The sequence below is a fragment of the Gopherus flavomarginatus genome, chromosome 2, assembly GCF_025201925.1.
Source record: "Gopherus flavomarginatus isolate rGopFla2 chromosome 2, rGopFla2.mat.asm, whole genome shotgun sequence".
Taxonomy (NCBI): domain Eukaryota; kingdom Metazoa; phylum Chordata; order Testudines; family Testudinidae; genus Gopherus; species Gopherus flavomarginatus.
Window position 1 is genome coordinate 126,244,554 of NC_066618.1, and position 72,089 is coordinate 126,316,642.

At 42.9% G+C, this 72,089-nt stretch overlaps 2 protein-coding genes across 3 annotated transcripts; both read right to left on the reverse strand.

Moving 5' to 3' along the window:
* Positions 1 to 24,424: 24,424 nt before the first annotated feature.
* NDUFS6 (NADH:ubiquinone oxidoreductase subunit S6) lies at positions 24,425 to 55,372 on the reverse strand. Its single transcript, XM_050938283.1, has 4 exons — positions 55,187 to 55,372; positions 41,573 to 41,626; positions 27,111 to 27,233; positions 24,425 to 24,575 (listed from the first exon to the last, which is right to left on the reverse strand). The coding sequence occupies exons 1-4, from the start codon at positions 55,325 to 55,327 to the stop codon at positions 24,507 to 24,509; spliced, it is 387 nt and encodes a 128-aa protein (XP_050794240.1). The 5' UTR covers positions 55,328 to 55,372; the 3' UTR covers positions 24,425 to 24,506.
* Positions 33,954 to 41,564, reverse strand: LOC127043961 (zinc finger and SCAN domain-containing protein 20-like). 2 transcript variants are annotated; one of them, XR_007772356.1, is made up of 2 exons: positions 34,953 to 41,564; positions 33,954 to 34,628 (listed from the first exon to the last, which is right to left on the reverse strand). XR_007772356.1 is itself a non-coding variant. In XM_050938268.1 (2 exons), exons 1-2 carry the CDS (start codon positions 35,964 to 35,966, stop codon positions 34,489 to 34,491), a joined length of 663 nt encoding a protein of 220 aa, XP_050794225.1. In that variant the 5' UTR covers positions 35,967 to 41,564; the 3' UTR covers positions 33,955 to 34,488. The 2 variants fall into 2 exon arrangements, 1 of the variants encoding a protein (XP_050794225.1); XM_050938268.1 differs by having other exon boundaries at positions 33,955 to 34,628; positions 35,444 to 41,564.
* Positions 55,373 to 72,089: the final 16,717 nt, after the last annotated feature.

Below are 72,089 nucleotides of genomic sequence, written 5' to 3' on the forward strand. Positions count from 1 at the left end.
ACTTCTGCCATATGACATATTATATATTTTCTGAAATCTGAGTAAAAGAAATTAAAATAACCTAGTGTGAATATCATTAACACCTCAATACATTTGATTTGGTCATATATGTAATTTTTTATTTGGCATACCATCCATGGTTCTTGGCAGTCAAGAACTGCTAAAAATTGACCCCTTGCTGCCAATTTGTAGAGTTTAATAGCTGTTGAACAGAAAGTAATTCAGGAATTTTAGTGAGAATTTAGTACATACTTTTCTCTGTGGAATTTGTATGGACGGAAGAAGTGAGAAATTGATTTTTGCCTGGAAGTGTATATTTATATAAAACCAACATATATACTATGACTTGTAAACAGAATGTATTAGGGTTTTTTTCCACATTTTATATTAAAAAATAATAAACTTTGGGCAGAAAATATTTCATAAGTGATCTGCTGCCAAGCAAGAAGGATTTGAATTATTTGTGGGCATTTTGAGTTATGAGGTCTCAGAATAAAAGAACAGAACATTAAGAATAAACTATTAAGTCAGTTAACCTAATAGTCCTGGAGGAAAACACTGCAAAAGTGAACCACATTTTCATGTTGCCCTACGTGCTGTAGTGAATGATACATGAAACACTTTAGATGGTACCATGGGGTTCATAGTGATGAGCTGACAATGTGAGTTTCCTTGGCTTCACTGGCAAACCATCCAAATATTTTATTAAACAAATTTTAATCTAACTTTGTTTACATTCACAGATAAAGTCCATAACTGTTTTTAAATTATATATTTTTAAAAGACAGAAGATCTACTTCTCCACTCCACATGATGAACAAATATAACATATATAAAAATAATAACTGATGTTTTGTATGTAAGACAAAATTTACCAACATGGAAAAGTGTACATATAACTTGCACATTACCACCTACTGTAGTGCTCCTTTCATAAATATGATTAAGAGAAGATCACATGAAAGTAAGAAGAAATGAAGATGAATAGCCCCAAATATCTCTGAGAATACAATTATCTTAAATTCACATAGTATCTACTAGCTAATTAATTTGTAGTTTCATCCACTCTGGTTCCACACTTTCACCGACATGAAATAACCAGAAAGGAAAAGTAAAAGGAAAGAATGGTATATATTCACCTTGGCACAAGACTTTACTTAGGAAGTTAATGTCAAGCACCATCACTGAATTGGCCTATGCTGGAATCCATCTTTCCACTACTTGTTATAAAATACCATTTTATTGCTATTAACCAGTAAGGAAAGCAAAAAATGGATGTCACATCGCCCACCGCCAAACATAACTTGTCAAACAGTGCACTTTTCTCTAAATACTGTATGATCTGTGACTGTATGTTACAGCTTCCAACAGGAGGTCCTGCAGTCCTACTACACCCCATCCAAGGAAAGAAGTAGCAAATGTGAGCCTTCCAGGACCAAGGAGAGAGGTCGCACAGAAGCAGCCAATCACAACTGAGCAGACCCATATAAAAGCAGCTACAGGAACCTTAGCAATGCAGTTCCTGTCTGGTAACAGAGGGGTATGGATGGATGTTCCTCCTGCCTCTCTGGCCAAACACACTTGAGGAATAACTAGAGTTTGGTTCTGGCTGCATTTGCTGAAGCTAGAAGAGAGAAGACCTAAGAAGTTAAATCCTGAGGTAAAGGGAGAAGATAAAGAGGCCTGGTGAGAAGAGGTCCAGGGAAGTAGCAGCAATGAACTGAAGTCTGCAGTATGTGGCTGCTGTTTATAGGGTCCTTGGGTTAGAACCTGGAACAATGGGCATTCCTGGGTTCCACCACTGGCAAAGTGGTGTAAATTGTGAGAAGTGAGAGGGGAAACAAGTCTTATTTGGAAGCCTGAGCAAAGGGCTTAATTTAAAGGGCCCAGAGCCAGGGTAGAAGATGCTGGTGAGGGCAGATAGGAAAAGTCTAACAAAACTGCTTCTTCCAGAAGGGATTCATTTTGGTTGTATGACCCAGCTGGAAGGCTGAGCCACTGAAGACCTGCCAAGTGAGGCTAATAACCTAAAAGGGATATAGGGGGTATGTCAGTAGGGGGTGCATTAATAGGAGCATTGCCAGAAGATTGAGGGAAGTAATTATTCTCCTCTATTTGGCACTGGTGAGGCCACATCTGGAGTATTACATCCAGTTTTGGGCCCCCCACTACAGAAAGAATGTGGACAAATTGGAGAGTCCAGCAGAGGCCAACAAATATGATTGGGGGCTGGGGCACATGACTTACAAGGAGAGGCTGAGGGAATTTGGATTGTTTAGTCTGCAGAAGAGAAGAGTGAGGGTGGATTTGATAGCAGCCTTCAACTATCTGAAAGGGTGTTCCAAAGCGGATGGAGCTCAGCTGTTCTCAGTGACGGCAGATGACAGAACAAGGAGAAATGGTCTCAAGTTGCAGTGGGCGAGGTCTAGGTTGGATATTAGGAAACACTATTTCACTGAGCGGGTGGTGAAGCACTGGAATAGGTTACCTAGGGAGGTGGTGGAATTGCCATCCTTAGAGGTTTTTAAGGCCCGGCTTGACAAGGCCCTGGCTGGGATGATTTAGTTGGTGTTGTCCTGCTTTGAGCAGGGGGTTGGACTAAATGACCTCCTGAGGTCTCTTCCAACCTTAATTTTCTATGATTCTATACATGAAGTGGGAAAGGGCCTGCAATACTACATGCAGCAGCAGGAGGTGCTCAAGATGTGTGTGTCTGCTGTTATAAGATCAAAAGAATGAGTGCCTTTAAGTGTATTCATTGTCCCAAACTACTTCCCTTTCCTAAAAAAAAAAAAATCAAACATTAATAATAATTTTTTTAAGATGCTCGCTAGAACCTTAGCTTATGTAAAACTGACTTCAGTGAAACTATGCTGATTTTCACCAGCTAACTACCTGGCCCTTTCTGCCCATCCTGTCTCCTGAGAGGGTCAGAAATCTCCCTCTAAACTCCTGTAATTTTGCTGTGGACTATATCCCTGAAACTTCTGTCTCTTGAATTCACTCAGATGGAGAATTCAGAATGGTTTCCAGCTCTTGTATCAAGTGTCAATTTTATGCCATTTTTCCTATTTTTTTCCTCCATGGAGATGATTTGCAGAAATGGTGATTTCCAGGGAGATAAAGTAGATTGGGTTACATTCTGTACTCCAAAAGTGACCTATCTGAGAAGCTTCTGACAAAAACATTCCCACACCCTTCTAACCTGAAGTCTAACAAAAGTTTCTGTTCTAATTATTAATTTGTTTCTGGGAGATATCTGATCTTTACAGGAATCTGAGTATCCAGAATGGATTCCAGGAGTGAAAGACATAGACCAATGCCTACTTTACATATATGGGATTCTATGAAGCATCTCAACTGAAATTAAGCAAGAAAATGGGATCTGGGTAGCACTTCTATTTTCTGTAATTCTGTAAAAGAGTACAGCCCTTTGAGACCATATGTATCAGCCAGATATATAATACCAGCTTTTCTCTAAGCCCTGAAGGTTGACTTCATCAAGCTAGATGGGAAAAGAAACTGGATTTAATGGAGATAGAAATGGAAATGTACCAGTCCTGAACCAGACTATGTACATGCTGCCTACCAAGTAACTATAAGAGAACAGAATTTTCTGATTTGGGGATCTGAAAGTCCAATAAGAAGATTAGTTGCCATATTGAAAGAAGCAAGCACAAAATTTCTTTGATCTTGACTGGATAAATTCTTCGGCAATCAGCAAATTCAAATGCTGCACTCCTAATGAGGTGAATTCAGCTTCAGGACAGGAAAGCTTGATACACCCCTCCTTTTCATTGACAAATGTGCAGGCCCATCGTGGTGGGGTTTTGGTTCACAAGTTTTTTTTAAAATAACAACTTGTGCTGTTCCAAAATGACAGGACTGAAAATCAGCAATAGTTGTTAGTTATATAATATACAAGGCATAATTTTCACTGTAAAGACTAATTCTCAAATAATTAAATGGAAAGTGGAAGCCACTTTGACAAGTCAACCCTAATTCTGTTCATTCAGGCAGGGTTGGTAAAAACATTTTTCTTTTAAAAAAAAAACTTTCAACAAAATGATTTTTTGACTAAATATTTTTTTGCAAAAATGTATTTTTTCATCTACATTTCTCAAGCTTCATCAAAACCATTCTCGGTTATATACATCACTTTTTCTTGCTGCTTTCACATCTGTTTTTAACCAGGATTATTTCTTATTTAAACTGACAAAGCCACCTTTTGTGATCCCAGAAGTGTGGGGTTTGGCGTACCTAGTAAAGGTGGTAGGCAGCAATAAAACAACCCTGAGCAAAACTGATTGAGATGAAACTTGCATATGTACACACATACCTCCCAATTATTTATATTGTATTTAATTTTTTTCATCCCAACCAGTTTTGCTCATAATTAAGTTCAGCTTCAGGAATGTGGCCACTTTAAAGCACTGAAAAAATATATTGCTGTTTGGGACAATATTCTGTTTGCACATAAATATAATTATATCATGATCACTTTCACCTAGGCAACACTAATTTCAGTGAAGTAATCAATTTGTCTTTATTTGAAAACAAAGATTACCTTTGGGAATTAGACCAACCTCAAAGTGGGAATTCAGGATCTCAAGATCTAAGTACGGGTATGGAGCTTTCCCTTGTTCAATTCCTATCCTCAGTGCAGTGCTATACAGATATTTGCCCTGTACCTGGAAGAGGAGGTTAGAGACAAGTTACACAATCTGTAACATATAGACATGCTGCTGTACTAGTTAGTGATACAAAGTAACCAGCATGACATACCCTCTCACCATCCAAAAAAAGATGACCACTTCTGAATAATATTGGCCCAGCGAATAAAAATCAGTTTTGTTCCCAAAATTTGAGAACTCCAGAAAATCAGGTGGAATTGCTCAATGATAAGGTGGTGAATTGGCTATTGCTGTGAACCTTTGGTCTGCCATCCAGAAAGCTAATCAATCTAGTGGCAACTGACTTTAAGTAAAGGCTGGCATGCTTCGTTTTTTGCAAATTACATACATCAGGTATTACATGTGCAGATTTAAGAAAGGCACTTGTGAAAGTGGCTTTTATTGTTACAAAGGACATATTCAGAATTTACCAGTACGCTCTAGCTGCTTTGCACTTCTTCAGCAACATAAAGCAGCCATAAATGTGGCATACCTGGCCAGCCTACCTGCTATTCTAAACTGCTGGTGGTAAGAATATTCTAGCCACAGTCTCTCCTGCCCCAGTCTCCTCCAACATATCCATTAAACAGAAAGGAACAAGGTAGAGCTGAAGATGCTGGCTTTATGCTATATAGAGTTATCACCTTGCTAGGAAAATCCCCAGCTACTTCGTTAGAGTAGATTTCCAAATACTTTGCACTCCTTGAATTGCACAAAGCAGTTGGAATGGGGCCATGGAACTAAGCTAACTACAAGACTTTGGAATTTATTTATTTGCTCAATATAGACTTCTGAACTTCTAACTTCAGGAAGTTAGAGTTACAGTTTTAAAGATCAATTATTTCACTGAGGACTAGATACTCGGCAAATTTTGGCCTCAAACCTTATTCTGCTCATCAAATGTAAAAAATCATTAGTCATCATCTTGGCTTTATTCATTATTAGAATCCCCTCAATAACTTTTGAGTTTTTTTGGTTTTGGTTATTTTAACTATCCAAAGTGACTGAACAGTTTGCTGTGGTAAGTCAGCACTTGATTTTAAATTTGAGTTTTGTTCATTGATTGTGATTGGTCAGATAGGGTTCTGTTCCCTGAGGGGGTGAGCATGACTTATTCACCTGCAACAATTTCCTTAATTCTATATTAGTTGCAATCCTACAAAAATGCCCTCTGACGCTTGTGCTCTTGATGAACTTAAGTTTCAATCTCTAAACCTCAAGAGTTGGAAATGTGGAATTAAAGTTCCCCTGCATATATCTTCCAAGAGTTAGAGTTACAGTAAAAACAAGAGCATTAAAAAGCTGGGAAAAGAGTTAATACACAGCCACATGCCCTTAACTCCACCCCATTTGAGCTGCCAACAACTGGTTTCATCTTTCTTTTGGAAGTGGAAATATTTGCCTTTAGTGATCTGACCTTCAGGAAAGACTCAGCAAAATCCTCTAATGCAGTGTTTCCCAAACTTGGGACGCTGCTTGTTTAGGGAAATTCCCTGGCAGACTGGGCCAGTTTGTTTACCTGCCGCATTTGCAAGTCCAGCCGATCGCAGCTCCCACTGGCCATGGTTAGCCACTCCAGGCCAATGGGAGCTGCTGGAAGCTGTGCAGGCTGAGGGACGTGCTGGCTGCTGATTCCAGCAGCTCCCATTGGCCTGGAGCTGCGAACCATGGCCAGTAGGAGCCATGATCGGCCGGACCTGCGGACGCGGCAAGTAAACAAACCGGCCTAGCCCACCAGGGAATTTCCCTACACAAGTGGCGTCCCAAGTTTGGGAAACATTGCCCTAATGTATTGTCAGCCTCTTTCATTGGATTCATACAGCTGGAAGCAAGGAAGAGGCAGCTCAGTGTCTCAAGTGAGATCTCTGACCAGCAGCACTTACTTTCCTGATCAATGCTGCTAGAAGGATCACACTGAAGGCCCTACTGTACTGCATGACTTGGATTTGAAGTTCTAGTGGGCACAGGAAAAATGGCTGGTTTTGTTAGAGAGGAGTAAGGCATTTTGATCTTAGTTTCCCTATGAGACTAGAATTAAAGTTGTATGGTTGTATTTTATGGGAAAAGTAAACTTAATTCTGCATTTCCCAGGTTTCTCATGTTTTTAAGCTTACTTTGGGGAGCGATCCTCTGATGTTCAGGAAGGGCAAAAGCAGCATAAGGAGCACTGTTGTATAGCTACAATCATGAAGTCCATGTAAATTCTTTTGTTTGAATTTTTTTCATACTTACAATATAATTTTTCTCAGAACAATGAGAGAAATTAATTATGTGGCCTCTGCAACCTTAATTCTATGTATCTGCATTGCAATATCAGAAAGTTCTTTCAAAAGTGCTTGACTTAGGAGCCTAAATACCATTTTCCTTAGACTTGGACTCTCAGAATTGTAGAGTCTCCGAGAAAGTCAATGAGATTTAGGCTCTTGTGTCACACAGGCACTTTTGAAAATGGGTCTTGAGCATCTAAGTCACTTAAATTTTTTAAAGGCATTTAGGCACCTAAAGGTGCAGATAGGTGCTGAGAAGCAGCTTTCAAAAGCATCTAGACATCTTGTTACTCTGAGATACTATGGTGAACTTCTGATTTCAGTATCTGGTGTGCACTCACCTTAAGACATCAAAGGCCTAATATTTCAAGTGTTGAGCACCCACAGATGCCATTGACTTCATTGGGCTTGGTGAGTGTTCACCACTTCTAAAAGTCAGGTTCTAGGTGTCACAAGACAGGCATCCATAAAATAAAGTTAGTGACCGCCTCTGAGTTCAATGCATTCCCAGCAGCACAAAAGAAGCCTATTCCTGAGCTTGGCACAAAACCCAGTTCTCCTGAATTTTAGGAGAGTGCCTTAAACACAGGACCATCCTTTCTCTTCCTGTAGACTTCTGCCTCATTTAATCCACAGAAATTGCATAATATGTAATTATTCATTAGCCAGCAATAGAATATTGCACATAGATTTCTGGGTTCTCTTCTTGACTCTGGGAATAGCATGTGGTTTAGCAGAGGACTGACTGCTAGGATGCTTGAGTGCTAATTTTTATTATGTTTACATAATCATTTATCTGTAAGTCTCAAATGTTTTGTAAATGTGAGTATATAGGAGTAGCCTCAGTCTGCAAACAACATAGACTGCCTCTCAAAAAGGATATATTACATCTAGGTGCTTGGCTAAGTGGATGAAACTTGGGTCTGCTATGTTAGAATTTGAAATAGAAATCAAGTCTCTATCAGAAATGTTCTTATGCAAACTTTTGGGGACTCAGTTACTGAATCTGTGAGATAGGAATCTCATAGCTGCCTCCATCTAGGGTAGGAATACGAAGTTTCATTCATTAATGGTTGTGAAATACAAAATTATTAATGCTATTCAGCAGGGCCGGTGCAAGGAAGTTTCGTGCCCTAGGCAAAACTTCCACTTTTCGGCCCCCACTCTAGCCCTGCGGCAGCTCCCCGCCTCCCCCTCTGCCCTGAGATGCCCCCCCCCCAGCAGTTACCCCCCCCGGGAGCTGTGCAGCACCTTCCCACCCCAGCTTACCTCTGCTCCGCGTCCTCCCCAAGCACGCTGCCCCCGCTTTAATTCTCCTCTCAGACTTGCAGAGCCAAACAGCTGATTGGCGCTGCAAGCCTGGGAGGCGGGAGAAGTGGAGCAGCAACCGCGCTCAGTGAGGAACTGCTGTTTAAAAAAACAAACAAACAAAAAACGGGGGCACTGCTTTTTGGCACCCCCAAATCTTGACCCCCTAAGCAACCACCTAGTTTGCCTTAATGGTAGAACTGGCCCTGCCATTCATTGAGAGGATGCATTGTTTCCTCATTCCCAGCCCAGTGTTTCTTAGCCTAGGCCAAATGGTGTATTGATGAAGAAAAGCAGCAGCAGCTAGCCATTCATCTTACCTATGCCCTGAATGGCTGAAAGCCTGACACCTCCATCAGAACAAAGAGCATGGGCTCATCTATGAAATGACTTAGGAATTAAGCTTCCCCAATAATGAACCTGCTATGAATGACAAGTAGGAAGTGCTGGGCTCTCAAGCCAGAGAAAATTAGTATGCAGGCAATCTGAAAGTGGCTTGCCAGAACTACCATTCCAGAGCAGAAACCCACAGCTATCCTAGCCTTGGGGTGGTGGTAAATCTAATGGAATACTACTATGTGCCCAATGATTTGCATATCTGTATCTGTGAAACTTTTGAATAATGAGACAGGAAAAAAAGTCATTTGAATATGTGAACTAGAAGCATCCAACCAATTCTTAGAGATAAGTAGTACCAGAATTCTATAAGAGAAATTCAGTCTTGGGCCCAGCTCTACCATAGTATTTTTCAGACCTATCATTTTTATTTGCACATGTCAGAGGAAGGTGAAAATTAGAGCTTATAATAGGAAGATGGTTGCATCTTAGAAGTTGAGTGCTACCTCCTCCATAATAATCAAGAGCAGAAAACGAAGATGCCTGTGGAAACTTAAAGTTGAATGAGGTAGATGTAGCAGTTAAACAGGGATTAGAAATTGCAAACCTTTTACTTGCTGCAGCTAAGGTATTACTCCAAGAAAAAATAGGCTAATGTAAGGTTTATTATCTGGGTCTAGAGTTTAAATTGTCTCTAATTACATTCACACACAATTCTCTGTAGATGTAGCTCAATTGTGAAAGGTGATGTCAGATTTCAGGCACTCTAACTGATTCTGTGCCAGGGTTGTAGTGGGAGAGGGGTTGGTGTAATATCCTTTGTCAAACTATATTCTACCCCAAATAAAATCACTGCAGGTGCATGCAAGTTTAAAATGCATTATCCACAAGTACGCTAAATATGCAAGTTTGAAATTTGCTGTCAGCACTCATTTATGCCCCTCAAGCAGAGTCACTTAAATATTTGAGGAAAGTTAAAACAGGGGACATACATGATTACAGCTGAACAAGTTCATTTTTAAATTAGTGAATACTCAAATACTGCAAAATCTCTGCCCAGCTCACTTCATCATGACTTCATTTTAGATTTCTATTTCCTAACATCTTTCCTCCACATTTGTAATTTCTCTACTGATAAAAGGCCTTTCCCCACCTCAATTATATGAGAAAATACAGGTTTGACTTATTGCACGCAAGGCTTTAACAGTTCTAGCCACATACCTGGCTGCTTCAAAATCACTTTAAGTAGCCCATAAGAGATCACTTTAATTGACGATAATAAAGTGAACTTTTAAAAGATGTAACTTCAATAAAACTAGAGAACCAAAAAAAAAAAATTTCATTTTAAAATAAGACATATTGAGATGTCAGAAGCCCTAGACTTAAATTGGAGGTGTACTAGAAACAAATAATAAACTAGCCATCTAGAATACATCAGTTTGAATACTCAGCAATATTTACTCAGGGTGATAAACTATACCCACTATATCACCATAACTACAAAGTGTTTGAAGGGGGAGGAGAAAAGACATTCCAGCCATAGATTCATAGACTCAAGGTCAGAAAGGACCATTATGGTCATTTAGTCTGACCTCCTGCACAATGCAGGCCACAGAATCTCATTCAGCCACTCCTGTAACAAACCCCTAACCTACGTCTGAGTTACTGAAGTCCTCAAGTTGTGGTTTGAAGACCTCAACCTGCAGAGAATCCTCCAGCAAGTGAGTCTTGCCCACATACTCAGGGTTTAACTGATATCCTCTGCTGCAGAGGAAGGCGAAAAACTTCCAGGGCCTCTACCAATCTTCCCTGGAGGAAAATTCCTTCCCGACCCCAAATATGGCAATCAGTTAAACCCTGAGCATGTGGGCAAGACTCACCAGCCAGCACCCAGGAAAGAATTCTCTGTAGTAACTCAGATCCCACCTCATCTAACATCCCATCACAGACCATTGGACATATTTACCTGCTAATAATCAAAGATCAATTAATTGCCAAAATTAAGCTATCCCATCATACCATTCCCTCCATAAAGTTTTCAAGCTTAGTCTTGAAGCCAGATATGTCTTTTGCTCCCACTACTCCCCTTGGAAGACTGTTCCAGAACTTTACTCCTCTAATGGTTAGAAACCTTCGTCTAATTTCAAGTCTAAACTTCCTAGTGTCCAGTTTATATCCATTTGTTTCCTTGCTAATCCCTCCCATCTTCCACTCCTTGTAGGCTTTCTGCTTTTTCTTAATCACCTCTCTGAGATGTTTGCTCATCCAGCTTGGTCTACAACTCCTGCCTCTGAATTTTTTCCCCTTTCTTGGGATGCAGGCTTCTGATAGTTTCTGCAACTTTGACCTGAAGTAATTCCAGGCCTCCTCTGCCTTTAGATCCACAAGTTCTTCAGTCCAATCCACTTCCCTAACTAATTTCCTTAATTCTTAAAGTTTAGCCCTTTTGAAATCAAAAACCTTAGTCCCAGATCTATTTTTGTTTATCCTTCAATCTAGTTTGAACTGAATTAGCTCATGATCACTCGAACCAAGGTTGTCCCCTACAACCATTTTTTCTATGGGGTCCTCACTACTTATCAAAACCAAATCTAAAATGGCATCCCCTCTTGTTGGTTCTTCAACCTACTTGGTGAAGGAATCCATCAGCTATCACATCCAGAAAAATCTGAGCCCTATTATTATTACTAGCACTTCTTCTCCAGTTTGTATCTGGGAAGTTAAAGTCTCCCTTGATCACACAATTCCCATTAGTGTTTATTTCATTAAAAACATTAAAGAGGTCTCTATCCATATCCAAATCGGATCCCGGCAGTCTGTAGCACACCCCAAGCACTATCTCAGGGGAGGCTCTAGTAACTTGCTTTCCCAATGTGATTTTTGCCCAGACAGACTCTGTCTTATCCATTCCATCACTTCTTATTTCTTTACAGTTTATCTCAACATTGATATACAATGCTACTCCACCACTTTTGCCTTTATTTCTGTCTTTCCTAAACAGCACATACTCTTCAATACCTGTACTCAAGTCATGACTACTATTTCACCATGTTTCCATTATCTCTATAATATCCAGTTTCACTTCCTGCACCAGTAACTCTAGTTCCTCCATTTTGTTCCCTAGGCTCCTCGCATTAGTGTACAAACATCTTAATTTTTGCCATTTGGCTTCACTGACATTCTTTACCCGATTAGGCACAGACATTCTACCACCAGTATCACCTATTAGACTGGTATCTACACTACCATTTCTCCTTATGTCCATTCTCCTACCCATAGCTGTATCCTTTCTTACTTTATTTTCTTCCCTCTCAATGTTAAATTCCAGCATGGAGATTACCTGGACATTTCCCAACCATCTCCCCACAATTCCTAGTTTAAAGCTCTCTTAATCAATTGTGCCAGCCTCCATCGTAGAAGTCTATTTCCCTCCCTACTCAGGTGAAGTCCATCCCAAGAGAACAGTCCTCTTTCCATGAATGTTTCCCAGTGGCTGTACATCCCAAAGCCCTTCTTATAGCACCACTGTCGGAGCCATCTGTTGATCACCATAATCTTGTCACACCTTTGTTGCCCTACTCTAGGAACAGGCAGAATCCCACTGAAGATCACCTGGGCCTCGATTTCCTTAAGCATCTTCCCCAGTCTGGCATAGTCTCTCTTGATACATTCCAGCGAGAATCTAGCTGTATCATTCATTCCCACATGAAGGACAATCAGCGTATTCTTTCCCACTCCCATTAGGATCTTTTCAGCCTCAGGTCCACATCCCATATATTAGCAACCAGCAGACAGCACACCCTTCTGTTCTGCAGATCATCTCTAGTTACAGGCCTGTCTATTCTTCTCAGTAAGGAGTTCCCAATCACGTAGACCTACCTTATCCTGGTGACAGTGCAATTCTCTGGTCTATCCGCTGTTCCTTCTGGCTGCAAGTCCTCTCAATTTCTATTGTCCCTTGCAATCCTCCACAACCCATCCTGTATCCTCCTGGGGCTCATATTTGGTGTTATCTCCATTGACTCTTCACCTCTTCCTATAGGACTAGCTGCTCTTCTCTTCTTCCTTGCCCTCTCACATTCAGTGACCACCTCCTGTGCCCTTTCTTCATTTTCCAACTCTGCAAACCTGTTCCTGAACTCTATTTCTCCTTCACCAGCCTGTCTTTTCTTCTGCCTGGTTCTCTTAGTCACATGCTTCCACTGTTCACTTTCCTCACCCAGCAGTCTCTCTTCAGAGTTCTGTGGTCCTGCTTCCATCTGCAAGTCTGAGCTTTTCCCTTCAGCCTCCTCAAGTCTTTGCTCCATCATCTGCTCAAACCCCCTTCTAAACTCTACCAGAGTTTCCACCTTCATCTCCAGTTCTCGGATTTTTTTTCTTCCATCAGTTCTATCAGGCGGCACTTCATGCAGATGAAACTCTTTTCAGGTACCCCTTCCAGGATCATATTGTAACATGTTGCAACTTCCACATCCAGTCATCCTCATTGTGTCTGTTGCCTCTGTATCGGTCATAGCCTTCCCACCTAAAACCTTAGTCCAGGAAACACAAACCAAAACAAACCCCCAGCAGGCACCAGAACACCGGCAGAACACTACTCTCTCCCTTCACTAACTTGTCAATTCCTCTGCCTAGGTCTCTTAGTCTCCCCCGCAAACTCCTCCTGTCAACTCGCACTGAAATTCCAGTTTACAGCTCTGTTTGCTGGTTCCTGTGCCGCTGCAGCTGTCTATGCTGCTGCCTGACTGGCTGGCTACCTTTATAAGACCCCTAAGCAGAGAAGCCCCATCCCCAATCAGGGCTCAGCTACTCTCCCAGCACACTGCCCCTACCAGCCTCCACACATAACTACAAAATACAAGAAGCCCTTATTTGCTTTGTCACTCTGCATAGGCACCCAACAATGACCCCCTGAATCTGGGCCCTAACAGTGTACAGGGAATAGATTTTGCTAGTGCAGAGTCACTAGTGTTACATCAGAGGTGATCTTCAACAAAGGCTGCTGCTGAAGCTTGTGATCTTAGTGAAACTGTTCAGCCTGAACTAGCAGAGTTTCAGAAAGAACGGCATCCCTTGCTTTGTTAAAGAGTCTGTTCTTCACAAAACTGTGCACATAATTCAAACACAACTTTTGAGCCAGCTGAACACTTTCATGAAGATCCTCTGTAAAAATAGCTTACTTTGTCAAACATCCTGTTCTTATCATCAACAATACGATGAGACACAATATGGAAATCAGATACATTTGAAAATTACTCAACTTGTAAGAGTAGCTGCAATTGTTCTAGTTTTGTACAAAACGTTTTGATTTTCAAATATTCCATTTTCGATTAAGCTTATTTTCCCTTTAACTTTGTATTGCTTTTCATTTTTGTTCTTACATCTTTTTTTGTAAGTATATAATGTTTACTTCCATTGTACATCAGGATCAAATCACTGTTTAGGTCTGGAATTTTTCAGTTGTAGAGAGCAGTTAGCTGTCCTGTCCCCTCAGAGGAAGCAGCCAGTATCAAGATACACCATGCCCAGGAAGGATATTTTCAAAGGTGTTAAGCAGATTGAGCTCTCACTTGCTTCCAAAGAGTACTGCTCATCACCTCTTGGTCATATGTCTTACTTGACACCCAAGCTTGAAAAATGTAACTTTATCAATACTAAATGCGATAGAGTTCTCTATCTGCTAACTGTGAATAAAAATACTTTTGTAAAGAGTTTGAGAGGCTCAGACAAAAGAAGCTGTAAGTGCAGAGTAATAGTATTCTGACCTTTTTATGAGAGTATCAGATTCCATAAGATGATATATAAGCTTTTCAGAATATGCTGGGAGGAACTTGTGTGGCCTGGGGTATGACTGACAAAGAAATGCAGGACTCCTGGTAGCTAGATTTAGTATCCTAAGTCAAAGGTTAAAGTGTGAGGTATCTGGGTTAGTTTTCTCATACCTAGTACCCATTATCCCTTCCTCAATGGTTTGTGTGAGAAGGTGGGGGAGAGGGCTCATTAGGCATGTGGGGGAGGGAAGTTTCCTAATATTTCCTTTAGGAAAAGCACACAGAGGAAAGCACCACTACAGCCACAGGAAATATTCAAGAAATAAGGTACTAATCAACATGAGGAAAGGTGGCAGAAACAGGCATATCATTAGAGTACAGCATTCAAACATAATTCTCTCTTGCCACATTCTCTGCATGGGTGTGTAGCACCCTAATTGTGAAGGGTGAGGTTAGAACCTTGCCCAGCTTACTTGCTTCTTTGTCAGGGCTCTAGAGTGGGGTTTTGTCCCAAGCAGTATCCAAAACCATGAGAATATATCACTTTTGTGAATATAGACATGCAAAATTAAAATTAGCAATCTGAGTAGCTCAGGATCAGTATTTGACATTTGCTTTCTGTTAACCAAATCTGATCACTTTCAGTGACTATTTAGTGAACATAAAGGGGTACAATCATTATTGAAGAAAATTGATCGAGTGTTCATGAAAGTTGTGATCTACACCCAATTTTAGATCTACCCTCATAAGCATTTGGACAAATTATTTAGGGTAAAAATTTCAAATGGGAGTGGTGTTTAAAGCTAGATATCTTAATCCTTATTTAGCTGTGTAAATATGCATATGGACCTAGGTTATTAAGTTGGGAACAAATGTTTGAAAATTGATATCTTAACCTCATTGTTGCCTTCTGTAAAATGGGGATAAAACTGTCACACTGAAGATTGGGAATGATTGTAGTCCTATGAAAATATAACTTTGTACAGAAGTATTAAGTGAACCTATAGCTGAAAAGAAGAGAGAACAGCAGTGCATATGAGAGAATACTACAGGACACTTTCCACAGTGAAAACTGCTTCATAGGAGATTATCCTGGCCCACATCCCCTTCCATTCTGGTTTATGCTGATCGCTCATTCATTCATTAATGAGATGAAATACCCCATGGCAGCTGCTCAATTGCTTACACAGAGAAGTGATATTAGGAAAGTACTTGATTTATTTTGAGCCGCCTTTGAATGCATTTTAGCAGTGCAGAATGAGCACTACTCACCTAGTAATCTACAGGCCACTGTCAAGTGCTGCATAAACCCACAGTTTTAACATTGTGAGACAGGAAGTCCATCAATACCAACTGGCAGAGAACATACCACAACACAACTCACTTCGCGCATGATATGCTCACTGTCATAATCTGTATCTAAAAGGTGTCTTCTGCAAACTACTAACAGGTTTGCCTTTATTATTGCATGGTATATGTAGGGATGATGAATAAAGAATTACATGTGTGCTGGAAATGTTCCTAAAATGTTTGGCAGGCCCTCCCTAAGTCTAGCCTGTTCTAGACAATAGAATGTCATTTTCCAGGGTTGACTGTGTCTCCAAAGTAAATTAAGCAAGGTGTGACCAAAGAGAATGAAAAGTACACTTACAGGTAAAGTAAACCAAAGCCAACAGGAGAGTAAGTAGGGGAAGATGACCGCTTAATCTTGACAAGGGTTGGAGACTGCACCCTTGAGGAAGCCTTCCTACTGCTTGAAACTGAGTGAACTTTGAGAAGATATATTCAGAGGCAAAAAGCCATTTTGCCATCCATCTCTGGATGGACACAAGGGGCCAGAGCTCTCATAAGCTGAGGTCACTGTATTCTTCAAGCAAAGGGAGCTGAAGTCTCTGGGAGCTAATTATAGGGAAGCAATATGCCTAGACAAAGTAGATTGCTGAAGTTAGGTTTTAGTCAATAGAAATCATGTTATGTCTTGTTTTACTTAAAACCGTACATTTTCTATTCTCTCATCTGTTCTTTGTTAAACTTATTTTTGTTTTATTATGACACCATCTCAGTGCTGTGTATTGAAATGCTCACCCAGTCCAACAGGCTGGTGTGTCCTCTGTCTCTTTGGAGGAAGCAAACTTGATAATTTCTGTGAGGGTGCAATGAGGACTGGACACAGGACAATTGTTTTGGGGAGACTCAGGGATGGAAAGGCTACTGGTGTCCTGCTGCAAGGAGTAACCAAGCTGGTGGAGGCCATTGTGCTGTGAGCAGGTGGCTAGTATCAGGGCTCTGAGCCAAAGCAGCACAGTCCAGAAATCCCAGGATTATAGGGCGGGTGCTGAAAACCCCTTACTGATCTGGGTGAACCACTCCCCCACCCCAAATGTTAAATATTCACTGCTCCAAGCTCTTCCATGACCAGAGCATAGTGAGAGATGTCCTGGTACAGAAGTAAGAATGGATATGAGGTGATTAAGTACTTCTGAAAACTCAAGTCTTATTTTCAGGACCTCTTCTAATGTCCCTGAGTGACTGACATAAAACAGTGCTTTATTCTAGGTTGTTGGGGGGGGGGGGGGGGGGGTGTTTTTTTTAAACCTGCAGATTCTGGTCACCTGAAGAAATAAGACAATGAAGTGACAGGTTAGCTGACTGCACATGCCTGAAGGAACACTGCCAGCAGGCCTGTCCCCTACTGATACTTCCCTCTCTTCCATCACAAGGCATCTAAATGAGCCATGCAGGCTCTGCCAGAATCCACAAATAAAAGCACAGACAAATGCATGTGATGTCATTCATCCTCCTGCTGAAAAGTGTCCCATGGGTCAAGCTCTCAGGAAGCTGAACCACAATTGATCCAGTTTCAACAACTGGCCATGTTTCTCCTCACATTCCCTCTGTATTTAAGTAAGTCAGTACAAACTGCTGCAGGGAGGCATTTATAGTCACTTAAAACTTGGTTATAGTGGTTTAGCTTCCTCCATAACACTGGACTTTTTTCCTAAAGAATATGCTCTAGAAATTATTTCATGGAAGTTCTGTGACCTGTTATTCAGGTCGTCAGACTAGATGACCACAATGGTCAGGGCTGGATTCAGGGTTTTTGCCGCCCCAAGCGGCGGGGGAAAAAGCTGCGATCCTGATCGGCAGCAGTTCCACCACGCCGCTCCCTTCTTTGGTGGCAATTTGGCGGCAAGTCCTTCCGTCCGAGAGGGACCGAGGGAGGAACCCACTGCTGAAGAGCCTGATGTGCCGCCCCTTCCCCTTGGCCGCCCCAAGCACTTGCTTGCTGAGCTGGTGCCTGGAGACGGCCCTGACAATGGTCCCTTCTCGCCTGTGAATCTATGAATCAAGCCAAAGGGCTACAGACCAGGTTTAAATTAATTTAGAAGTATCTAAACACAGTTGCACCAATTTAACTAAACCAGTATAAAGCTGTGTTTTGTTTTTTTTATAGACTCACCCTCACTAAATTTCAGCTAATTACTAGTTACTGTCAGTGCCAGACCAATCCAGAGCTATGTCAATTAAATCAAAAATGTGAATAACTTTAAATTATTTAAGAACACTTTACTATATGACCAAAAAGCCAAAATAGGAGGAAAAAGGCTGTATTATTTTTTTAAAAAGTGACCTGGTTTAGAAGGGAAGTGAAGAAAGCTATAAAGAGTTACTAGGGCTGTCAATTAATTGCAGTTAACTCACACGGTTAACTCAAAAAAAATTAATCTGGATTAAAAAAATTAATCCCAATTAATCAGTTTTAATTGCACTGTTAAACAATAGAATACCAATTGAAATTATTAAATATTTGGGATGTTTTTTCTACAGTTTCATATACATTGTATTCTGTGTTGTATTGAAATCAAAGTGTATATTTTTATAACAAATATTTGCCCTGTAAAATAATAGTATTTTTCAATTCACCTCATAGAAGTACTGTAGTACAATCTCTTTGTTGTGAAAGTGCAATTTACAAATGTAGATTTTTTTTTTTTTGGTTACATAACTGCATTCAAAACAAAGTAAAACTTCAGATCCTACAGGTCCACTCAGTCCTACCTACTTCTTGTTCAGACAATCACTAAGACAAACAAATTTGTTAACGTTTACAGGAAATAATGCTGCCCTCTTCTTATTTAAAACATCACCAAAAAGTGAGAACAGGCATTTGCATGGCACTTTTGTAGCTGATGCTGCAAGGTATTGACGTGCCAGATATGCTAAATAATCATATAGCGCTTCATGCTTCAGCCACCTGTTATTGAGCAGAACCCATAATCGGCATGGACGCATGTCCACTGGAATGGTGGTTGATGCATGAAGGGACCTATAAATCTTTAGCGTATCTAGCATGTAAATACCTAGCGACACCAGCTACAACAGTGCCATGCAAACACTTGTTCTCACTTTCAGGTGACATTGTAAACAAGAAGTGGGCAGCATTATCTCCTGCAAATGTAAACAAACTTGTTTGTCTTGGCGACTGGCTGAATAAGAAGTAGGACTGAGTGGACTTGCACGCTCTAAAATTTTATTGTTTTATTTTTGAATGCAGTTTTTTGTACATAATTCTACATTTGTAAGTTCAACTTTCATGATAAAGAGTGTACTTCAGTACTTGTATTAAGTTAATTGAAAAATACTATTTTTTTTAAAGTGCAAATACTTGTAATCAAAATTATAAAGTGATTACTGTACACTTTATTCTGTGGTGTAATTGACATTAATAGATTAGAAAATGAAGAAAACAATCAAATATTTAAATAAATGGTATTCTACTATTGTGTAACAGTGTGATTAATTGCAATTAAATTTTAATCGCTTGAAAGCCCCAGATGTTACATATTTGAAAGGGGAACCTGATAGCTGCTGATTTATATTTATTATTAGAAACTGTAGACAGTTGATAAGGGAGGTAAAAGGACAAGGAGAAGGCTATAACCAACACTAAGGAGTGTAAATACATTAGGTATGAAAATAATCCTAACAATGGTACTGGTCCATATTTTTTCCATCTAGTAGAATTACCAATAATGATGTATAAAGGCAAGAAGTATTTAATAAATACACCTCTACCCCGATATAACGCTGTCCTCAGGAGCCAAAAAATCTTACCACATTATAGGTGAAACTGTGTTATATCGAACTTGCTTTGAATCCCTGGAGCACACAGCCCCACCTCCCCGGAGCACTGCTTTACCACATTATATCCGAATTAGTGTTATATCGGGTCGCATTTTATTGTGGTAGAGGTGTATTTCTATTTTGTATTTGGAAGGAAAATAGGTCATATCAGATAACACTCTTTCTGTTCCAAGAGTTTTAAGTGGCAGAGGAGCTTGTTAGACCATTATGTTCATTTTTCAGTAAGACTTGGAACACTGCTGTACTGTGGGGAAGTTCTAGAACACTGGGGAAGTTCTAGAAGACTGGAAAGAAGCTAATGTTATGCCAATTTTTAAAAAAGCTAAATAGGATGACCCAGGTAACTACTGGCCTGTCAAGTCTGACATTGATTCCAGGTAAAATAATGAAGAGGCTGATTTAATTATTTACTAAAAGAAGTTCTATAATATAATTAATGCAAGCCTACACAGGTTTATGGAAAACAGATCCTGTCTAACTTTTTACCAACCAAACTTGTAATTTCATTAAAAAAAGAAGAGTAATGTAATTACTTAGATTTCTGGAAGGCATTTGATTTGGTAGCACATGGCATTTTGATTAAAAACTAGAAAGATAAAATTAACATGGCACACATTCAATGGATTAAAAACTGGCTAATGATTGGTCTCAAAATGTAATTGTAAACAGAGAATCATCAAATGGGTGCATTTCTAATGGGGTCCCATAGGATCTGCTTTTAGCCCTATGCTATTTAACATTTTTATTAAGGAAATGGAAGAAAACAGAATCAGTGAAAGTTTGTGGATGACAAAAATTAGGGGAGTGGTAAATAAAGAAGAGGATAGATCACTGGTACAGAACAATATAGATTGCTTGGTAAACTGAGTGCAAGGAAACAATATGGCTACATATAGATGTCTACATCTGGGAACAAAGAACATTTATGGAATGGATGACTATCCAGGCAAGTAGTGACTCTGAAAAAGGTTTGGTGGCCACGGTGAATAATCAGTTGACCATGAGCTGTGAATGCAGTGCTGTGGCCTAGAGAGCTAATGCTTAGATGTACAAAGGAATCTCAAAGCAGACAGGTTATTTTACCTCTATTTGGTACTGCTGCAACCACTGCTGGAATGCTCAGTTCTGTTACCCACAATTCAAGAAGGATGTTGATAAATTAGAGAGGGTTCAGAGAAGAGCCACAAGAATGATTGCAGGATTAGAAAAGATGCCTTATAGTGATAGACTCAAGGAACTCCATCTATTTAGTTTAACAAAGAGAAGGTTTGGGGGTGATGATTACAGTCTGCAAATACCTACATGGGATACAAACATTTAACAAGGGGATCTGCAATCTAGCAAAGGTACAACATAATCCTGTGGCTGAAAGCTGAAGCTAGACAAATTCAGACTGAAATAAGGTAGAAATATTTAACAGTGAGTAATTAACCATTGGGATAATTTAACACGGGTTGTGGGGCATTCTCCATCACTGACAACTTTTAAATCAAGATTGGATGTTTTTCTAAAATACATGCTCTAGGAATTGTTTTGGGAAAGTTCTATATCCTGTGTTAAACAGATCAGACTAGATCAGCAGTTCTCAAACTATGGGTCGGGACTGCAAAATAGGTCACAAACCCATTTTAATGGGGTCACTAGGGCTGGCGTTAGACTTGCTAGGGCCCAGGGCTGAAACCTGAGCCCGAGTCCCAACACCCAGAGCTGAAGCCCAACCCTTTGGGCTTCAGCCCTGGATGCTGGGGCTCAGGTTACAGCCCCCTTGCCTGGGGCTGAAGTCCTGGGGCTTCAGCTTTGAATCCCTCCCCCACCCTGGTCATGTAGCTATTTTTGTTGTCAGAAAGGGGGTCACAGTGCAATGAACTTTGAGAAACCTTGGACTAGATGATCAAAAATTGTCCCTTCTTGCCTCAGAATCTATCAATGTAACATTTCCCAATACACTTCCTATAAAATCAATGATCCAGACGAATATATAAACTCAGTGCTATTGGTGAGGGGGTAAACGAGGAGAACAGGTCACTGAGACAGCGCTCCAGGGCATGTGGTTAACTGGATGCAATTAAACATATTTTAATAAAGCCAAAGGCAAGGTCACATTTAGGAACAAATGTAGCCCTTACTTAAAGGACGGGGGGAGTGATGGCAAGAGACTATCCAGGAAAGCAGTGACTGAAAAGGATTGAGAGATTATATTTTAACCAACTAAACACAATCATCCACTGCAATACTGTAGCAAAAAGGCATATATTTTTTCTTATGCCTCTGTCTCTGCCCATGTTATTTTGAAATGCTGATATTGGTTTGTAAAAAAGATTACAAATAGCTGCTGCTGTCTAATAAGCTTCTGATATTAAAAAAAGTATACAGAAAGTTAAGAACGCTTCTAAGAAGGAGTTTTAGCTAGACCCCAGATTGGGAATCAGATTAATAATTATTTCCTGAAGAGCAATACAGGAACCAATTAAAGAGAAATGCTGTTTTACATGGAATGTCATCAAAATATAGGGTATGGTGTCACTGACACTGGATTTAACACGAGACTATTAAAATTAGTATGCATAGTTATATATTCTAACAGACTAATAAAGATAATCTAATCTCATGCTTCAGGGTATAATCCAATGCCTTTCACTGGTCAGGTCCAAAAAAAATGCCATATACACTACATATACAATAAAAATCAATTTGGCATCACTTAGTCCCATTTTTCATTGACTGCCAAATGTTTGTCACAAGTCCTTAAAGAATTATTTTTAGTATACTTCTGCATAGCTACTATGGATATAATACAATAAATGATCTGTATGTGCAGTTTATACACACCTTGTGTATGCCACAATTCTGTGGACACAGAAGTTACTGTAAAGATACTGCTTGTTGCAGAATTGTGCTTCAGAATCAAAGCTCATTTAAAACAAAGCTGAAAGCCTGAAAACAGCACTTGACCTTTAAATTATTTCACATCAAGTCACTATGCTTATCCCACAATAAAGGACTGCGCCATATGCCTTTCCATGTGCCAAAAGCCCCAGCTGACAAATCCTACAACTTCTATAATGCAGGCATGTAGGAAGTTCAGAAATATTTACATCAAAAACAAAGTATAGGAACAGCAAGTTGAATTGAACATAAAAATTAAGAGGGTTAAAGTATCAATTGTAGTATTCAGTTTGTATTCAATTCAGTAAAAGCTTCCAATTTTTTAAACTTAAATTTCCAGTCTGCTGCTACAGAGTGCAACAGAATTCAAGTTTACCTTTCCACTAAATACATGGGGGTTCTCTCTGATAGCTAATCTACATCTAATTTCTCCTCTGTTGTTGATGAATCTTGAAACGTTATTCTGAGGTACTGCAATACTGTTCTGAAACACTGCACTGAAATGCTTAATAAGTTATATCTGCAAACTATTCTAAGTGTACAGTGGAGAAAAAAAGCTTTGAAGATTCACTCCTTCCACTCAATATGATGAAGAAAACCACACAAAAATTATTTTACATATATAAATGGATACAGTGGTGGAGTTCAATGTTCTACTTTTTGAACTTAGTCCACATTGAAACGAGAAAAACGTAGATGGTCTGGTTCTCCATTATCCTGCACCAAATGTAGTAATTTGCACCAGTGCTATGTGGTTATAAAATCCCACTGATTTGATCTGATAGCATTTTGTATCTACTTCACAATCCTGTAAATGACTACACATGGTGGGGGTAATGGACAATCAGAGCCTAAATGTCTTTTCAGCAGTTAAGACAGAAAGTGTCCAAAATTTACTGGTTATCAGCATTATTAACTTTTTTTCAAAAACTTTGAAAGTTTGTTTTTCATATTTATGAAGAGAATTTAAGTGTGGTCAAACCTTTTCATTGTACTTTAGACGTTTTGTGATGTTTTCAACATGGCTGAGAAATATAGCCAATTATTATATCCCGTTCGAGTCAGCCATAACTTCTAGCTTTGAAAATGAGAAATCTCTATTCCACACAACAAAAGAGCAAATGGATTTCAATTTAGTTAGTTAGTTATTTATATCAGCAGAGAAATGGCACACAATGACCAATCTATGAACAGGAGTAATAATGAAGCCAAGAGACAAATGCCTAGAATTATCAAACCTCATATCCTCTAATCTGAAAAGCAGGTCTAATTCAGGCTTGAAAATAAATTATACATATTTAACCTATCAGAAGGGAAAGGGTATCAGATTTCCATTTCCATTTGATTTCAGCATCAGTTCCAAGTCAAAGACCTTTTACTAAGATGCATCCCAGATGGTAAAAGTATAACATGGCACCAGGTCTGTTCTATGAACAAACTGATATTAGAATTTCTACCTCAAAACTTCTTTACATTCATCTCTCAAAACACACTTAGGGCTGTCTACATAGTAGGATAATGTGCACTACGGGGCTTGGATTTCTAAAAGCACACTAATGTGTTGTGTATTAATTGGTCCACGTAAACCCGGGGCAGTCTATTATTTTTGTCAAGGTCCAAATTTCTTGGTCAAGGTATAGCCAAGATCCATATTCCAGAGAAAATAATATAAAAACCACACAATAATATTAATAGGTAAATAAAAAAATTTTGGGGTCTGTTCAAAAGCATCTGGTGATTTAGATTTGGCCCACGGTCTTCCCATGATGTAGACTCTGCTGGTGCACACAAAGTTCTCAAGAAAGCCTCAACATAGTACTATGCACTACATTAAAGAGCACTAGGGAAACTTTACTGTGCATCAGTAGAGTCTACACGGACCAATTAACATGCAACATGTTAATGCTCTATAAAAATCACCCCCCAAACCTGCAGGGTGCATTACCTCACCATGTAGACAAGCCCTTGGTTTTTCAAGTTTTAATCTATGGAAACGCTATCTGGGCAAGATATTTTCTTAAAACAAATATAAAGGCTCTGAGCTTTTAAATTTCATTTATTGTTAATATTTTAACACTGAAATTCTGACAGAATTCTGCAGGGCATGAAGGGATGATCTTTCAGTGGTGATGTTTCTGTTTAAACTGAAGTCCACAGTAACCACATGTTCCAGTTTTTGTATCTTTGTCCTGCAAAAAGAAAACATCTCAATAAAAAATATAAGACTTGTCAAGTATAATTTTATTTTACTATTGTAGATTTTAAAAATTGCACTTCATTAAATTACCTGTATATTTACCTATCTTCTTCCTAAAAAGACTAACATCCTGATTCAAATATAGTTAACTTTACATATTTCAATTGTGATATCTATACTGAAAGTTGACTAGAAGTGGCATTGAGAGGGTCATGTTTGACTTCCATATCATGCCCAGTTTCCAAGTTATTTCTCTCCTCCTTTTAAAAATGCCAGCTCTATAAGCTCAAAGTGGGATCTGAAAATCAAGCTGTTATTTCTATCAGTATATCAACAGTAAAAGGTTTCTCAAGCCAAATTGGACCCTCTGACACCTGTGCAACCCCACAAGTTGCGAAGTTACCTCAAAAAGTAACTTCACTGGGTTTGCAAAGATGTCACTGATTGGAATTTAACAAACATTATATGTTGATTATTCAAAATAGTAGACAGTAACTCTCTTAAGACATGTCTACACTGGGAGTTTGGACAATTGCACAGTCCTATAGTGTAGCTGACAAAGAAAAGGAAAGTTCAGAGGCTGAGCTCTGAGGGACATTCTAAAGGGGAACTTTGGAAGAAGAATAAGATTACTGTGAAAAGTCCAGGCAAATATAGCCAAGAGTTGTTAAGTAACAATAAAAAAAGCATTTATAAAATCATAGGACTGGAAAGGACCTTGAGAGCTCATCTCAAAGTGCAGAAAATTGATTTGTTTGTTTGTTTAGAGCCAAGATAGAATTAGTTTGTTTACTCAACTCAGACCATAAAACAGTCTCATCCTCAAAACATAAGCTACCATAAGAGCTAAGCACTTGTTGTTGGCTTTCCAGCTGCTCTTCAACATCAAGTTCATTCAGGAGCAGTCTCCGTTCATCTTTAGCAGCCCCCACAAATGGCAAAAATCAACATCAGTGATTGTGCCACAAAAATAAGTGACAAGCAAAGACTTTGACTTGAGAAAAACATGCCAATCTTTTATGCTAACTAGCAATTAAATAAAAGGGACTGAAGAACTTTTCCTTGGATATTTCCTCCAGATGGATTTAACTCTCAGATCCACTATCAGATACTTCAAGTGAAGAAAAAGAGCAAAAATACAGAAACTAAAATAATTTTCCACCATTAGAACCGAAGATCAGATTACTACCCAAATATATATTTATAAAGGTGATTTATTGCACTGAACTGAAACAAACAGTGAGAAATTGTGAAAGTTAAGTCACAGAAGAAAAGACAACTTAATTCAGAACTGTGAATTAAATTATCCGTCCATTCAGCTCCACATCCATTCAGAAAGTTTTCATCATACTCACATTAGTTAGTCCAAAGCTACATAATGGGCTGGGAACTAAAATAGCAATTTAGTTGGTAAAAACATCTCAATCTTTCACACCATATCTAAGAGATATTTCTTATAGACTGTGGATTCCATTATTTTGTTTCATTTATAGAATCACAAACTTTTCAATTTTAGATCTAATTGAGCCTTTCCATATGCGAGTAATAAATATACTTATAAAATGAATCATACATTTTCTTCATAAAACGTATGGGGTTTTTCCATGTTGGGAAAAATCACAACAATGCTGACACCAAATAAAACCACCAATTACATTTTTTTTTAAAAAGAGTTCTTGATTGTCATCTTAGCCAGAAACCAAGTGGACATAGAGATAAAGATTTTAAACTCAGATTGTGAACTCTTAATCAGGGACTATGTCTTGTGTGTGTGGCGAGCACCCAACATGCTACCAGGCCACCAGTAATCACATCCTACTTACACTTAGAAATGGTTCCTCTAAAATGACATGCATTAGCAGGGTAGCATCCAGGAAACTGTCAGTACTTATGAACAGCAAGATAGTGAGGAGAAGTTCATACTGCACACGCTCTCTTAGGATATATAAAGGATTTTCGTCTTCAAAACTGTCAAACCAGCATTTTATACAAGTACTAAACTGATTTTTTTTAAAATTAAAGCATATCTAAGAAAATACTTGCTTTGAAAAACAGAGAGACTATCATAAATCTGCATAGATATTTAGGACAGAAATGTCCCAATCAAAATTCCTACTTTTTGTTTATAAGGCATTATTTGTTCCTAGCTGATCTTTCCCGAGCTCACTTTCCACTATGCCTTTGTTTGATCATGCCATTCCTTCTACTTCCTCTTCCTGGATGTAATCTAAAACCTACTGAGGTTAACAGAAAGATCCTGTTAATTTCAATGGATTTGAGATGAGCGTCATGTTCAGTCATTTAAGACTGTAAACTCTTCTGAGCAGAAAACCTTATCCCTATCTGTTTAGCCATGCACACCTATGTTATTATAGAAATAATAAAAGTGACAGTCACTCCCTCCTTTGCAACTCACTAAGCCAAAACATCAAAAGAGCGAGTGATTTTACCTACCATAAATAAATTAGTAAATAAAATATACTACATGTGATATAGGGGATTGCAAAAGAGATTAAAGTTCTGTTACCAAATTTATGTACACTTTAGGATGTCCCAGAGCTCCACCACCACCATCACATGATATCACTCGGCTTTCAACTTTATTCACAGGCTGCTCTGCTATTAAGTCAATAGCAAAGGTCTCATTCACCTGCAATAACAGAACAAGAGAAAAGATTTTTCCTGAGGTTCATTGCACTAAGACACACATCAGAAGATCACCATCTGAGTACCTCAGAAACCAAATTCTGCATAGTAATTTTTAAAAGAAGCATTATTAAATATTGAACAGATAACCAAAGGTGATTGTTTAAGGGAACAAACAAAATACTAAATATATACTAAATATTAAGCAAAGCTTATCTAACTTCTACCAAACTATGGGTAAATTTCCTTGCTTTAGTAGAACAACAGCAGTTTAAACTCCTTCATGTTAGGAAAAAGATTGGGATTTTTTAATATAGGAATTCTGACGTGCACAGGAACTCCTTTAACAGAATATAGCTGAAACAGAAACTTTGTATTTTATAAATAGCTTATAGACATTTCAAATAATAATTACCTCAACTTGAAGCAAACAAACAGAGTTCAAAAATAACTTTAGATCTACTCAACTGCATTAAAATATGATCTTGTCACAAACCTATCTGTCCAGGCTTTCCCAAATCCACTGTGTATACTCTTCAAAGACTCAGCCCACTTACCTTTGATTACACACATTTCTAATTAGAGTGTGAACTCTGTTTTTATACCAAGGAACAAATTCTGCTCTCAAATCCAAACACAACATACACTGACTTTAATAAGTTCAAATGAGCAAATGTAGAATTCAACACAATTAATTCATATTTTTATACACACAGTATCTCCTGAACAGCAAATAGGCTTTAACTTTGATCTCACAGACCAAAAGGGAGATAAATTCTTTAATACAAGATTGGAAAATTCATGTAGCTAATCATATCAATTATCCAGACTGAATGTTTTGGTAGCTAAAGAAGTTAATCAATAATTTCCATTTTGAACCAAGCTTTAGCATAGCCTCAAAACAAGATTTAGCTATTTACCAAATACACACATGCAAAAATTAGATTGCATTTTAAAATTTGAAACTTTAAAACGATCAAATAACCACAAAGACAGAAACTTTGCTGAGACAGTGTCTCAGAATCTCACTGGCATTATGTATGTGTGAACAAGTTGGGTGGAACTTCAGTTAATGTGGGAGGGCTTAGGAAACTGTGAAAGTGTGCATGGAGGAAGTCCTGCCTCTTCCATATAACAAGCGATAGGGAGCACAGAAGGAAATATGGCTCTGAAGTATAGCTGATGCAAAGGTAGGAATAGAACCCATCTCTCTGACATAGTCAATGCCCAACAATTTCCTTTGCCTACACAACTATGCCTCATGTACTGTTCAACCTGCATGGAGCATATGGAAAAAACAGTAAGTGATCAAGTAATTAAGGATAGTAACATAATGCACATGCATGGGGTGGTGAGAATTAAGGATACAAGGCTACCTTGATTTCAGATTTACTACCAGTGAAGTTCCTCATTTTGCAATTTTAATATTCTTTGGCTTAGACTATGTGACAGGTTTTCCAGGGGTTAAACCTGAAACTGGGAGCCCTCTGTTCCACCAAACTGGATTCCCTTTCACCTTGTGTAGCTGTGACAAGCTGCAAACCTCTGATAGGTACTGCATTTAACAAAGACATCCACAGGCAGGGACACACCCAGCTGAGTTACATGAATGCTTCTCCAAGCCACTCATGAATTAACAATAGAAAGGCTCCAGCCAATTCCCCCCAGCTTCCCAACTTTATTCCCGAGCTGTACCAGCCTGACCAAAACACATTTATAATCCAGTCCATCGCTCCTCAATGTGGAGACGACATGCAGCACCAGTTTTTGTTCCTGAGCTGAGGTTTCCCAAGCTCTTCAAACAAAATACTGTTTTAGGTAAAACATAAAACAAGTTTATTAACTACAGATAGATTTTAAGTGATTATAGGTGGTAGGCATAAAGAACAGAGATGGTTACCAAAGAAAATAAAAATAAGCACACTCTAAATTTTATAATCTAAATAGGATTTGAATCAAGCGAAATCTCATCTTGATAGACAGTACAAGACAGTTAACAGAGCTACAATACACAGCCTGGAATTCCTCTCCAGCTGAGGAACACCTTCTGCCTTCCAGTCTTTGTCCTCTAGATCTGTTTCTAGGTGTTGAGTTGTGGGGGGGAGTGAGACCAAGTGATGATGTCATTTCCCGTTACAGTTTCTTCCAGTTTGCTGGAAAGTTCTTTGTTCCTGACATAGAGGTCCACCCCCACTGGTCAAGCATTCTCCATTGTCTACGTGCTCTCTCTGAGAAGTCTCCATTGTATACAGTTCCTAGGATAATCATTGTGAGCGTGGATTCCCTTTAAAGGGCCATTAGCTCATCTGGCTGCTCCATTGTTGTACCAGAAAGGCTGGTTGTGAGTGTTCCCAACCTCACAACGTATTTCAACAACACACATATAACAAAAATTCATAACGTCACATACCATAATAGCCCATACAATCCAACAGGACATTAATGTTCAACAGATCAAAGCTTTTAAAATGCTATCTCATAAGGCATACTTTGTCAAAACATATAATTATCTGACAGTTCTGAATATGGGGGTTCCAGGATGCTGTTCTGAGGCACACACTGCCACAAATATGAGTTAGGTTAGTATGTTATTATGAATGACTTCTTATAATGCACTGTAATAATATTTTAACCTGACAAACATGGACAAGTAAAGCAACTGATCTCAGTTATACTTGCCCTTGCTGGATATTTCAATTTTTCCCCCTTTCCTAGTCTAATAGCATTAATGAATTGCTTCTTATGCTTACTACATGAATTATATGTCTCTCTTAATTTACAACATTCATATTGAAAAGAAAACCAGACACTCAGAAGGTGGGAAATGCAGATTTCGGGTTGAAATTCTGACCTCAATCTCTTTTCCTCCCTTAAGGCAGCAGCAGAATATGGATAATTCCCCCCCTCTCCCCTCACACACACACTCCTATTGGGCTTGTGTGTTCAAGAGGCAGAATCTAATACAGTATAGCTTATGTTCTCTCACACATGCTTCCTACATTACATTAGCACTATTCTTGGTCAACTTGAAGCTAGTATACATAGTTTGTTGTTTAATCAGTGAGACAGATATGACAGTGTCCTGTAAACTACTGGACAAACCTTACTGAATTAAGTATAAATATTTTAGCAGATCTTTGCATTGAAAATGCAAAGGTTTGTGTACTATTGTGGGATTATATGGAACTTTAGCAGGACTAATGACATCTCTGGGAGATCTTAGGCACTTCAAAGCACTTTGGGGACAATACTTGTAAAGTGCATTTCCTAGAAAATACTTGGGTGGTGGGGGAGGGGAGGAAAATGGAAATGGCCCACTTCAAGTACATCCTACTGAAACTGTACTTTGAGCAGGAACCCATTGCCTGGCTAATGACCTCTTCACTGTCTCTTCAAAGAGCCAAACTGGATAAATGAGGGACTCATTGAATTATGGGTTATTCTTGTTCAGAGCAAAGGGTTTGATTAACTTAAAACCATGGTTGAAGGATTACTCCTACCACAGCCCATATTGCAGTTGAGGTGATCTCTGGCAAGCTTATTAGGATGCGTGGCGGTTCTTCTATTATTTTTTTCTATACTTCCTCTGTATTGCTTTTAAGAATAAAATATGCTTGCTTAAAAATGCAGTGAGGTAGCATAACTGGGGCAATTATACTGGGTACCATCTGAGGAGAGAAGCAAGCAGACCTGCTTAGATATACTGTCCTTTGCTAGGAATAACACAGTGAAGGCAGGGAACTGTTCTGCCTGGAAATATCCCCGTCAAAAGGGAGCAGGATAGTTGTCTCCACCCAAGAGAGGTGTTGGCTGCGGAGCCTGAAGCATAGAGTGGGTGTACTTGCTGAACCACAGAGGAGTAATACAGGTGCAGTTGACCTGAACTGTGACAGTCTTTGGACTCTTTGGTATTCACACATTATTGTTTTACAACAAAATACATTTTTAGTTTGTATTAACAATTCATCATTTTTAAGAGAATGTTTCCCAATATTTTCCTAAGAAACTGCTAAATACTGTGGATTGAAAGCCCAAGATTTTCAAAAATAGCAGCCTACAATTGGACTTCTAAATCCATATTCAAGCACATAAATAAAGCCCTGATTCAGCAAACACTTTAAATACATAGTTATCTGAACAGGGATGGACTTAAGTAGCCTGATTTTCAAAGTAATGAGCATTCAGCAGCTGCTACTGAAAATCAGGCCACTTAAGTATCTAAATATTGATTCAGATGTCTAAAGTTAGGCTATTTTTGAAAATACTGGCTGAAAATTACAGCTAAAAATGCACATTGTTCTAAAATGTAACGTCTATGCCTTTTTTAGATTTTTCAATAAGCCTTTAATTCGTAAACAACAACTTTCAAGAGAGATTCTGGTGGCCAAGCTAGCCTTAAAGTTAAAAAAAAAAATAGCATTAAGGAGTCTGCAGAAGGTTCTTAACTTTTGATCAAATATTAGGGTTTTGTTGACATTTATCATCAATTAGATGTGCAATTGTTTGAGAGAAATCAGATTTACCTTTCTGACTGATGGGGGGAAAAAAGAGGTTTAAAAACATTTTAACAGATTTTAAAAGGTTAAGTAGTGGTTTTACAAGTCCTTATCGTATTTTCAATTAAACGGTACAATGAATTATCTTGCAGTATTACAGACTGCAGTGAATGATTAAGTTAGTTACTTGTTCACATAGGTGATTTGAATTCATGGATGTTACTTGTTCATGTGATTACTAAACCGCTTTTCCTTTCCTTGTATTTTCAGTTGCTTAAGCAGATTTGTTAGCATCTATATGAAACATCCTCTCTAAAAATCTAGATAAAGTGACCCTTAAAACTACTTCATATTTAACCATGTTTAAATCAATACTTCTGAAACACTCAATGAGCCATTATGTTGCCTTAAAATTTTGAAGAAATAGATATGCTTCGCAGTTTAGCACTCCAAAGGCTGTATTTCCAAGTTCCAGAATTTCCAGCCACTTCTGGATTAAGTAAAAGCACAGATGCTGTACCTCAAGGAAGTTATTAACAGATAATATCAAGTTACGAGGATTAATTTCCTCACTGGGCCCCTTATTATCTATCAGTTTAAGATGATGGAAAAACTTCAACTCCATTCCTGTTGTATCAAAGTATATCTCAGGGTATGGCTACACTTACATTTGTACAGCGCTGGGAGTTACAGCTGTCTTCATACAGCTGTGTAGGGAAAGCACTGCAGTGCGGCCACACTGACAGCTACCAGCGCTGCAGTGTGGCCACATTTGCAGCGCTGTTGGGAGTGGTGCATTGTGGGCAGCTATCCCAAAGAGCACCTCGTCCCACTTTGGCGCTGTGGGTTGTGGGAAGGGGATGGAAGGGTGTGGGTCATTCCGCTTCCTGTCCCAACGCCCCGTGGTGCATCGCTACACATCCCAGCAGTTTGGCGCCATTGTGAGTCTCTAGCGCGATTTCTGTTAGAAATGGAGCCCGAGCTGCTGAGGACTTTGCTGATGAATGTTGCCAGCACATCATGTCCGGCAGTTGAGCTATTCCTTCAGCTCCAAAGTGACAGTGAGGAGTCCGACGATGATATCGATTCGCCTGATGCGCGTGACACTAAATTGCTTGTGGCAGGAACGGACGTGCTCAGCACCGTGGAAAGCCGCCTTTGGGCTCGGGAAACAAGCATCGAGTGGTGAGATCACATCGTCCTGCAAGTCTGGGATGACGAGCAGTGGCTGCAGAACTTTTGAATGAGAAAAGCCACTTTCATGGGACTGTGTGCTGAGCTCACCCCTACCCTGCGACGCAGGGACACGAGATTAAGAGCTGCCCTATCAGTGGAGAAGCGGGTGGCTATTGCAATATGGAAGATGGAAACTCCAGACAGCTACCGATCGGTCGCGAACCAGTTTGGAGTGGGAAAGTCGACCGTTGGAATAGTGTTGATGCAAGTTTGCAGGGCCATTAATTGCATCCTGCTAAGAAGAACCGTGACTCTGGGGAACATGCAGGACATTCTGGATGGCTTTGCACAAATGGGTTTCCTTAACTGTGGAGGGGCGATAGATGGGACGCATATTCCTATTCTGGCACCACCCCACCTGGCATCCGAGTACATTAATCGGAAGGGGTATTTCTCTGTGGTTCTCCAAGCGCTTGTGGATCACCGTGGGCGTTTCACTGACATTTACACAGGATGGCCTGGAAAGGTGCATGATGCATGCATCTTTCGGAACAGTGTCCTGTTCCGGAAGCTGCAGGCCGGGACTTTTTTCCCAGACCGCAAGATCACAGTAGGGGACGTCGAAATGTCCATTGTGATCCTTGGAGACCCCGCTTACCCGTTAATGCCATGGCTCATGAAACCGTACACAGGGAAGCTTGACAGGAGCAAGGACCGGTTCAACTACAGGCTGAGCCGGTGCAGAATGACTGTGGAGTGTGCTTTCGGCCATTTAAAGGGACACTGGAGGTGTCTTTATGGGAAGCTAGACTTGGGGGAAAGCAGCATCCCCGCGGTTATATCCGCGTGCTGTACGTCCATAATATTTGTGAAGGGAAGGGTGAAACATTCAGTGAGGAATGGACCTCCGAGGTTCAACGCCTGGAGGCTGAATTTGCACAGCCAGAGAGCAGGGCTATTAGAGAGGCCCAGCACAGGGCTTCAAGGATTAGGGATGCCTTAAGGGAGCAATTTGAGGCTGAAAGCCAACAGTAATGTTTGGTGCCTTGCACGGGAGTAAAGGGCAGTGGTTACAATGATTTGCAGTGCCTGTTTTTCCCTTGTGGTACAGTATTTTTCAGTTTCTGCAATAATAAAAAATGTTTTAAAAGCCAAGAAATCATTTATTCAAAATACAGTACATAAAAGGGCAGGGGGCTGAACTGTACATTCAGAGGTTTGAATATGTCCTGCCTGGATTGCTGTGCAATGCCTGCTGCACTTCAGGATTAATATGCTGCATGGTGATGGGGGTTGAGTGCATAGGGTAAGGGTCGTCGTTCTCAGGGCTGGTAGGTGAACGTACAGGTGTTGGGGGCAGCTGGTGGTGGTAAGAACCAGGATGCTGGAGAAGTGGGTTTTGAGCAAACACTGGGGCACAAGGGAGAGAGCTTTGGGAGTTGGGGGGGTTAGCATGGTAGTGATCTGCCTGCATGGCTACGAGTCCGTTTGGCGTGCCAGGAGGCTCATCAGCTGCTTTGTGCTTTTCTTGGTAGCCAATTCCTTTCTCCTGCTTTGTGTTTCCCTCCACTGATGCATTTTCACTCTCTAGTCCTGCAGCCTCTTATTCTCTCTGGCATACTGATTCATAACTGCTTTCACCAAATCTTCTTTGCTTTTCCTTGGTTTCCGCCTCAAGTTCTGTAGTCTTTCAGCAGGCTGTGATAGGGCCAGAGGATTCAAGGACACTTAAAAAAAACAGAAATAGAAACATTTAATACAGAGGCTGCATTGTTTATAATCATAGTGAAGAAGTTTGTAGACTATTTGTAGCACCATTTACACATAGCAAACATAGCACAGAGAGGCCACAGCAGCGAAGACATGGTGAGTAATGGGGTGAATGTTTCTGCCGCGACTCACCTGGGAAGGGGAGCTGCTTGAGTCAGGGCTCACTGGGGTTTCTGTGCATTGGAGAAAGCAGAGAGCAGCTGGGGGGAAGTGCACTGAACACCACCCCCACAATTGCCACAGCAGTTACTCCTCCAATCAATGTTTCTGCCGTGACTCACCTGGGAAGGGGAGCTGCTTGAGTTAGGGCTCACTGGGGTTTCTGTGCATTGGGGAAAGCAGAGAGCAGCTGGGGGGGGACCTGCACTGAACACTATCCCTACATTTTCAACAGGATTTTCTACTGCCAGATATATCGCTGCTGCGGGTTACCTGGGAAGAGCAGGAGGGTCTTCTACAGCAATGTGGATTCCGCCCTGGTCCCTATGCAGCTTGCCTGTGTGCAGCAATGGTCCCCCCACCCCTCACGGCACAGTGGCAGGGACGCGTTAGCCTGACTGGGACAAGGACCACGGTGGCTCTCCCTATAAACTTGCGCAAGCGCATTGCCCACGCTCTGGCTGAAACTTTTGAAGAGATTACCGAGGCCGATGACCGAGACGTGATAGACCAAATCAATGGGCTATTCCACATCTAGACATGTATGCATGCAGCCATAACCCCCCCACTCCTCTCCCAAAACATTTCCATCCTTAAAATAAAAGCTGCTTACCGGGAACCCGCTCCTCTGCTTCTTCTTCACCAACAAGTTCCAGCTGCTGCAACTGGCTAGCTTCCTCCTGGCTTGAGAAACGCTCCTGGATGCATGCCTCCTGGGACTCCAGGGTGTCTCCCTCCACCCCAGTAGCCTCACTCTCGGTTTCCTCTACACCCTCCCCCTCTTCTCCCTGCCCTGAACTCTCCATCGTGGTCCTCGGATTGGCAGTGGGGTCACACCCAAGTATCGCATCCAGCTCCTTGTAAAAATGGCAGGTCATGGGGGCAGCTCCTGAGCGGCGGTTTCCCTCACGGGCTTTGCAATAGGCGCTCTGCAGCTCCTTTACTTTAACCCTGCACTGCAATGCGTCCCGTTCATGGCCCCTTTGCAACATGGACTTTGATATCTGGCCATAGGTATCGTAATTTCTACAACTGGAGCGCAGCTGTGACTGCACAGCTTCCTCACCCCAAACACTGATGAGGTCCTGCAGCTCACAAGTGTTCCATGCTGGGGCTCGTTTGGGGCATGGAGGCATGGTCAGTGATTGATTGATTGATTGCACTCCACACCTGGCTGAGCAAACAGGAAGGGGATTTTTAAAATTCCCGGGGCATTTAAAGAGCGGGTCACCTGAGCCCAGGGCAGTGGAGTGCGAAACGATGAGCAGAGTGGCTGAAAAGGTATGCTGGGATACCCCCTAATGCCCTGGAGGCCAATAACAGCGCTTTTGGTGGCCACACTTGATGAGCAGCGCTGCATCACCAGCGCTGGAATCGCTACACCCCAAGCAGACCAGGTGTACAGCCAGCGCTGCAGCCAGGGAGTTGCAGCACTGGCTGTGCTTTGCAAGTGTGGACACAGAGTGAGTTGCAGCACTGTAACCCCATCACCAGTGCTGCAACTCTCCAGTGTAGCCAAGCCCTCAGGGTATGTCTACACTACCTGTCAGATCAGCGGGCAGCGATTGATCCAGCAGGGATCAATTTATCACATCTAGTCTAGATGCGATAAATTGACCCCCAAGCACTCTCCCATCGACTCCTGTACTCCATCACTGCAAGAAGCACAGGAGGAGTCGACGGGGGAGCGGCAGCAGTCGACTCACCATGGTGAAGACACCACGGTAAGTTGATCTAAGTATGTTGACTTCACCTATGTTATTCACGTAGCTTAGAGCGATCCCCCCGGGTAGACAAGCTGAAGCTGGAAGAGAGAAGACCTGAGAACTTAAACCCCAAGGTAAAGGGAGAAGATAAAGAGGCCTGGTGAGAAGAGGTCCAGGGAAGTAGCAGCAATGAACTGAAGTCTGCAGTATGTGGCTGCTGTTTATAGGGTCCTTGGGTTAGAACCTGGAACAATGGGCATTCCTGGGTTCCCCCACTGGCAAAGTGGTGTAAATCATGAGAAGTGAGAGGGGGAACTAGTCTTATTTGGAAGCCTGAGCAAAGGGCTTAATTTAAAAGGGCCCAGAGCCAGGGTAAAAGATGCTGGTGAGGGCAGATAGCAAAGGTATAACAAAACTGCCTATCCCAGAAAGGATTCATTTTGGTTGTATGACCACTGAAGACCTGCCAAGTGAGGTTGATAACCTACTGTGGATATAGGGGGTACATCAGTAGGAGCATTGCCAGCAGATTGAGGGATGTGATCATTCCCCTCTATTCAGCATTGGTGAGGCCTCATCTGGAGTGCTGTATCCGGTTTTGGACCCCACACTACAAGAAGGATTTGGAAAAATTGGAAAGAGTCCAGTGGAGAGCAACAAAAATGAAAGTTAAAGGTGATCCTGCTATGATTTATTTTAAAATGGGCTTGCATCTAATTTTGTTTTTCTAAGATGTATAAAGAAGGCCCCCAAATCTGTTTCTTTTCTTTACCCTTAAAAATATTAGGAATGTCAAGTCTGGTGTTCACTAGTTTTACTAAAAGGAAAAAGTCTGAAGGGCTTGTTTTGTGAACTCCAACATCTACCTCAATGGGCAAGGGTGTTTAACACAGGCAACACAGTCATGTAATCCTGTTCATAAACTTAACAAGTTCCATTTCAAAACTAGCTAGGTTGTTTGTCCCCACTAATATTAGAAGGCTGTTCAAGAACCTCACTCCTCTGTAGTAACACTGTACTTACTGTAAGATACATTAATGAACTAAGGCCCCAACCTGCAAACATTTACACACACAAGTATCCCACTGATATCATTTTGTGTACAGGATCAGGACCCAGTTCTCTAGTAATCTAGCAAATAAGTAAGTACTTACTGGTAACTTTGGCAAATAAATAGTCTCATTGGCCTTCAGTAGGACCCCTCGTAGAGTTAATGTGTTTAACTGTTTTCCTGAACTGATGCCTGACTTAATGCTGTAATTACATTTTAAAACCCTATAAATGGCAGCACATTTTCCCTATTATTCTCAGTTGTACTTAATCTGTAATATATTGTCTTAATTAGTGTTCTGAGTACTTTTCATAAAAATGTTCATGGACTCTAGCACACACAATACTACAGATACTTTACCCATGCAGCTAAGGTTGTAGAAAAAATTATGTAATTAAGGACTATTGTAATGCATCCTCACATGGAACAGAATGAAAGTTTCACATGCATCCTTTGTTGTGGTATTTCATGAAGGTTTAGTGCTTAAACATGCAGCCTTAATGGTCTCAACTTGTTTTTAGAATTGAATTACTAGGAGAGAAGAGGGAAGATATTTGTTTTTAAAAAGATTTTCTACAGAAGCTTCATAATAAAGTGTTCTATAATATTTTTTTTATTTATTTTATTCCTGTATGCCAGCTCAACAGCAACAGGGCCCAATGAAGTCTATTCATCATCATATTTAATATTAAAAAAAGTTTTTCTATAGAGTCTTCAGGCTGTATGACTTCAAGTTTTGCAGGTTTCCAACAAATTGCAAACAGTGCACTGAAATTACCACAATCCAGCTCCCACATAATCTCGTGCACCATATAGGATCCAGGGGAGCTTTTGTTTGCACTGTGTACTTTTCAAGATCAGTTGGAACCCTTTCTCAGCCCCTAAATTACCATACACTGTATATGAAAGTTTTTGCTTCAGCCCTGACTCTAAGGCCCCAATCCTGCATATATTTGCACACATACTTAAAGTTAAGTGCATGCTTAAGTGTCTGTAGGATCAGAGCCTAAATTGATTGGACTGTACATTGTGAATCTAACTTAATGCACAAGCACATGCCAGCAACCTTCTTCAGTGCACACTTAACAAAAAGTTACTGCACGTGGTCAGAACCCAGTTTCAATTATCTAGAAAATAGTGAAATCAAAGTCTGTATCTGCTGAAATAAGGCTGAGACTTCTCTTCAGTAGAAACTAATTTCATACCAAATTTCAGCTTCCAATTTATCTGTTTAGGCAGTAGCATTGCCCAAAACATGTATTCCTTTCACACTCCCATTTTTCCCCAGAGATTATAAGGCCAGAAGGAATCACTGTGATCAACAAGGCTGACCACCATCACCACCCCACTGGCCAATATAAACACACCACAGGACTTCCTTAAATTAATTCCTGTTTGAACTACAGCATCTATTTTAGAAAAAAATACAGTCTTGATTTGAAGATTTCCGGTAACTACAAATCCACCACAACCATTTACAAATTGTTCAAATGGCTACTCTTACTGTAATAAATGTGCACCATATTTTTTAGTCAGAGTTTGTCTAGTTTCATTTCCAATCATTAGATCTTGTTATATCTTTGTCCACCAGAACAGAAAGCCCTTTGTCAAATTTCTTCCCCTCGTGTTGGTACCTATAGACCTTCTCTTTGTTAAATTAAAGAGACTGAGCACTGTTACAATAATTTAGATGGAATATATGAGCCCAAACAGTTAAAGGTGTCAATATAACCCAATCACTGTCCAACATTAAACAGTTTTAAACCAGGCTGGTGATTTGGTATACAGAGACCTCAGCCTGCTTAGAACCATGGCAAACAGACTATTCAAATTCCTAACTTTTTATTAACGATACAGAAAAGTAGGAAAACAGTCAAAGTAAAGTATTAAAAACGACTTTCATTTTAACATGCTCTCTTGTTCCCTTTAGCTGGACACTTTTTAAGAAGGAAAAAAAATCCTTATTTGACAATCTTTTAGGTGGTATTAAAGATAGTAATAACTCTCCTTTTGGGGAAATAAGAATTTAGTAGAGATAGGCTGGAGCTGTCGTTATTGCTGTTGTTGTTAAATCGAATCCTGTTTCCTAAGACGACAAAACAAGGAACACACACAAGGGGAGAGAAAAAGAACCTCAAAGATAGAAGCTGCAGCTTGTCTCTCTGGTGTTGACTTTCACTTGCAACCTTACTGCTGGAGAAACACAAGCACAGCACAGTCTTATCAGCGACTCTCAGGCCTGGCAAACTCATACGAGAATCAGGCTATTTAAGGCATCGCTTTTAGCTGCTTCTTGCTAGTCACTGGCTTATAGCAGTGTTGTAAAATACAGTCTTAGCAGACTAAGCCAGACTCTTTTTAGAGAGATGGGAAAAGAATAGTAAAAGAGAAGAAATCAGTTAGGGAAGGAAAAAGAAGACAAGTGGGGTGAGGGTGAGAAAGAGTCTCACATCTCAGATGGTATTTGGGATTCAGCCTAAGCCAGTGGAGGTAGCAATGTTATTTGGTTCCTTCTTCCTGGCCTGGTCTGCTCAGGATCTCTCTCTCTGGACTGTCTTCATCCTAATCGTGAGTCCAAGGAGACCCAAGGGTGGGAGGATGGCAGCCATGATGGTGAATGTCGTTCCAGTAACCAATTTTTCTCCCAAAAGCTTTCTTTAAGGACCCCCAAAGGGAATGATAGGTGGAATAGCCCATCCCCTCATTATTTTGTCCACCAATTAGACTCAGTTTTATACACAGCAATTCTGGTTCTACACTTCTCTTGTTACCAGACATGATCTTAACACAGTCCCTGAGTCATATCAGGAGACTTTTTTGTTTGGACTAATTCAGTCTGTCTCACTTTTGCACCTCTTCACGTTAATATTTGTTGTTACAGGTTATTGTGACATCTCATGAACTTACACTCACTTTTTACAGTTGAGCTAACGAGTAAATTTGTAGGTCCAATTATCACAACAGTTCTTTGAGTAAAAAGGTACGTTTTCCAATTCTTTCACCAATCTGGTCATGCTCAGAAAAACAGAGGAAACATTCTGACTCAACTTTACAAAAACAAGTCAGCCTTTAGGCTCAGCCAGAACATAGGAAGTTTTCAACCAACTGAAACAACTGAAAAGTCAGTTATAATGGAAAATGTTACATAATTTTAACTAAGCAAATCGTGACCACTCCCCTGCTATAATAGAATACTATTATTGCTCTATTTGGAACTGCTGCTGGAAATATCAAGACAAAGTAAACTTCCACAGAAAGATCATTCATTATTAAAGGAGAGTCAAACAGTAATATAGTACTAAAATTCTGTATGGAATGTGATTACTCTCTCATTATGTGTTTTTACTTCACCTAGAAGAATAGTGGCTTCATGTCATTGGGGACTATAAGTGCTACCACAATTCGAATAATAACTATGTATCAAATATCTAATCGCTTGATTACTTTTAATCTATGGATTTAAGACAGTTTGGCAGAATTTGATCTTCATTGAGTAGATAGAATAAAATGTACTGTTATTAACTGAAATTTAGTGACTAATATACACAAGTTTTAAAAAGTTTAAGGGGAAATTCTCCAGAATAACAATATTTGAGGGAGTAGGCATCAGTAAATACACATTTAAGGTTTGTCTAGTCATGCTACTATTCCAGATAACTACATATGTGAATACACTTTTTCCAAAATAAGAGAGCCTTGTTCCTGAATAACTCCACATGTAGACAACCTCCTAGATCAAAGCTGTGGAACAGAGGAGCATTTAAGCAGTCTTACATCAAAGCAAAGTAGTACACATCAGCGAGATTCTGGATGAGCAACTTGTTCAAAGACAGTGCAAAACAGATCTTTCATTTCTACTTTGTAACACATTTTAAAAATTGTGGACATTAAAAATATTTATTTTGATAAACCTAAATATTTAAGGCATCATTACCCAAGAAAATTAAAATCATATCTTGAAGAGTCTAGATACTATGTGTTTTACCTCCTTTTGTCGAGCAACAAATCGAACCTTCCTGTAGTCATTTTCTTCATAAACCTAAAATACAAAATAAGTTGCATCTTAATTAGAAAGTAGTTACTATGACTAAGGGATATGAATATTTAAACTACAACAACAATCTGCTGGCAGTTCAAAAGAAAAATGAAATTGACTTTCTGGGCTTCAAGCTCATTGTCATCTTGAGCCTAGGGATTGAGGGCAGAGTTATCAATTCCCACAAAATATTTCAAATGGGCAAATGATACAATTTAGAACATAAGAACAGCCATACTGAGTCAGACTAATGGTCCATCTAGCCTTTCTATCTTCTGAAAGCAGCCAAAGCCAGGTGCTTCACTGGAAATGAATGGAATAGGCAATCATCGTCATCCACTCTGGTAATCAGAGGCTAGGGACACTCAGAGGCCTGGTCCACACTACGCTGTTAAACCGATTTTAACAGCATTAAATCGATTTAATGCTGCACCCATCCACATTACACTGCTCTTTATATCGATTTAAAGGGCTCTTTAAATCGATTTCTGTACTCCTACAAAACGAGAGGAGTAACGCTAAAATCGATATTACTATATCGATTTAGGGTTAGTGTGGATGCAAATCGACGTTATTGGCCTCATTCTTTTATAGTAGCTACCCACAGTCCACCGCTCCAGAAATCGACGCTAGCCTCGGACCACAGACGCACACCACCGATTTAATGTGCCTAGTGTGGACGCGCACAATCAACTTTATAATATCTGTTTTATAAAATTGGCTTAAGCTAATTCGAATTTATCCTGTAGTGTAGACGTACCCAGAGCATGCTGTTGTATCCCTTACCCTCTTAGCTAAAAAGACACTGATGGACCTATCAGCCATCAATTTATCCCTTTGCAACTCTTTGCAGTCTACTTTGGACTTAACTATCTTGAGTCTCATCTGCAAATTCTGCCTCCTCACTGTCTGCCTCCTTTTCCAGATCAAGTATTAATATATTGAACAGTACTGGTCCTAGTACAGATCCCTGGGTGATACCACTATTTACTATCGCCACTGTTAAAACTAACCATTTATTCCTACCCTTTGTTTCCTATCTTTCAACCAGTTATTGATCCATGAGAGGATGTTCCCTCTTATCCCATGACTGCCTACTTTGCTTAAAAGTCTTTGGTGAGGGACTTTATCAAAGCCTTTCTGAAAGTCCTAGTACACTATATCTACTGGATTACCCTTGTCCACATGTTTGTTGACCCCCACAAAGAATTCTAATAGATTGGTGAGGCATGATTTCCCTCTACAAAAGCCATGTTGACTCTTCCCCAACATCTGTTAATCTATGTGTCTAATAATTCTGTTCTTTATTATAGTGTCAACCAATTTACCTGGTATTGAAGTTAGGCTTACTGGCCTGTTCTGTAATCACCAAGATCACCTCTGGAGCCTTTCTTAAACATTGGTGTACATTAGCTATCCTTCTGTCATTTGGTACAGAAGCTGATTTAAATGACAGGTTACATACCACAGTTAGTAGTTCTGCCGTTTCATATTTCCTTCAGAACTCTTGGGAGAACATCATCTGGTCGTGGTGACTTATTATTTCAAGGTTTCAGCCGGCTACTGGCAGGTGTTCAGGGAAGGATCCCACTACCCACCTCCTTCAATGTACTGGGTTTTGGTTTTGGTTTTTTTTTAAATATCTCAGTCCTTGGAAACATCAGGGATGGCCACAGCTGGAGATGAGACACTGGTGGACTGGGCCAACGCTCTGAGGTGGCACTGAGCATTTACTCTCTCAGGTACTCATGCGCTCAAGAAGTAGCCATATGTGAGGTCAGGAAGGAATTTTATCCCAGATCACACTCACAGTGTGCACAACGCAGGCCACAGAATCTCACCCATCCATTCCTGTATCAAACCCCTAGCCTATGTCCGAGCTACTACATCCTCAAGTCATGGTTTAAAGACTTCAAAGTGCAGAGAATCCTCCAGCAAGTGACCTGAGTCCCACGCTGCAGAGGAAGGTGAAAAACCCCCAGGGACTCTGCCAATCTGTCCTAGAGGAAAATTCCTTCCTGAACCCAAATATGGCAATCAGCTAAACCCTGAGCAGGTGGGCAAGACTCACCAGCCAGACACTCAGGAAAGAATTCTCTGTAGTAACTCAGATCTCAACCCATCTAACATCCCATCACAGGCCACTGGGCATATTTAACACTAATTAATTGCCAAAATTAAGCTATCCCATCACACCATCCCCTCCATAAACTTATCAAGCTTAGTCTTGAAGCCAAATATGTGTTTTGCCCCCACTGCTCCCCTTGGAAGGCTGTTTCAGAACTTCAGTCCTCTGATGGTTAGAAATCTTCATTTTGATGGCTCATCTATATCCATTTGTTCTTGTGTCCACATTGGTACTGAGCTTAAATAATTCCTCTCTCTCTCCCTTGTATTTATCCCTCTGAGATATTTATAGAGAGCAATCATCTCTCCCCTCAGCCTTCTTTTGGTTGGACTAAACAAGCCAAGCTCTTTCAGTCTCGTTTCATAAGATTGGTTTTCCATTCCTCAGATCATCCTAGTAGTCCTTCTCTGTACCTGTTCCAGTTTGAATTCACCCTTCTTAAACATGGGAGACCAGAACTTCACACGCAGTATTTCAGATGAGGTCTCACCAGTGCCTTGTATAATGGTACTAACACCTCCTTACAGCTACAAGAAATACCTCGCCTGATACATCCCAAGATTGCATTAGCTTTTTTCATGGCCATATCACACTGGCAGCTCATAGTCATCCTGTGATCAACCAATACTCCGAGGTCCTTCTCCTCCTCTGTTACTTCCAACTGATGCATCCCCACTTCATAACAAATATTCTTGTTATTAATCCCTAAATGCATGAGCTTGCACTTTTCACTAAATTAAATTTAATCCTATTACTGTTACTCCAGTTTACAAGGTCATCCAGATCTGACTGTAGAATATCCCAGTCCTTCTCTGTATTGGCAATACCTCCCAGCTTTGTGTCATCAACAAACTTTATTCGCACATTCCCACTTTTTGTGCCAAGGTCAGTAATGGAAAGATTAAATAAGATTGGTCCAAAAACTGATCCCTGAGGAACTCTACTAGCAACCTCCTTCCAACCTGAAAGTTCACCTTTCAGTATGACCCATTGTAGTCTCCTCTTTAACCAGTTCCTTATCCACCTTTCAATTTTCATATTGATCCCCATCTTTTCCAATTTAGCTAATAATTCCCCATGTGGGGAATGGCTTACTGAAATTGAGGTAAATTAGATCCACTGCGTTTCCTTTGTCTATGAAATCTGTTACCTTCTCAAAGAAGATCAGATTCGTTTGGCACGATCTACCTTTTGTAAAACCATGTTGTATTTTGTCCCAATTACCATTGACCTCAATGTCCTTAACTACTTTTTCCTTCAAATTTTTTTCCAAGACCTTGCATATTACAGTTGTCAAACTAACAGGCCTGTAGTTATCCGGATCACATTTTTTTCCCCTTCTTAAAAACAGAAATTATGTTAGCAATTCTCCAGTCATACAGTACAACCCCTGAGTTTACAGATTCATTACAAATTTTTGTTAATGGGCTTGCAATTTCATGTGCCAATTCCTTTAGTATTCTTGAATGAACATTATCTGGGTCCTCCAATTTAGTCCCATTAAGCTGTTCGAGTTTGGCTTCTACCTCGGATATGGTAATATCTACCTCCACGCCGTGAGGATGGGAAATAAGTCAAAATAAGATACATGGACTTCAGCTACACTATTCCCGTAGGAGAAGTTGCGTATCTTACATCAACCCCCGCTCCCCGCCCCAGTGTAGAGCGGGCCGAAGCTCCTTATTAGCCTCATTAAAGACTGAGGCAAAGTATTTGTTTAGATACTGGGCCATGCCTAGATTATCCTTAACCTCCACTCCATCCTCAGTGTTTAGTGATCCCACTTCTTTCTTTGTTTTCTTTTTATTTATATGGCTATAGAACCTTTTACTATTGGTTTTAATTCCCTTTGCAAGGCCAAAAGCCATGTTGAGTTGGACCGATCTCACTTTATCCCTACATGTTCTGACCTCAATAAGGTAGCTTTCCTTGCTAATCCCTCCCATCTTCCACTCCTTGTAGGCTTTCTGCTTTTTCTTAATCACCTCTCTGAGATGCTTGCTCATCCAGCTTGGTCTACAATTCCTGCCTATGAATTTTTTCCCCTTTCTTGGGATGCAGGCTTCTGACTTGAAGTAATTCCAGGCCTCCTCCGCCTTTAGAGCCACAAGTTCTTCAGTCCAATCCACTTCCCAAACTAATTTCCTTAATTTTTCAAGGTTAGCCGTTTTCAAATAAAAAACCTAGTAACATCTATTTTTGTTCATCTTTTCATTTAGTTTAAACTGAATTAGCTCATGATCGCTCGAACCACGGTTGTCCCCTACAACCATTTCTTCTATGAGGTCCTCATTACTCACCAAAACTAAAATTGTATCCCCTCTTGTTGGTTCATCAACTACTTGGTGAAGGAATCCATTAGCTATTGCATCCAGGAAAATCTGAGCCCTATTTTTATTACTAGCACTTGTTCTCCTGTCCATTTCTGGGAAGTTAAAGTCTCCCATGATCACACAATTCCTATTAGTATTTACTTCATTAAAAATATTAAAGAGGTCTCTATCCATATCCAAATCAGATCCCGGCAGCCTGTAGCACATCCCAAGCAGTATTCTAGGGGAGGCTCTAGTAGCTTTTTTCCCCAAATGTAATTTTTGCAAAGACAGACTCTGTCTTATCCATTCCATCACTTCTTATTTCTTTACAGTCTACCTCATCATTGATATACAATGCTACTCTACCACCTTTGCCTTTATTTCTGTCTTTCCTGAACAGCACATACCCTTCAATACCTGTACTCCAGTCATGACTACTATTCCACAATGTTTCTGTTATCCCTATGATAGCTGGTTTCACTTCCTGTACCAGTAACTCTAGTTCCTCCATTTTGTTATCTAGACTGCTCGCATTGGTGTACAAACATCTTGATTTTTGCTGTTTGGCTTCCCTCACATTCTTTACCCAATTAGGCCCAGACATTCTACCACCAGTATCACCTATTAGACTGGTATTTACACTTCCTCTTTATGTCCATTCTCCTACGCACAGCTGTATCTTTTCTTACTTTGTTTTCTTCCCTCTCAATGTTAAATTCCAGCGTGGAGATTACCTGGACATCTCCCAACCATCTCCCCACAATTCCTAGTTTAAAGCTCTCTTAATCAGTTGTACCAGCCTCCATCCTAGAAGTCTATTTTTCCCCTTACTCAGGTGAAGTCCATCCCAAGAGAACAGTCCTCTGTCCATGAATGCTTCCCGGTGGCCATACATCCCAAAACCCTCCTTATAGCACTACTGCCTGAGCCATCTGTTGATCATCATAATTTTGTCAAACCATTGTTGCCCTTCTCTAGGAACAGACAGAATCCCACTGAAGATCACCTGGGCCTCGACTTCCTTAAGTGTCCTCCCCAGTCTGGCATAGTCTCTCTTGATATGTTACAGCGAGAATCTAGCCGTATCATTTGTTCCCACATGAAGGACAGTCAGTGGATTCTTTCCTGCTCCCATTAGGATCCTCTTCAGTTCCACATCCCATATCTTAGCACCTGGCAGACAGCACACCCTTCTGTTCTCTGGATCAGCTCTAGTTACAGGCCCGTCTATTCTTCTCAGTAAGGAGCCCCCAATCATGTAGACCTGCCTTTTCCTGGTGACGGTGCGATTCTCCGGTCTATCCTCTGCTCCCTCTGGCTACAAGTCCTCTTGATTCCTATTCTCCCTTGTAATCCTCTGCAACACATTCTGTATCCTTCTGGGACTCATATTTGGTGTTGTTATCTCCATTGACTCTTCCCCTCTTACTATAGGACTAGCTGCTCTTCTCCCTTGCCCTCTCACCTTCAGTGACCACCTGCTGTGCCTCTTCTTCATTTTCCAACTCCACAAACCTGTTCCTGAGCTCTCTCTCTCTCCTTCACTGGCCCGTCTTTTCCTCTGCCTGGTTCTCTTAGTCACATGCCTCCACTGTCCACCTTCCTCATCCAGCAGTTTCCTGTCAGAGTTCTTTGGTGATGCTTCCATCTGCAAGGCTGAGCTTTTCCCATCAGCCGTCTCATGTCTTTGCTCCATCATCTGCTCAACCCCCCTTCTAAACTCAACCAGTTTCCAGCTGCATCTCCAATCCTTGGATCGTTTCTTCCATCAGGCAGCACTTCATGCAGACAAAACTCTTCTTAGGTTCCCCCTCCAAGATCACGTATATGCCGCAGCTTCCACGTCCAGTCATCTTCTTTGTGTCTTCCACTGCTTGGGTCACTACCACTGCTGCCTCTGTATCTGTCATAGCTTTCCCACATAAATCCTGTAAGTCTGGGAAACACAAACCAAACCAAAACACCACTACTCACAGCAAAACAAATCCGCAAGAAGTACCAAAACACTGACAGAACACCACACATTCCCTTCACTAGCCTGTCTGTTCCTCTCCTGCCTCTCTGAGTCTTCCCCCAAATTCCCCTTGCAAACTCCCACCCAAACTCCCGTTTACAGCTCTGTGTGCTGGCTCCTGTGCCGCTGCCTGACTGGCTGGCTACCTTTATAGGACCCCTAATCAGAGAAGCCCCGCCCCCTAACTAGGGCTCAGCTTCTCTCCCAGCACACTGTATGGGTCATTTGTCAAGATTATCAGATCATCATTTCCCTACTATTCTGGAGGCCTCAGGTCCTGGTATGCCTTGGTCCTTCCTATTCTCTGCCTCTGGCACATAATAGCTTAGTCTCCTGTGAGATGTAATACTTTGGTCTAATTTTGGTTCTTGGGTTTAGTGTGCTGGATGGTGTTGGTGGCCTACAATGCAAAGGAGGTCAAACTAGATGATCTAATGGTCCCTTCTGGCCTTAAACTCTATGACTATGACATTCCCCAAATAATCAACTCCTATTTTAAAATTAACTAGTTGTTTCTATAGTTAATACTCTCCAATTCTTTACTCTGCCCTACAAAAGTACCTGTATTGTATCTATCTCACTGTATCATCATCTCGAGATACTAGATAAATTTTGCTTTGCAAGTACATTTTGAGGGACAACCAAAGCACTCAATTCTGCCTCTCTTTCTGGCTGCTACAGTGAGGGGAAGGAAATGGAAACACTAAGCACAAGCCTCAGCTCTTACCAATCATTCTGGCAGAAGGGACTCTGGAGGTAACAAGCAGCTGTGATACTGCTGTCTGCCCCCAGAACACCCATTGTCAAATTGACTACAGTCTGAGCAGGGATGAAAACTAAATCTCCCATTACGACGTCTCCTCCTACACAGAGAGCAGAGAGAAAAAGTGGCACAAAGGTTAAGTCTGTATGATGCTTGTGATCACACTGCCAATTTTAGCCTTGCTTTTCCCCTTCAAATTCAGTTTTCATTTAAATCTATGCAATGTTACCAGTTTGTCGTAGACTTTAAGATTAATTTTTATTATAAAGTCTTCAAACCAGGGACTGGTCTCTGAGATTTCCTGTCAGAGCAGACAACTCTCTTAGTCAGTGACTCTCTTGTGTTGGCCAGTGGAGAATCTCCTCTCTGCCCTACAGCCATCCCCAGCACTGGGTTTACAATGGTGCCATCGTGCCGGGCCCATACTTTGAAGGGGCCAATAATGACTACTTAGGTACCCACAAAAGGTTAATCCGGCCCTGTCATAAACAGATAGTTAAGGGTTGATGTCTCTTTTACCTGTAAAGGGTTAAGAAGCTCAGTAAACCTGGCTGACACCTGACCAGAGGCCAATGGGGGGACAAGATACTTTCAAATCTTGGTGGAGGGAAATCTTTATTTGTGCTCTTTGTTTTGGGAGTTGTTCGCTCTTGGGACTAAGTGGGACCAGACGTCAATCCAGGCTCTCTAAATCTTTCTGAATCAGTCTCTCATGTTTCAAACTTGTAAGAAACAGCCAGGCAAGGCGTGTTAGTCTTATTTTTGTTTTCTCAACTTGTAAATGTTCCTTTTTGCTGAGAGGATTTTACCTCTGTTTGCTGTAACTTTGAACCTAAGGCTAGATGGGGTTCCTCTGGGTTATATGAATCTGATTACCCTGTAAAGTATTTTCCATCCTGATTTTACAGAGATGATTTTTACCTTTCTTTCTTTTGATTAAAAGCTTTCTTTTTAAGAACCTGATTGATTTTTCCTTGCTTTAAGATCCAAGGGGATTGGATCTGGACTCACCAGGAATTGGTGGGGGAAAGGACGGGGGGGATGGTTAAATTCTCCTTGTGTTAAGATCCAAGGGGTTGGATCAGTGTTCACCAGGAACTTGGTGAAAAAGCCTCTCAAGGCTGCCCAGGGAGGGGAAGGTTTTGGGGGGACAGGAAGGGTTCCAGACACTGAAACTTCTGGATGGTGGCAGAGTTACCAGATCTAAGCTAGTAATTAAGCTTAGAAGTGTCCATGCAGGTCCCCAAATCTGTACCCTAAAGTTCAGAGTCGGGGAGGAAACTTGACAGGCCCTAACCACAGTCTGGCAATGTGAAGAGTCAGCAACTTCCCAGCACCCACTGAAAATGCTCAGCAGTCCAGGGAGCACAGCACACAGGCACAACAGGGACTCAGTATTGTGGGGTATGCTGGGAGCTGTAGTTCACACACTGCTGCATTCCATCATGGCCCTTGGATCTGTGCCATCAGTGTTATTTGTGGCCCCCAGGAGCAGTGTAAAGCTAATGTAGTGCCTATCTCTAAAAAAGGGAAGGAGGAGGATTCGGGGAACTACAGGCCAGTCAGCCTCACCTCAGTCCCTGGAAAAATCATGGAGCAGGTCCTCAAGGAACCAATTTTGAAGCACTTTGAGGAGAGGGAAGTGATCAGGAACAGTCAGCATGAATTCACCAAGGGCAAGTCATGCCTGACTAACCTAACTGCCTTCTATGAGGAGATAAATGGCTCTGTATATGGGGGGAAAGCAGTGGACATGTTATTCCTTTGCTTTAGCAAAGCTTTTGATATGGTGTCCCACAGCATTCTTGACAGCAAGTTAAAGAAGTATGGGCTGGATGAATGGACTATAAGATGGATAGAAAGCCGACTAGATTGTTGGGCTCAATGATCAGTGGCCCCATGTCTAGTTGGCAGCTGGTATCAAGCGAAGTGGCCCAAGGGTCAGTCCTGGGTTCTGGAGGATGGGATAGACTACACTTTCAGCAAGTTTGCAGATGACACTAAACTGGGAGGAGTGGTAGATATGCTAGAGGATAGGGATAGTATACAGAGGGACCTAACAAATTAGAGGATTGGATCAAATTGAGGGGAGGGATAGCTCAGTGGTTTGAGCATTGGCCTGCTAAACCCAGGGTTGTGAGTTCAATCCTTGAGGGGGCCATTTAGGGAACTGGGGTAAAAATCTGTCTGGGGATTGGTCCTGCATTGAGCAGGGGGTTGGACTAGATAACCTCCTGAAGGTCCCTTCCGATTCTATGAAAGGAAACCTGATGAGGTTGAACAAGTACAGAATCTCACACTTAGGCTGGAAGAATCCCATGCATTGCTACAGACTAGGGACCGAATGGCTAGGCAACAGTTCTGCAGAAAAGGACCTAGGGGTTACAGTGGACAAGAAGCTGGATATGAGTCAACAGCGTGCCCTTGTTGCCAAGAAGGCTAATGGCATTTTGGGCTGTATAAGTAAGGGTATTGACAGAAGATCAAAGGACATAATCGTTCCCCTCTATTTGACATTGGCGAGGCCTCATCTGGAGTACTGTGTCCAGTTTTGGGCCCCATACTACAAGAAGGATGCGGAAAAATTGGAGAGTCCAGTGCAGGGCTACAACAATGATGAGAGGGCTGGAGCACATGACTTATGAGGAGAGGCTGAGGGAACTGGGATTGTTTAGTCTGCAGAAGAGAAGAATGAGGGGGGGACTTGATAGCTGCTTTCAACCACCTGAAAGGAGGATGGATGTAGATTGTTCTCAGTGGGAGCAGATGACAGAACAAGGAGTAATGGTCTCAAGTTGCAGTGGGGGAGGTTTAGGTTGGATATTAGAGAAAAACTTTTTCACTAGGAGGGTGGTGAAGCACTGGAATGGGTTACTTAGGGAGGTGGTGGAATCTCCTTCCTTAGAGGTTTTTAAGGTCAGGCTTGACAAAGCCCTGGCTGAGATGATTTAGTTGGGGATTGGTCCTGCTTTGAGCAGGGGGTTGGACTAGATGACCTCCTGAGGTCTCTTCCAACCCTGATATTTATGATTATATGATAGCAGCACTGGGCAATTCTGGCTGCCATGCCCCCAGCCAGTGGGAATGCCCAGAAACTTCTCTCTGCACTCCAGGGAGGGGAGGTGGTAGAGCACGATTTGGGGGGAAGGGACAAGTCCGGGTCCAATGGTGGAGCTGACAGTGATGGGGGGGGGGGGGTGTTAGGAGAAGCGGGCTGTGAAGGAGGACAGAAAGGAGAGTCTGGGTTGAAGGTGGGGGGGACTGTAGGAGGGAAGGAGGAAGGCGACAGCCCTGGGGTGAAAGTAGGGATGGGCAGGTGGGCAGTTATACTCCTGGGGGAATTCTCCACTAAAAAATTAAACATTCTGTGTACAATATTTTAAAATTCTGCAAAATTCCACATATTTTTTCAAAACAACATTATATAATTACACCAGTTTCAATTATTATTTCCAAGTTCCTTTTCAATTATTATGTCTAACAATACAGACAAAAAAAATCCTTGTTTCTCTGCCCTAGCACCCACAGAGCCCAGCTACAGGCCCTCCCAGCCCAGACACTCATACCCCACTTTCCTCCACAGCCCAGCTATGAGGTGCCCCCTATCCCAGACACCCACATCCCCTACTCCCTCACAGCCCAGCTGCAGAGCTCCCCCTGCCCAGACACTCACATGCCCCCCATCCCTCAAAAGTCCAGCTGTGCCCCCCACACCCACAGCCCAGATACCCACACCCCCTCCTCACCCAGAGCCCAGCTGCGGGGCCTTCCCAGACCAGGCACCCCCTCCCACCCAGAGCCAACTACCACCGTCCCCCCTGCACCCAGACACTTGCACCTCCACCCTCCAGAGCCCAGGGGATCCAGAGGAAGAAACAGCCTGATACTGGGTCCCAGGCTTGTGTGGAATTTCCTGCATGCCACCTCTTTTCTTCAGGCAGCTCCAGTTCCTCGCGTGCTATCAAGAACCCCCATGCTTCTCCTCTCTCCTTCTGCCCCCCATAGTGTATAGTCCAGAAGCCCTTCATGACCACCAGCAGCTTATATCTATGGGAGAAAAGGAAATTCTGCACACACAACATTAATTTCTGTGCAAATTCTGCCTGGGCAGTGGTGCAGAATTACTCCAGGAGTATACTTGGAGTAGCAGGAAGATTGAGGAGAGCCCCTGTGTGAAGGTGGGATTTAGTTTTATGTGTGGAGGGAAACAGCAGGATGGATGGGGGGGGGGGGGCAGGTGTGAATGTTGGGGGAGAGGCTTGAGCCTGGATTGTGGTTGCCTTGGTGGTAAAGCGTGTCTCTCTCATCAGTGGCCCTGTCTTCCTGCAAAAGATGGGCAACAGCAATTTTCCTCCCCACTCTCCACCCCAGTAACTTTAATGTTTCTTCACCTGAAGTCATGAGTGATGGTGAGGCAAAGGGAGAAACAGCCTAAAGAAACTAACATTTAAAAAAAGTTTTGTAAATATTTTTGTACCAAAGCAGAAAATACAGTTTCCAAAATATATATTTTTAAAACATAATTTTGGATGGAGGAGGGGGGGAAATGCAGGTGCAATTCCACTAACTGGGCTTAATATGGCTCAGAAATGTGCTAATTAAGCATGTGTGTTCAGGCCCCAAGCAGGCACTGAGTGTTTTAACAAAAAAGAAAAAACCTAACAACCCTCTCCCACATAAATAAACCAAATTCAAGCATATTCTGGGTATATTGATATTAGCACAGTTTGTTCTCTACAGGTTGAGTGGAGATATCAATCAAGTGTGGCTTCAAATATCTTATTTTGCTTTTGAATAAATGTTTTCATTCCCATCCCAGCTGTACTGGGTTTACTATAGGGCCAATGGTACCAGGTCTACATTCAGAAGGGGCCCATAACGACTACATGGGGGCCTATGAATATGTTTGGTGCCAGGCCCACAAAAGGTTAATCCAGCCCCAGTCATCCCCCATTCTGCTCACCCCCACACAGTATTCTACTCTCTCCAGAAGTGTCCCCATCCATCCATTCTCCCCAAAATTTGCCCCCCAGGTCCTTAGCAAACAATCCAGCTGGGGATTGTCCTGTGCGACTGCACTCTCATCACATAATCCTCACATAGAAGCCCACTCAGCCACGCCTACGGATATGTCCACATACAAACCAAACATTTGCAGTAGTTATCTTGAATTCTGTGAGACTCCTCAGCTACTGAACCAGAGACAGGAGGCAATTACTAGAGTTAGAGGGAAACCATACAGAGAAGGAGAGACATACTGTGAAGGCTGTAGTCTCAGTCACCAATCCACAGCTGAATTACTACTAAGGGCCTGTAGAGAAAGTAAGGAAGAGATATGAAGGGGACCCATGAGGGTATTTCTGGGGAGGGGAAATACTGTGAGGGGCTGTAAAGAGCATGGCAGTTAAAGTGCAATCTCAGGGCTGATCTACGCTACCACGGTAAATTGATCTAACTTACGCAACTTCTGTTACATGACAACACCGCGCTGTCGACGGGAGAGCATCTCCTGTCCAGGTCATGTCTACACTATGGGAAGAGACTGACCTAAATTATGGAAATTCAGCTATGTGAATAACAAAGCTAAAGTCAACATATTTAGATCTACCTATGTGGATTGGAGACACTCTCCTATCGACTCCCCTTGCGCTTCTTCTTCAGGAGGAGTACAGAAGTCAATGGGATCTTCACTAGATCTGCTCAATCTATCACCGATGCATTGATCCCCCGGTAAGTGTAGACAAGCCCTCAGGGAGGTGCAGTACACAAATGGCTTGATTTAGTGTGTCTTCACCAGACCCGCTAAATCACCACTCGCTGCATTGATTGCAACAGTGCTGATGTATCAATAAATTTAAACATGCCCGCAGCTAGTGAATTAGACACGCCAATTGAAGGGCCTACTAAAGAGGACAGCCCACAGCTCCATTGACAAAAGTCTAATCTTAGCGCAGGTGCAAGTATTATAGCAATGGGGAATGGCTAGTGTGCAAAACCGATCTGAACACTCCAGCAAAGAAAACCTCATCACATATTTGTACTGTGCACAAGCGCAGCAGCGCCCTGCTCTGACTGGGGGCTCTGGCTACCACAACACACCGGGTTAAAGGGGGCTGAAGGGGCAGCGGAGTGACACCCCGTACCACGGGCCGCACCCGAATTAAAGACACAGGAAATCCAGATAGGCGAGCGGCGCAGGAGTCGGCAAACAGCTCCTAGTCCCGGGAAACCCGCTGGCTTCTGTGCCGCGGCTGGAAACGCGTAACTCGGGGCCACTGACCGGCCCCACCCAGGGCGACTCAGCTCGGGGGCAGCCCCAGCAGCCCCAGCCCGGCAACGTTACCTGTCCCGTGTGCGTCACGCTCTCGCCGCTCTCGGACACGCGCACGCCGTAGCCTCTCCGGGGGGGTGCGGCCGCCACGCGAACTGGAGCGAGGCGCCTTAGCAACAACAGTCCGCGGAAGGTCGAGCAGGGCGCTGCCATTTTGACTCAACCACGTGATCGAGCAACCTAGTGCTGCGACTGCACACGCGCACCGCGCTTTGCCCCCGGAGGAGGCGCAGTGGAGCACGTGACAGCGCAGCACGAGACCCGCCCCCTCCTCGCGTGGGCCCTGCTGTGGGCGGCGCAGCGCCCCGCTCTTCACGTGACCCCGCCGAGGCCCAGCCGCGCTTCTCGGTCCCCGCTGCAGCTGCTTCGCCGTTGGCGCGCGAAGGTCGGTGGCTCGGACGGGGGGTGGCGCCGCTGGGGGGCCTGGGCCGGCTCGCACGAGCCGGGCTGTGTCTGGCGCATGACAGCGCCGGGGTCAGGGGGCTCCCTCACCCCCCCCCTTTGCCGTGCGCGGGCGGCCCTGTGCCTGCTTGGGCCGTTACCCGCCAGCGGGCTCCGTTGGTGGCTGCGCCGGCAGCCGGCGGGGTGGGGTCGCTAGGGCCCTGCCTGGGCCGCGGGGCCACAGGCCCCTGACTCGTCTCTTGTGCCGCAGGTGAGACAACATGGCGGCGCTGCTCGTGAAGAGCCTGTTGGCGGCTGCCGCCAGCCCACTGCGTTACCTCCGGCACGGCGCGGCCCCGCGCGGGCCCTTCTCGTCCCTGGGCTTCGGACACGTCCTGCCGACCGCGCCAGCGTTGGCCGCCAAACAGCGCGGCCTGGTAGGTGAGCCGCTGCTTGCAAACAGCCAGCTTCCAGTCGGCCAGAGCGCTGTGGGGATGAAAACAAAAGGTGCAATCAGAAGGCGCTGTAAGGACTGTTTTATTGTTCGCAGACGTGGACGGTTATTTGTGTACTGTAAAACTCATCCCAGACACAAGCAACGACAGGCATAATTTCAGTGTTTTAATGCAAGTAAGACATCTGTGCTCTGAAAATGGCCCTCGGAAGACACTAAACTAATTCTTCCTATGAAACGGTGATCACTGTAAAGATTGCATATAGTACCAGGGTACACGTGAATGGCTACTGAGCTGTGGATATCTCACTATCTGGTGGATTGAGCTGTTCCTGTAACAGCTATGGCCCCTAATCAGAAAAAGTAGTGTAAATGACTCATTTATAGTAACTACACTCCCAACAATAAAACTTGTGTTAAATTTGCTTTGAGTTCCATGTATTTTTACTTCATTTTGGTATGATATTTCAAACTGTAACAGATTTCATATAAGATGCTCAGTAATAAAATAGGAAAAAACCCTCAAGTGATGGTGTTTTCCTACTTTCTCTAACAAATGTGGAGGTAATCACTAAAATATTGGTAAATGAATATAAATTTTCCACCACGTAAGGGAGTGGAGCTAAGTTTTCACTGTCTGTAAAGTTGTAAGGTATTTAATGCTCGTTACAGTTCAGAATCAAGATAAAAAAATGTAGTAATTTCAAATGGTACACCCTGTAGTACTGCAATAACAGTGATAATTGTGCAACAATTTCTTACTAGATAAAAACTGCTATCAATCAAAAGCCTAATTAAAAAAATTCAGCAGATATAAACATAGTGTTTTACTTTATGTGATTTTTGTCAATGCCTATAACTTTTATACACACAGTATTAGCATAACTGTCAGAGGTTTGACTTACTTTTTTACTGATACATTTATCCTGGTGTAACCTCTAGTGTAAAGACATCTTTACCAATATAGATGTGCATTGGGGTGGAGCAGCATTCTACTACTTTAACTAGAACTGATATTGTTAGAGCAGTAAAACTTTTGTGCATGGACAAGGTCTTAGTTTACTACTATTGCCAGCCAAGTTAACCTATGAGTATGCTGATTTTCACCCACCAAAGATGTCAGTTGCTCACCATTAATATCCAATAGTGGGTTTGTTTTTCTAAAAATCAGTATTTAATTATATATTTCAGAGTAGCAGCCATGTTAGTCTGTATCCGCAAAAAGAACAGGAGTACTTGTGGCACCCTAGAGACTAACAAATTTATTTGAGCATAAGCTTTCGTGGGCTACAGCCCACTTTTTCGGATACATGGAATGGAACATATATTCAGGAGGTATATATATACACATACAGAGAGCATGGAAAGGTGAGAGTTGCTCTACCAACTCTAAGAGGCCAATTAAGTAAGGGGAAAAAAAAAACTTTTGAAGTGATAATCAAGATAGCCCAGTACAGATAGTTTGTTAAGAAGTGTGAGAATACTTACAAGGGGAGATAGATTCAATGTTTGTAATGGCTCAGCCATTCCCAGTCCCTATTGAAACCTAAGGTGATTGTATCTAGTTTGCATATCGATTCCAGCTCAGCAGTTTCTCCTTAAAGTCTGTTTTTGAAGCTTTTCTGTTGCAAAATTGCCGCCTGCAGGTCTGTCATTGAATGACCAGAAAGGTTAAAGTGTCCTCCTACTGGTTTTTGAGTGTTGTTATTCCTGATGTCAGACTTGTCCATTAATTCTTTTGCATTGAGATTGTCCAGTTTGGCCAATGTACATGGCAGAGGGGCATTGCTAGCACATGATGGCATATATCAGATTGGTAGGTGTGCAGGTGAATGAGCCCCTGATGGTATGGCTGATATGATTAGGTCCTATGATGATGTCACTTGAATAGATATGTGGACAGAGTTGGCATTGGGCTTTCTTGCCAAGGGTAGGTTCCTGGGTTAGTGTTTTTGTTCAGTGATGTGTGGTTGCTGGTGAGTATTTACGGGAACAAGTAAATAACTTTTCCTTATTCACTTTCTCCCCCTGACTCATGATTTTATATACCTCTATCATATCCCCCCTTAGTCACCTCTTTTCCAAGCTGAAAAGTTCCAGCCTCTTTAATTTCTCCTCATATGGGACCTGTTCCAAACCCCTAATCATTTTAGTTGCCCTTCTCTGAGCCTTTTCTAATGCCAGTATATCTTTTTTGAGATGAGACTACGTCTCTACGCAGTATTCAAGATGTGGGCGTACCATGGATTTATATAAGGGAAATAAGATATTCTCCATCTTATTCTCTAGCCGCTTTTTAATGATTCCTAACATCCTGGTTTGTTTTTCTTTTTGACTGTTGCTGCACACTGCGTGGATGCCTTCAGAGAACAATCCACAACGACTCCAAGATCTTTTTCCCGATCAGTTGTATCTAAATTAGCCCCCATCATATTGTATGTATAATTGGGGTTATTTTTCCAAATGTGCATTACTTTACATTTATCTACATTAAATTTCATTTGCCATTTTGTTGCCCAATCTGCTGGATTCCCCCTTGTCCACATGCTGGTTGACCCTGTCAAACAATTCTAGTAGAGTGGTGAGGCACGATTTCCCTTTACAAAAATCATGTTGACTCTTCCCCAACAAATTGTGTTCATTTATGTTTTTTACTATAGTTTCAGCCAGTTTGCCCGGTACTGAAGTCAAGCTTACCGACCTGTAATTGCTGGGATCACCTCTGGAGGCCTTTTAAAAAATTGGCCTCAAGTTAGTTATCCTCTACTCATTTGGTACAGAAGCTGATTTAGATGACATTTACTAGTCCTGCGTTTTTACATTTGAGTTCCTTCAGAACTCTTGGGTGAATACCATCTGGTCCTGGTGATTTATTACTCTTTGGAACACATTGATAAACTAAAACCTTGTCTAATGACATCTCCATCTGGGACAGTTCCTCAGATTTGTCACCTAAAAAGAGTGGCTCAGGAATCTCCCTCAGCCATGAAGACTGATGCAAAGAATTGGTTTAGTTTCTCCACCATGGCCTTATTGTTCTTGAGTGCTCCTTTAGCATCTTGATCATCCAGTGGCCTCACTAGTTGTATAGCAGGCTTCCTGTTTCTGATGTACTTAAAAAAAATTACCTCTTAGTTTTTGAGTCTTTGGCTAGCTGTTCTTCAAATTCCTTTTTGGACTTCCTAATTATATTTTTACACTTCATTTGCTAGAGTTATGTGCCTTTCTATTTTCCTTACTAGTATTTAACTTCCACTTTTTAAAGGAAGCCTTTTTGCCTCTCATTGCTTCTTTTACTTTGTTGTTTAGCCACGGTGGCACTTTTTTGTTCTCTTACTATGTTTTTTAATTTGAGATATACATTTAAGTTGAATGTCTATTACGGTGTCTTTTAAAAGTTTCCATGCCACTTTTAAGGGTTTCACTTTTGGCACCGGACCTTTTAATTTCTGTTTAACTAACTTCTTTATTTTTGTGTAGTCCCACTTTCTGAAATTAAATGCTACAGTGTTGGGCTGCTGTAGTGTTTTCCCTGCCACAGGGATGTTAAATTTAATTATATTATGGTCACTATTACCAAGCAGTCCAGCAATATTCACCTCTTGGACCAGATTCTGTGCTCCACTTAAGACTAAATCAAGAATTGTCTCTCTTTTTATAGGTTCCAGGACTAACTGCTCCAAGAAGCAGTCATTTAAGGTGTCAAGAAACTTTATCTCTGCATCCTGTCCTGAGGTGACATGTACCCAGTCAATATGGGGATAGATGAAATTCCCCAATATTATTGAATTTTTTATTTTTATAGCCTTTCTAATCTTCGTGAGCATTTCAGTCACTATCACCATCCTCGTCAGGTGGTCGGTAATATATCTCTACTACTATATTCTGATTATTAGAGCTTGGAATTACTATCCATTGAGATTCTATGGTATAGTTTGGTTCATTTAAGATTTTTACTTGATTTGATTCTACGCTTTCTTTCATATATAGAGCCACTCTCCTGTGACCTGTTCTGTCCTTTGATAATATTTTGTACCCTGGTGGTATTGTGTCCCATTGATTATCCTCATTCCACCAAGTTTCTGTTAAGCCTATTATATCAATATGCTCATTTAATACGAGGCATTCTAGTTCACCCATCTTCTAGCATTTGTATGTAAGCATTTTAAAAACTTGTCACTTTTTTGCAGTCTGCCAGTACATGATGTAATTGAATGGGACTTTTTTTTTTCTTTGACTGTTTCTCATCAGATCTTACCCATATTTTATCATCTTCCATTCTCTCCTCCTTACTAGGTCATAGAGAATCTCCATTAATAGATCCTCCCATAAAAGCAGTGTTCCCTCTTTTTTTTTTTTTTTTTTTTTTTTTACATCCATGTGTGGAATTAATTTTATGTGCACCAATATTGAACTGATGTGGGGCAGGGATAGGGCCGAGGGGTTGCGTCTGAGAAGGAGCTCAGGGCTGGGGCAGAGGGTTGGGATGCTAGGGGTGCAAGCTCTGGGGTGGGGCAGGAGATGAGGTGTTTGGGGGTGGCAAAGAGGACTCCCCCCAACTCTCTTGCTGCAGCAGCACCAGGGGAGAGGCGCCTTTCTCTGCCTGTGCAGCCCTTGATAGCCTGTGTCATGGTATAACCCCTACTCTCAACTTTAGCGTCCAAAAGATAGGGTACCAGCATGAATCCCCCTAAGCTTAATTACCAGCTTAGATCTTGTAGTGCTGCCACCAACCAGGACTTGCAGTGCCTGGTACACTCTGGTCCCCCCAATACCTTCTCAGAGGACCCCAAGACCCAGACCCCTGGATCGTACACAAGGAAAGTAAACCCTTTCCCCCACCGTTGCCTCTCCCAGGCTTTCCCTTCCTGGGTTACCCTGGAAGATCACTGTGATTCAAACTCCTTGAATCTTAAAACAGAGAGGAATGCACCTTTCCCCCTCCTCTCTTCCCCTCCCCAAGGGGTAATACAGATTCAAGCTCCGTGAATCTAAAACAGAGGGATTCCACCTTCCCTCCCTTCTCTTTCCCTGTCTCCCACCAATTCCCTGGTGAGTACAGACTCAATTCCCTTGAGCCTCAACAAGGGGAAAAAATCAATCAGGTCTTAAAAAAGAAAAGCTTTTAATAAAAGAAAGAAAAAAGTAAAAATTGTCTCTGTAATTAAGATGGTAAAGGTTACAGGGTCTTTCAGCTTATAGACACTAGAGAGAAGCCTTCCCCCCAGCACAAATACAAATTAAAATTCTTCCAGCAAAATGCACATTTGCAAATAAAGAAAACAATCAAAAAGACTAAACCACCTTCTACTTGTACTTACTATTTGATCAGAAAATTAGAGAGCCTGTAGGTACGTCTGGTTACTCTCAGAACGCAGAGAGAACAACAGATGAACAAACAACACAAAACAAAGACTTCCCTCCACCAATATTTGAAAGTATCTTGTCTTCTGATTGGTCCTCTGGTCAGGTGGTCCAGGTTCACTGCTTGTAACCCTTTACAGGTAAAAAAGACATTAACCCTTAACTATCTGTTTATGACAGCCTGCCACGCAGCTTAGAGAGAACTTATCCCCTAAGGGATGTCTCTGTCCGAACAATGTGCTCCTCTGCATCTGTTGACTTTCCCCTAGCTCTTAGTTTAAAAACTACTGTACAACCTTTTAAATTTTAAGTGCCAGCAATTTGGTTCCATTTTGGTTTAGGTGGAGCCCACCCTTCTTGTTTAGGCTTCCCCTTTCCCAAAAGTTACCCCAGTTCCTAATAAATCTTAAACCTCCTCCTCCCTACACCATTGTTTCATCCACACATCGAAACCCTGCAGTTCTGCTTGTCTAAGTGGCCATGCGTATGGAACTGGAAGCATTTCCAAGAATACTACTGTGGAGGTCCTGGACTTCAATCTCTTACCTGGCAGCCTAAATTTGGCCTCCAGGACTTCTCTCCCATTCTTCCCTATGTCATTGACACCTACATATACCACAACGACCGGCTCCCCAGCACTTACACATACATTTATCTAGATGTCTCAAGAGCTCTGCAACCTTTGCACCAGGCAGGTAAGTCACCATAGGGTTCTTCCGGTAACCATAAACCTAGCAAATATGTTTCTAATGATTGAAATCCCCATAACTATTATCTGTCTCTTCCTAATAACTGGAGTTCCCTCCCCTGGAAAGGTATCCGCAGTACAAGAGAATATCATGACATCGTCTGGAAGAGGAGGGTCCCAAGTAGGGGATCATTTCCCTCAGCTCCCGTTGGATGTTCTCCTTCCCTGAGACTTTCATTCTCCTCAACAGCAAAAAGGCTGTCAGACCAGGGGTTGGACTGTTCTACTGTGTCCCAGAAAGTCTCATCTATGTACTTCTCTGTCTTCCTTAGCTCCTCCAGTTCAGCCACTCTGGTCTCCAAAGCCTTTACACAATCCCTGAGGGTCAGGAGCTCCTTGAACCAAATGCACACACGTCACCTGCACATATTAGGATCCACATTATTTGCAGTGGGTTTCTATAATGATGTGATCCCTTATACATAGTGTATGGGGAAATTGGCAGCCCATGGGGCTATTTCCTGTGGCCCGACAAGCGGCCTGTGCCCACTGCCCCCCCCCAGCCTACCTTCAGGCCAGGGGTGGGCAACCTACACCTGCGGGATTGCCCCCTCGAGCCCCGCACTGCTCCATGAAGCAGCTGGAACCATGTCCTTGTGGCCGGTAGGGGGGAAGCAGAGGGCTCTGTGTTTTGCCCTGTCTTCTAGGCACACACCACACGCACCCCCACGGGAACAGGGAACTGTGGCCAATGGGAGCTTCGGGAGAGATACCAGGAGGCGCAGCAAGCAACAGGCAGAGCCCTGTGTCTCCCTCCCCCAGGGGGCGCAGGGACATGGTTCCAGCTACTTTCCGAAGTGAGGCTGGGGACGGCAGCCTGCCCTGGCCCTGGTGTGCACCACTGCCACCCCAGAGCCTGAAGCCCTACTGTACTCCATCTCCCAACTCCCTGCCCTGAGCCCCCTGCCTGCACCTCAGCCTCCTGCCCTGAGCTCCCTGCTGCACCCCACACCCCAACCCTGTGCCCTGAGCCCCATGCTGCATTCCACACCCCTTCTGCACCCCAATCCCCTGCCCTGAGCCCCCTGCCTGCACCCCAACCCCCTGCTGCACTCCAACTACCTGCCCTGAGCCCCCTGCTGCACTCCACATCCTAACCCCATGCCCTGAGCCCCCTGCCGGCACCCCAACCCCCGCTGCACCTCACTTCCATGCCCTGAGCCCCTGCCACACCCCTCATGCACCCTCTGGGGTCAGGGAGGGGGCAGAGTTGGGGTGGGTACTTCAGGGAAGGGGTTGGAATGGGGGCAGGGAAAAGGCAGGGCCTCAGGAAAGGGGTGGAGTGGGGGCAGGGCCAGGGGCAGCGAGGGGTGTGTGTGTGTCAGTGATGCGGCCCTCGGGCCAATGAACTAGCCCTTATGTGGCCCTCGTGGTCATTTGAGTTTGAGACCTCTGCTATAACCTTTCTTTTCAAGTTTTTTTTAACACTCTTCATTATAAAAGATTCTTGACTGGTTTGTTTGTTTATTTGTTGTGTTTTTTGAATGGTTGCACCACCACCAGTGTTTCCAGCAATCCTTTGAAATTTGGCAGCACTGATAACTTTGGAGTCCAGGGTGTGCATTTTGCTGGTTGCCTATAAGTTTATTCAAATTTAGCCAGTTATATGGTGAAAATTGCTAATATCTAACTGGTTTCACAAAACATATTTTTTTGCATGCTCAAAACTCTGAAGTTCTTAAAGGCTTTTTTTGCATGCAGCTTTTTCCATTGCCTCATAATTGTTCCAAAGAGAGCTGAACCTCAGACAGAACAGATTAAATTGAAACACCAGTGGATGTGGGGGCCACACAACATGGAGTGGGGTGACTGTGAAATATATCGGTTGAGGTATGAATTTCATTGTTTTCTGAACACTACTTGTACTTGTACTTTTTGTAAATTAGATCATTTTGCAGCAGGAACTTGACATGTAGAAAAGGTGTGACCAAGCAAACAAGGGGCCAACACCATTAAATGATCCCGATCTGCTTGAACAATGAGGTTTCTTCCAGCATTATCTTTGCATTTGAATGGCTCACCTCTAACAATCTGTTTCGGGGAATAGGAGGGAGGGCCTGAAATTCCTACACAGAAATCTTGGATGAGAGAGCTGTCTCCATCTGAAAAAAAGGGACAGGAGATTGTTTAAAAAGTGTGCTTCTCCAAGCCAATGAAACTTTCATTGCCAGAACCAGACAACCCAGAAGAAGCTGCAGGGCTGCCCAGAGGATTGAGGGGGCCTGGGGCAAAGCAATTCCAGTGGCCCCTTCCATAAAAAAAAAAGTTGCAATACTGTAGAATACTATATTCTTGTGGGGGGCCCTGGGGAGCCCAGGGCCTAGGGCAAATTTCCCCACTTGCCCCCCCTACCCCTGAGAATCTGGCCCAAACTACAGATTCATAAAAAGGGCTGAGATCAGACTGAGGGAAGATTGCTTTCAGGAGTAAATTGTAACTCTTGTGCTTTTTAAGAGTAAAGGATGGGTTTAAGAAATTTCTTTAAGCCTGTGACTCTTCTGTGATGTGGTCCCTGAAGGGTATTACTGGGAAAAATAGCTCACACAGCCAGATGACCTCTAGGAGAAATGTGTTGAAGCAACTGGGGAGTTCAGGAGGGCTGAGGCACTGGCCTTGGGGTCTTGGTGCCTGGCTTTGGGTCCCACTGCCAAGAGGGGTGCCAGGCATGGGGTCTGCACCTGAGGAATACACCTGAGTGACCCAGGACTTGGCTACACTGGAGAGTTGGAGAGCTGATGGTGGCTTTACAGCGCTACAACTCACTCACCGTCCACACTTGCAAGGCACAAACAGCGCTGTATCTCCCTGGCTACACTGCTGGTTGTACTCCACCTCGACCTGAGGAATAACGACTATAGCGCTGCTGATGCAGCACTGCTCCGCCAGTGTGGCCACCAAAAGCGTTGTTATTGGCCTCCAGAGGTATTCAGAGGTATCCCAGAATGCCTGTTCAGCCACTCTGCTCATCAGTTTGAACTCTACTGCCCTGTCCTCAGGTGACCAACCGTCAGACCAGTACTTTAAATGCCATGGGAATTTTAAAAATCCCCTTCCTGTTTGCTCAGCCAGGTGTGGAGTGCAATCAGTGAATCTTTCCAGGTGACCATGCCTCTACGCTGCAAACAAGCCCCAGAATGGAGCAATGGCGAGTTGCTGGACCTCATCAGTGTTTGGGGGGAGGAAGCTGTGCAGTCCCAGCTGTGCTCCAGCCGTAGGAATTACTATACCTTTGGGCAGGTATTAAGGGCTATGCTGGAAAGGAGCCATAACCGGGGTCACTTTAACCCTGCAGTGCAGGGTTAAAGTGAAGGAGCTGCAGAGTGCCTACTCCAAAGCCTGTGAGGGAAACTGCCGCTCCGGCGCTGCCACCAAGACCTACCGTTTTTACAAAGAGCTGGACATGATACATGGGGGTGACCCCACCTCCACTCCAAGGACCACGATGGACACTTCAGAGCTGGGGGGGGAGGAGGAGGAGGAGGAAAGTGAGAGTGAGGGTACTGGGGTAGGGGGAGACACCCTGGAGTCCCAGGAGGCATGCAGCCAGGAGCTCTTCTCAAGCCAGGAGGAAGGTAACCAGTCGCAGCAGCCAGTACTTGGTGGAGAACAAACAGAGGAGCGGGTTCCCGGTAAGCGGCTTTTATTTTCAAGATGGAAATTTTTTGGGAGAGGAGGGTGGGTTAGGGCTGCATTCGTGCATGCCTAGATGCAGAACAGCACATTGATGTGGTCTATCATGTCACGGTAATCGGCCTCAGTAATCTCTTCAAAAGTTTCAGCCAGAGTGTGGGGAATGCACTTGCGCAAGTTTATTGGGAGAGCCACTGTGGTCTTTGTCCCAGTCAGGCTAACTCAGCCACGCCACTGTGCCTCAAGGGGTTGGGGGACCATTGCAAGACACAGGCAAGCTGCATAGGGGCCAGGGCGGAATCTGCATTACAATAGGAAACCCTTCCATGCTTCCCAGGTGACCCGCAGCAGCGAGATATCTTCCAGGATAAACTCCTGTGGAAAATGTTGGGATAGTGTTCAGAGTAGGTGCCCCCTGCAGCTGTTTGCTTTCCCCAAAGCACAGAAACCCCAGTACAGCCCTGAGCCAGTCCCCCTTACACACCATTTCGGGGTTTCCATGGGTTATGTGCACTGTCTTTAGTATGGGAAAATTATGCTATTGTGAAGACTGTTACTGTGGGGGAATAACTCTGTCTGGTATAAACAATGCTGTGTCTGTTAAGTGTTGTATTTTGGCTTTACAGACGCAATCTTGAGATCTTGGCTGTCCGTGTTATCACCAGCTGAGAGACTACAATACCTCCAGAAGAAGCTGCGAAAAAGCAAAGAAGACATACTGCAAGAAGTTATGCAGCAATCTCTCACAGAGAATCAAAAAGCGCAGGACTGGAGGGAAAGGGAAAGCAGGATCCACCAGAAAGACGCAGCAAACAGGAAGAAAAGCACGAAGCAGCTGATAAGGATCATGGAGCGCCAAGCGGACTCTATCCAGGCATTCGTAGCCATGCAGGCGGAGCACTGCCACGCCCGCCCACCCCTCCGCCGCCCTTGTCCCAAAGCTCTTTCCCTTATGCCCCCATGTCAGCTCAAAACCCCCTTCCCCAGCATCCAGGTTCTTACCACCACCAGCTGCCTCCTGCACCTGTACGTTCACCAACCAGCCCTGAGAACTACGACTCTTACCCTCTGCACTCAATCCCCCTCACCATGCTGTATAGCCATCCTGAAGTGCAGCAGTCATTGCACAGCACTCCAGACAGGACATATTCAAACCTGTGACTGTACAGTTCCCCACCCTACCCCTTTGCCCTTTTAGGTTCCCATAAAGTTGTGTGTCTGTCAATAAAGTAATTTTCTTTTCAATAAATTAATTCTTGGCTTTGAAAACAGTCTTTATTATTGCAGAAAGTCAAAGATACCTTAGCCCAGGAAAGAAACAGGAACTGCAAATCAGCTTAGGAAACACTGATTCCTAGTAACATTGTAACCACTGCACTTCACTCCCGTGCAAGGCACCAAACATTACTGTTAGTTTTCAGCCTCAAATTCCTCCCTCAAGGCATCCTAATCCTTGCAGCCCTGTGCTGGGCCACTCTAGTAGCCCTGCTCTCTGGCTGTGCAAATTCAGCCTCCAGGCGTTGAACCTCGGAGGTCCATGCCTGTCTGAATCTTTCACCCTTCCCTTCACAAATATTATGGAGGGTACAGCACGCAGATACTTTCCCCCAAGTCCAGCTTCCCATACAGAGATTGCCAGTGTCCCTTTAAACAACCAAAAGCACACTCCACAGTCATTCGACACCCGCTCAGACTGTAGTTGAACCGTTCCTTGCTGCTGTCAAGGCTCCCTGTGTACGGTTTCATGAGCCATGGCATTAATGGGTAAGCAGGGTCTCCAAGGATCACAATGGGCACTTTGACATCCCCTACTGTGATCTTCCGGTCTGGGAAAAAAGTCCCGGCCTGCAGCTTCCTGAACAGGCCAGTGTTCCGAAAAATGCATGCATCATGCACCTTTCCAGGCCAGCCTGCGTTAATGTCAATGAAATGCCCATGGTGATCCACAAGCACCTGGAGAACCACAGAGAAATACCCCTTCTGATTAACATACTCGGATGCTAGGTGGGGTGGTGCCAGAATAGGAATATGCGTCCCATCTATCGCCCCTCCACAGTTAAGGAAACTCATTTGTGCAAAGCCATCCACAATGTCCTGCATGTTCTCCAGAGTCACAGTTCTTCTTAGCAGGATGCGATTAATGGCCCTGCAAACTTGCATCAACACGATTCCAATGGTCCACTTTCCCACTCTGAACTGGTTCCCGACCGATCGGTAGCTGTCTGGAGTTGCCAGCTTCCAGATTGCAATAACCATCCGCTTCTCCACCGGCGGGGCAGCTCTCAATTTCGTATCCTTTGTGCCGCAGGGTAGGGGCGAGCTCCTCACTCAGTCCCATGAAAGTGGCTTTTCTCATCCAAAAGTTCTGCAGATTCACAGGAGTTAACAGCGTATGGAATTCAGTGGTTGCATTGCCTCAGAACAGGCTGGGTTCTGTTCAGACAGTGGGACTGGACCAGTTTGTACTGGGAAACAGAACCTTGGGGTTAGGTATGATGTGTGGGACTGAGTTTGTTACCCACCACTACCACTGCACAGCCTGCAGGGAATACATCACATCTCTCTATGTGAGACAGATGCATGTATAGCTATCATTCTCTATAGAGATAGAAAGAAAGTAATGTACCTTTATTTGATATTTTTCTCACTGTCTCTGATACTATGGGATAGTATTAAAATGGAAAAAAGTCAATGATGGTTATTAAGGAGATTAGAGATATACAATGTCAGACAGTAAACAGTCAGTATGAAAGTTTTAGAGTTCACTTAAATAGCTAAGAAATAAAAATGATGACACAAGATGACAAAGCGCCAGGTTTAATTTTTAAAGCAAATTTTACTTACCATTTTGTACTGCTGCCCAGGCAAATTTCCGTCTATGCAGAGCCCTTCCCTTCTATGGTGACAATGAATACATGATGTCAAATAATACACAGACTGAAACAATCTTAATGTCAGTTTTTGCCTTTTGGCCCCGCTACACCAGCCAGAGCCCTGCAACCCCGCAGCCCCACTCTACCGGCCAAAGCCCCGCAACCCTGCGATTCCACTCCCCCGGCTGAGCGTGGCAAGTCCCGCGGTCCCGCTACCCCAGCCAGAGTCCCGCAACCCCAATCTCCCGGCCGGAACCCCGCACCCCTGTAGCACCGCTCTCCTGGGCGGAGCCCCGCGGCCCCGCTACCCCGGCCAGAGCCCCACAACTCCACAGCCCCGCTCTCCCGGCCGAAGTCCCACAACCCCGCGGTCCCGCTCCCCCGGCCGAATGCGGCAAGTCCCGTGGCCCCGTTACCGTGCCCTGAGCCTCGGAACCTCGCAGTCCCACTCTCCCGGCTGGAGCCCCGCAAATTCACAGTTGCGATCCCCCGGCCTAGCGCGGCAAGTCCCCTGGCCCCGCTACCGCAGTCGGAGCCCCGGAACCTCGAAGTCCAGTTCTCCCGGCCGGAGCCCCGCAATCCCGGGATCCTGCTCCCCCGGCCGTGCTCGGCAAGTCCAATGGTCTGGCTCTCCCGGCCAGAGCCCCGCAACCCCGTGGCCCCACTCTCCCGGCCGGAGCCCCACAACTCCGCGGTTCTGCTCCCCAGGCCAGAGCCCCGCAACCCTGTTGTCCTGCTACCCCGGCCGGAGTCCCACAACCCCGCGGCCCCGCTCTCCTGGCCGGAGCCCCGCAACCCCACGGCCCCGCTCCCGTGGCCAAGCCCCACAATCCCGCTCCCCCAGCTGGATCCCGGCAAGTCCTGCGGCCCCGCTGCCCGGGCCGGAGCCCCGCAACCCAGCGGTCCTGCTCCCCCGACCGAGCACGACAGGTCTCATGGCCCCGCTACTGCGGCCGGAGCTCCAGAATCCCGTAGTCTGGTGCTCCTGGCCAGAGCCCTGCAACTCCACGGTTGCACTCCGCAGGCCAAGCTCGGCAACTCCAGCGGCCCCGCTACCCCAGCCAGAGCCCCAGAACCCCGCAGTCCCGCTACTCCGGCCTGTGCCCCGCAACCCCGTGGTCCCGCTACCCCAGCCAGAGGCCTGCAACCCTGCAGTCTTGCTCCCCCGGCCGGAGCCCTGCAACCCCGCATCCCTGCTCCTTCGGCCAGAGTCCTGCAACCCCGTGGCACCGCTACCACCGCAGGAGCGCAGAAATCTGAAGTGCTGCTGGAGAGTACATGCCCCAGGAATCAGGCCCCACACTGGCTAAAACCGGCCCTGACTGCACTGGCCCACAGAGGATAACCACCTCCAGCTACTAAAGTCAATTCTTTAGCTTAAATGATGCAAATTTACTATGCTGAAGGTGAAGGACTTAAACTCTGCTGCTGCTGTGTGATTGGGCTTGTTACAGTTGTACATAAAACATTTTGTCTTTTCTCCCTTTAAAAAGAAGTGCTAGGAAATTACAGAAACAAAAGAAAATGTGAGTTGCAAAAGTTAGGAAAGGCCTGCTTTGATGTTGCCCCTGCATCCTTAAATCTGCCACTTCTGCATATGGTTCATGATAGTTTTTAATTGAGTATAGGCCTGGAAAACAGGATGTTCTGGGTTCTAATTCTAGTTCTGTCATTGTGTGACCTTGAGAATCACTTTGTCATAGACTCATAGACTTTAAGGTCAGAAGGGACCATTATGATCATCTAGTCTGACCTCCTGCACAAGGCAGGCAACAAAGTCTCACCCACCCACTCCTGTCTTTCTGTCTCAATTCTTCCATCTGTGAAATGGGAGTACTAATACTGGTCTCCCCAAGGTGATGTTATAATCAGTGTCTGTACAGTGTTTGAATATAAATAGCTAAGTGCTCTGACAAATCAGTCTCTAGTCAAGTCTCATTTGAGTGAAATCATTAAAGTGTTCAAAATTAGTAGGGACTGTTGCATATATTAGCCTAATCTCACTGTGCTTCAGTTCCCATCTGTAAAATGGGGAGGTAGAAAGATGGAGTAGTCATTAGTGTACTAGCCTAGGTCTCAGGAGCTTTGGATTCAAGTCTCTGCTCTACCACAGATTGTGAGACCTTGAGCAAGTCACTTAGGCCCAAATCCTCAAAGGTAAATCAATGGAACTTAGGAACTTAAATATCTCAGGGCCTTAGTCTCTCTATGACTCAGTTCCCTGCCTGTAGAATGGGAATAACAGTACTTCGGTACCACTGAGGGACGGTGACAGCCACCGAGAACTTGCATGAGCTTACTTTCTTTTTACTGTTATCTTTAAGCATTTTTTTTTATATTTAGTTATTTAAGTTTTGGCCGCAGGTGTGTGTATCTGTCTATAGTGGTACCTTCCACTTGCAATGGAAATAATGTTTTCTTTTTGAATGACATCTTAAAATTCATGGTAAACTAATGTTAAAAACTTAAAGGATTAGCACTGGCAGTGGCAAACTTTGTTCTGTGCTCTTATGCAATTTCAAAGGAGTGGACCGCAGATCACTAAAGAAAATTATCAAAACGCTAATTATTATTCATTGCGTTATGGTACCACCTCAGCTAAGATTGGGGCCTTTAGCACTGTACAAACAATAAAAGACAGTCCCAGCCCTAAAGAGCTGACAATCTAAATAAACAATCCAGACAAAGTACTAAAGGGGAGGAGGGAGACAAGCTGAGTGAAAAGAATGATGGTCAAGAAACATCATAGTTCCATGATTTTTGTTGGTTTTGTGTTGGGGGGCTTTTTTGTCACTTGGGGGGTGTGTGGCGGCAGGTGGGCTTTTGTTGGGAGGGGATTAGCTAAAAGATACGAAGGAAGGGATAAAGGTTGGGAGAGTGGGAAAGGAAAAAACATAGTAGATGGAGTGAGGCTGACATGTAGAGACTGTAGGAGAGAACTAGAGCATACATCCAATCAGAATAAAGGAAAAACTGTCCAGAGTAAAAACTGAAAAAAGCAATCAGGCTCTGATAATGGCATCAGCAACTGAGGTCCCTGCTGTAGCTGCTCATCTGCTTCTGCTGACTGTTTCTTGGTACCCTCTTCCCACAGTTTCTCTCTGTTCCCCAAAGCTCACATGGCTGGATGTGGTGTGTTTCCCCTGCACAGTTAAAAACATAAGAATGGCCATACTGGTTCAGACCAATGGTCCATCTAGCCCAGTATCCTGTGTTCCAACGGCCAGTGCCAGGAGCCCCAGAGGGAATGAACAGAACAGGTAATCATCAAGTGATCCATCCCCTGCCACCCATTCCCAGCTTTTGGCAAACAGAGGCTAGGGACACTTCAGAGCATGGTTTTTCACCCTTCCCCATCCTTGCCAATAGCCATTGATGGACCTATCCTCTTTGAACTTATTTAGTTCTTTTTTCAATGCTATTATAGTCTTGGTGTTCAGAAAATCCTCTAGCAAAGAGTTCCAC

What these genes read in the sequence shown, in the direction of transcription:
- LOC127043961 (XM_050938268.1), bottom strand. Translation starts at nt 35,966, where the DNA reads ATGCCTCCATGCCCCAAACGAGCCCCAGCATGGAACACTTGTGAGCTG. An exon ending in AGCAGAGGAGCGGGTTCCCG is followed by an intron (nt 34,629 to 35,443) that starts GTAAGCAGCTTT and finishes GTTTTTTTTAAG; the next exon opens with TGTCCTTGAATCCTCTGGCC.
- NDUFS6 (XM_050938283.1), bottom strand. Translation starts at nt 55,327, where the DNA reads ATGGCAGCGCCCTGCTCGACCTTCCGCGGACTGTTGTTGCTAAGGCGC. An exon ending in GCGTGACGCACACGGGACAG is followed by an intron (nt 41,627 to 55,186) that starts GTAACGTTGCCG and finishes TTTGTATTTTAG; the next exon opens with GTTTATGAAGAAAATGACTA. An exon ending in CTAAAGTGTACATAAATTTG is followed by an intron (nt 24,576 to 27,110) that starts GTAACAGAACTT and finishes TTCTTTTTGCAG; the next exon opens with GACAAAGATACAAAAACTGG.